General features: G+C 41.6%; 1 protein-coding gene across 2 annotated transcripts; it reads left to right on the top strand.

Moving 5' to 3' along the window:
- The first annotated feature begins 3,544 nt into the window (after positions 1-3,544).
- FHL5 (four and a half LIM domains 5) lies at positions 3,545-63,621 on the top strand. 2 transcript variants are annotated; one of them, XM_083177021.1, is made up of 6 exons: positions 3,545-3,672; positions 38,088-38,259; positions 40,284-40,458; positions 43,179-43,348; positions 53,549-53,735; positions 57,740-63,621. In XM_083177021.1, exons 2-6 carry the CDS (start codon positions 38,101-38,103, stop codon positions 57,889-57,891), a joined length of 843 nt encoding a protein of 280 aa, XP_083033147.1. In that variant the 5' UTR covers positions 3,545-3,672; positions 38,088-38,100; the 3' UTR covers positions 57,892-63,621. The 2 variants fall into 2 exon arrangements, with proteins under 2 accessions (XP_083033147.1, XP_083033146.1); XM_083177020.1 differs by lacking the exon at positions 3,545-3,672 and adding an exon at positions 4,410-4,596.
- Positions 63,622-64,215: the final 594 nt, after the last annotated feature.

Below are 64,215 nucleotides of genomic sequence, written 5' to 3'. Positions count from 1 at the left end.
TGGAAATTGCAGCCTTTTTGGCTTACACAAATGGGCGAGGGTGAGGAAGTGGAGCAGTTAATGGAAGAGTATTTTCAGCTGAATTTAGGTACGGCTTGTGGTTCCATTGTATGGGACTCCTTCAAAGCCTATGTGAGGGGGTGCTTATTAAGAAGATTGCCTATGCAAAAAAGAAATATCGGGGGGAGTCGGACAGATTGGAGGGCAGGGCAGGGGAACTTGAAAATAACTACGTGGCCAGTGGGTTGGAGGTGGATAGGACGGTATGGCAGGAGGCTCTTAATGATTGGCGTGATTACGTTCAAGACGCCGCATGTCGGAGAGTCAAAATCGGGGATCATAGGCGCTACGTAGAGTCGGATCGTGGTGGGAAATGGCTAGCGTTGATGGCCAAGAACGAACGTCCCTCCAATCTCATTTCTGAGATTAAGGAGGACAACGGTAATATTTTGACGGATACTCCCACCATTGTATCTAGCTTTGTGTCATATTATAAAAAACTGTATACGTCCCAGTCCGTGAACAGTAGTGAAACTGTGGCTGACTATCTGGGGTCATTGGAACTCCCGAAATTGGTCGGGGCCTCCAAGGAAATATTGGATTCTCCTATTACATTAGAGGAGGTAACATCGGTAATCCAGGCTCTCCCCCGTAACAAGGCCCCGGGATTAGACGGGTTACCAGGGGAATTTTACATAAAATACTCTAAGGTGCTAGCAACACCATTGTGGCATCTGCTGGGCGACGTTCAGGTTCAAGGTAGGCTTCCGCCCTCTATGGAAGAAGCGTACATAACTATGATTCCAAAGGCCGGGAAAGATCCCTCCCGGATTGAATCCTACCGACCGATATCTATCATGTCCACGGACGCAAACATTTTTGCAAAAATACTAGCCAATCGCCTGGGGAGGGTGTTGGATGAAATTGTACATCCAGATCAAACTGGGTTCCGACCCGGAAAATCGACCGCGATTAACCTCAGGAGGGTTCTATCATATATTCAAATTATTAAACTGGGTAATAAATCAGCGGCAGTGGCGTCATTTGATGCCAGTAGAGCGTTCGATGTAATTGAATGGGAGTACCTATGGCCGGTTTTAAGAGCTTATGGCATAGGGGAGGGGTTTATTGGTTGGATTAAATTGTTATACCGGCAGCCATTAGCCCGAATTTCGATCAATGGGTTTACCTCCCCCTCGTTTTCACTGGCTAGGGGCACTAGGCAGGGGTGTCCACTGTCCCCGCTGTTGTTTGCGGTAGCAGTGGAGCCCCTGGCTCACATACTCAGGAAAGAGCTGGGTTGCCATAATAAAGCTGGGAGCAAACTGGTTTCTCTGTACGCCGACGATCTCCTCATTGGTTCGGATGATCCGGATGTTGATCTACCAGTAATCATTGATCTCCTGGAGGAATTTGGGGGTATTTCAGGCATCAAAATGAACTGGGACAAGTCCCATGTAATGTACTTGGGCCCTGCGACTCCCGGCATCCAGCCTGCTTGTCCGATAAAGTCCTCCAATAGATTTAAATACCTGGGTGTTATGATTTCTGATAACCCGCGGGATTACATTGCGGATAATCTGAGGCCGGTAGTAAGGGAAATTAAAGCTAAGTGTCGAAGATGGGTGGGACTACCTCTGTCGCAACTCGGGAGGGTGAACCTGGTAAAAATGTGTATGCAACCGAAATTGCTGTACCTGCTTCTCCAATCCCCGTGCTATATAAGTATAAAATTCTTCCACGAGCTAAATAGTGTGCTCTCGTCGTTCATTTGGAAAAATAAAAGCCCAAGGATTAGGTTATCTACTTTAAGTCGTGATAGAAGTGAAGGCGGTCTCGCCCTCCCTGATTTTAGACTTTATTATTACTCGTCCCAGCTGTGTCACCTGTGCCCCTGGTTGCAGGGTGGGGAGGGTATAGAGGAATTTAAAATCTTGGCGGCGGGTGGGCAAGGTGGGTTGTCACCGCTGCAAATACTTCTGGCGGGGAAAATAAGGGGTAATCTATCCCCCTTGATGGACCAAGCCATACGTATATGGCGACAAGTACAGAGGTGGACTAATTTTGTTGATACAGACCCTCAAGCCTCGATACTTTCCCTGACAGAGATAAAAAAAATGAAAGATCAAATCGGGGGTGTGTGGGAGGATCGAGGCTTGTTGGCAGTAGGATCATGGGTGAAGGGGGGGAATATCCGATCTTTTGAGGATCTACAAAGGGGGCATGACCTCCACAGTAAATTCCGCTTTAACTACCTGCAGGTTAGGAGCGCTTTAGGATGCATGTTAAGGAATGGATCTTTGAATATAAGTGAAGCACCCTGCAAGGTATTTGTTAAAAAATTGGGTCCCAGGAAGCACCTCTCAAAACTTTACAAATATCTTCATTCCTTTAGACAGGAAAATGGATTGGACAAGCTGAGGACCCAGTGGGCCAGGGATATCCCCCAGATCTTGTTAATAGACTGGAGGGAGGTTATATCAGCTCCAAATAAATCTTCAATGGCCCTTTCGGTCCAGCAGGTCCAATTCAATGTTCTTCATCGAATTTATTTTACCCCAGAGCGCCTGAGGCATATGAGTAAATCCGCCAATGCCGGGTGCCCGAGATGTGGAGCTGAGCCTGGTACATACTGGCATTTAATGTGGGAATGTGCGGATGTCCAGGCGTTCTGGTTGGCCATTTGTGATGTTATGTTGGAGCTGGATGTCTCCAGTTCCCTTTTCAGTCCAATAGGTCTGGTAATGGGGGTGGTGGATACCCGACTAAGTGGGCAATGGACCCAATTGATTAGGATCTTAACATCGTGTGCAAAGGTAATTATAGCAAGGAAGTGGATGGCCAAGGAAGGGCCCTCGGCGGTGGAGTGGATTAACTTAGTTAATGCTACCTGCTCTCATGAAAAATACGTATACGCTACACGAGGGTGTTTTGCTAAATTCTATAGGATATGGGGTCGGTGGACGTCCTCTAAATTTTATATATCAGTATAAATACACTTTGTATCACTTGAGTTATTTACTTATTTTTTTTTGTTTTTATATTTTATTCTTATGTATGAGTGATGGCATGTGTAGCCCCTGATCACGTTTGCACTTTAGTCACGACAAGAATTGGGAAGCGGAGGTATCCGCAACAAGTTCAGGACACCGAAATGATAAGAATGATGAAATGATAAGAGTTAAATTACGAGGGTAGTTCACAAGAAATTATTCAATAGATATATTGAGCAATTGGTGGAGGGGTGGGATTAGGAATAATTATGAGTTATATTTTTTTATGCTTATGCGTACGATGATAATTAGGGAGCAGAGTAGAAAACATGATATGGTGTCATCCTTAGCCCTAGTTCCTTTTTTAGCATATAGGTGTAGATCTCTGATGTTTAGCTGGGGGCGTGACCGGCCACGGGGTTGTAGGTGTTTATTGTACTGTATGTAATGTATTGTATTTTAAATGTTGTCTTTGTGAATTTTTGCAAAAGTAAATAAAAACTAAATTAAAAAAAAAATAAAAAATTAGCTGAGCTCAGATCTCACAGCACAGTTCAGCTATACAGAGATTGTCAGCAGCAAGGACTCCTCCAGGTGCTGTAATTAGCAAAGCTCAGGCCACACAGAACTTCCTTGCAGCATGGAGCAGGCTGAACAGACAGGAGAAGCCACAAACCAGGTAAGAAACAATACAATAACTGAATGTTGTGACATACCAGCCAAAATCTTGCCTAGGGCATCATTTAGGCTAGGGCCGGCTCTGTTTACTAAGATAGGAGTTCTATTGAAGATGGGATGTTAGCCCGATGTTACCCAATGAGATTCTACTTATTTATTTAGCACCTTTTAGAAGATAATAGATAGAATCTGTTTGGTTGCTACGGGCAACATACAATCTTCAATAGAACTCCCATCTCTTCAGTGAGATTGCTACTCTTTCAGGGAATCTCCTGCAGAAGGAAGGAGGATAAGAAACTGTGCTATGGGGACTATGCAAAAAAATCATCTCTGCCAAGACCATACTACTATTTATACTTGTATGTGCAAGTTGAATATGTTTTAAGATGACTTGTTACTTTATTTATTGCGCCAACCTCATATATTTCTTCATTTTGGTTTGTTTTCCAGTAACACTTAAGAGCCAGACTAAGCTTCATACTTGGTATACAATGGTACCTGAGTTATACTAATGCAATAACCATTTAATCGAATAACTAATGCTGAATTATAATGTTTGCTTTGCCTTCTCCACAACTATGCAAATATGCATTCCAGTCATTGCTGTAGACCCTGAAATTCTATAAATTTAGTCCTTTAGGTCCTGGCCTTGGTTAAAAGGAAATCAGGCTGAACTACATTTTTTTTTATAAAAATATTTGCTGCTTTTTCTAATTTGCAAGTTTAGGACCCCAACATAAACATCCGTTATTGCTATGTGAGACAGAAACATTTGGATAGGTTTCAAGAATAACAAACCATCTCTGCGAAAGAGCCAAAATCTGGCAAGACTTAAATTACAGAAATGCTGCTCACTGACTTCAGTATGTGTCTGCAAACGTCCCTAGAAGTCATTAGTAGCTCAGCTGAGAGGAAATTATAACTTGTAAGTACCTACATTATGTTAAGTGTTACTTATTAACATGCATTTAATCATACAATTACTGTAATACGTTTTGTGTGTACTTTACATTTATTACTTTCCCCCGTATTCTCCTTAATAGCATAATAGTAAAGGTGGGAGAATTCATATTTTTTAATGCTTTTAATTTGATAAAAGTGTTTGAGATTTTGGCTATGTTTAGATTTGAAACTCTTTATAATGCATGTAGGTTATTTTTTATTGTAGGCCATGCTTGTAGGTTATTTTTTATATCAAAATTATTATTATTATTATTATTATTTTTTTCTTGAATGTCAGGTAAAATTCATAAATCTAGTTAATATTTTTCCCAGGACATTAATGAATAGTGAAACTAAGCTTATTTTAATTATTTTAGTAAAGCCACAGGAATAATGCATATTTTTAAATTAAAATGTTTTGCAACATGACTGCAGTGAGAATCAGAAATACATCTCTTAACTTGATTGATTTGTTATGTTTTATAGAACTTTTTATTGTAGAACAGGAATTTCTTGACCTATTTCAGTGTCTAGAGTAGCTGTGATTTACTCATGCTCAAAACAATACAAACTTATTGGACCTGAGTTTCCTGTGTCCATTCATTTTTCCCTTCTTATACACCTGATTGGACAGGTGAGATACATATTGAGGGGTAGAGTTATTGAGCTCAGTGAAGTGATAAAGTGTCTGGTTTTTATCACTGGCCAATCAGCTCCTACCTGTAATTTTTCAAACCAAGCCTGTAACTTCACAATTAGGAGCTGATTGGCCGGTGATAAAAACCAGACAATTTATCACTTCACTGAACTTAATAACTCTGCCCCTGAATTACATATCACTAATAGTAAAGCACACCTTCGGTTAAATTTACTAAAGATCAAATTTAATTGAATTGAAATCATTCAACCTCATTATTGTGTTTCAGGGGCTAAACCATACATTTATTAACACTCAAAAATTCAAATAAATAAAAAATGTTCTAATAAAGTGTTAGTAAATGTGTGATTTATTTTCTGACACACAAATTGATATTGAACAATTTAGATGATTATAATCTGACCTTTAGAAATTGTACCCCCTTATGTCTTTGAACTTTACTACCAATTGTTCAGTTTTTAAAGAATAAAATATGTTGCCTAAATGACTGTACATTTGCTAATAAATCTACTACACACAAAATACTAGTGAAGCTATAATTTGTCCATGTGTAATTGGCTGTTGAATGTTTTAACTGATCGTCCACAGGATGGACTCTACTTTCTTATGTGAACTTGTATTGTATACAGGTGCTCCTCAAGGATGTGTCTTGGGTCCCTTTTTATACTCATTATATACTTCGGATTGTATATCATGCTAGAAGGGTTGATTAAGTGGGGAGAGAATAACAATCTTGTTACGTGGGGAGAGAATAACAATCTATTTTTAATATTTTATTTTTAAGACTAAAGACATGGTAATAGATTTTAGAAGTTCTAGGAAAACCACCATTGGACCACTGTTTTTAAATGGCAAGCAGGTATTAGCAGTAGTATTACATTTTTAAAGATTTTTACTTAGGAACTGATATGGTTCTCTCACATTGCAGCTGAGGTTGGAAAGGCTCATAAGTACCTTTTCTTCTTACGGAGACTTTGAGTAGCAGGGTTACCAAAGCCCATGCTTGTGAATTTCTAGTTCTGTGTTACTGAGAGTCTTTTGACTTATGTCATTACAGTATGGTACGGGAATTCCAAGTTTTCAAATCGTGGCTCTTTAGATAGAGTAGTTAAGGCTGCGGAGTAAATTACGAGCCAATCTCCACGTAAAATGGAGGACATTTTCTCTAGGAGGCGTAAAGCAAAGGCACAATGATTTCTGACCCTAGTCATCCATGTTATTCCCACTTCTCCCTGTTGCCTTCTAGGAATTGTTACAGGTGCCTAGGATGCTGTACTAGCTGATTGCCGAACAGTATCTTTCCTTCTGTCATTTTTACATTAAATATTTAACATCTGTTGTGTGAGCTGTGAGTACATTGCATTGTAATTTCACTTATGCATTTTTTTTAATGTTGTGGTAACAATAAATTATTTGAAATTAATTTTAACTATTATCTGTTAGTTTGTAGTACTCAAATGTTGCCATAATAAGGATCATGGTGACCCACCCTAAGCTACTGTACATTCTAACCCACATACTGTATTTATGCACTTTATATACTGTGGTGGTGTGTGTGTATATATATATATATATATATATATTATTATTATTGATTTTTATTATTATTATTATTATTTTTTTACTTAATAAACTGATTACACCAGACGTCTGACTGACTTAACCAGTGTACTGTACTTTGACTTGTCATCTTTCACAGATAGAGCCAAATATCTTAACCAAGTTGAACTCATCATTTATCATTCATCATTCTAGACATACATATAGATTTGAATTTAATAACCTGTAAGAACAGTTTAGCTATTTGGAATTACTGCACATCTTGCTGATATCAAGTTCCAACATCTTATCATGACCTAATGTTTGACTGTGATGGCAGAGCGATGATCTGTGTCACTTTTATTTACTTCTGCTGTGTGACATTCTATATAATAACCAGGAATTATATTTCACACTGTATCTGCAATATATTACAGGCAGATGTATTAAGGCTTACATTTTGTGCTCTCTACCTATAACACATGGAATTAGTATGAATCTGGAAAATACTTCCAGTAGTTTATTAAGTTTTTTGATCATACTCCAAATGTTACCATCATACAGTATTAACTGTATTAACTGTATTTACTGTAAATTGTCTTGGTATTGATGGGAATCATACTGTTACGCAAGGATTTCAGTGGAATCCTGGCATGTGTATGAAAATAGCTGTACTTGGCGGCATTCTGCTATGCTGTTTATAATATGAAGCCCTTAGCGAATTTAGTTATATGTAATACATTACAATGTCCAGATGGTAGGAGTGAAATGATCCTGCAAGTTACTGTTGTTTTATTCCATTCCTGGTTATTTATCAATCACTAAATATTGAACCTGTGGTCTGGGCTGTTCAATGACATATACACATGGATGGGAGCATTTATTCATAAGATAAGCAAAATAGTGCCAACAGTTTTGCAGAGTTATAGTGATATAATTATCTACCTCTGGTTTTACCATTCCATGTTGTTTTTGTAAAATTGTATATATTTTTATATTATTAAAAGAACTCTTAGAATGTTGCAGTACAAATCTCATTGATGTATGCTATACTTCTACTGTCTGCCCACTCTGCAGCAGCAACCTATACAATGCACCCCTTATGCTTGCCTCAGATGATATCCCGTGGACGGGATGTGCTATACATGGATCTATTCACACAGGGTATAATACATATTTGCCAGTTCACCCATATGTGCCCTAGGTCCTACAGTGTAACCATTGCAGTACACTTAACATGATTGCCTTGCTTGTTGTGCTGGTGGATGAGATCAGTGGCGTAGCTACAGGGGTCGCAGCGGTCGCACCTGCGACCGGGCCCCTGAGCCAGGGGGGCCCAACCCCCGCCACTGTTGGAGAGGTGCCCAGAGCCGGCCCTAGGCATAGGCATACTAGGCAATTGCCTAGGGCAGCAGCCTATGCCTAGGGGCAGCACTTCGGCAGCTTTGTATTCACCGGGAACTTTCCCGGGAGGCCGACGTCAGAGTGAGGCCGAATGATGCGGTGCGCAAGTGGCGGAACTACAGTGCCCGGCATGACTTTTTTTTTTACATGTGCGGGGGAAGGGGTGTACGCGGGCGGCAGGTGATATGCGGTGAGTGTACGGCACCTGGCAGGAACAGTGAACTGATGGCAGGAGGAGCGTGTGTTAGACATATGATAGTTCCGGCCCGGGACTGGTCTGTGGCAGCCTAGCAACAGACAGCCAATCTCAAGGCTGCCTGTTGCTGCTGCTGCTCTGCGACAGGAAGTGATTCTGCTCCGTGCCTAGGCTGAGGCTGATCACACAGGAGAAGCAGAGGAGCAACTTACTCGAGCACCAGACTCGAGGTAAGTAAATTTAAGGATAGAGGGTCTGCTGAAAAACACCCTCAAATACAAGGGGGGAAGGGAGCCACACAACAGCAGAGTAATTTTTAAATAAAACAGGGGGGGGGGGGGGGGTCGTCCCTGCAGACCCAGCAAACACCCCCCTGCACCATGCAACTCATTGTTTTCACCTTTTCCTCATTTAAAATAAATTCTGCTAGCTTTGGAACAAGAAGGGGATGGGCCAGGGGTCAAGCAGCACAGCAGCATTATTTGCCCCCCTGCCACCAGCACCTGCGCCTATCCACCCCACTGCCAGCGGCTCCTTATGCAGGGAGACGGTGTCACCTCCAGCAGTGCTCCTCACTCCCCCGCCTAATCATCAGGAGCCCCATGGATCAGCAGCAGCGTAACCCCGGGCCAGCAGTAAGATACAGAATAATGGTCAGGGTTTTGGGTGTCCGTAGAAGTGGCTGTCTGGTATGTGCACTAGCGTGAGGGAGGGGTGGGATGAATGGGAACATATGCATGTATGTATGAGAGTGGCGGTGTTGTATGTAAGACAATGGTGTATGTATGTATGTATGTATGTATGTGAGTGGGGGTGTATGTATGCAGTGGCGTAGCTACAGGGGTCGCAGCGGTCGCACCTGCGACCGGGCCCCTGAGCCAGGGGGGCCCAACCCCCGCCACTGTTGGATAGGTGCCCAGAGCCGGCCCTAGGCATAGGCATACTAGGCAATTGCCTAGGGCAGCAGCCTATGCCTAGGGGCAGCACTTCGGCAGCTTTACCGGGTGTTCACTGTGGGCTAATGCGATGTTATGCGGCAGGGCGACGAGTGACGGTTCGGCACTTTGTTGTGTCCAATCCGCGGCACTGCTCCCGCCTGTGACAGGCAGCTCCCGGCGCAGGCTGCCCAATCACAGAGCTCAGAAGACAGCCGTCACTGAATCTCCAGCGCCAGCGGCTGGGACGGGCGGCTGACTTCTGAGCTCTGTGATTGGGCAGCCTGCGCCGGGTGGGCAGCCTGCGCCGGGAGTGCAGGAAGAAGCCCAGCCTGCGCCGCAGCGCCAGGAAAGTGACCCTTCGGGAAGGAGAGAGTGACAGCCAGTTAGCTAACAACATCCTGCCCGGGTCCCCCAGATGCACTGGTAAGTCATTGTCAGTGACTACCTTCAAGAAGGGGGACCATGCAGCTGCCGTGTGTGGTCCTGCATACAAGCATAAAAGAGGTCACCACCCAGGTGTGGGATGTGAGAGGGGGGGGGGGGTGTATTTGAAAAGAACAGGGGGGCTAGGGTGTATATGGGAGTAGTAAAGGATTGTAGGGTATATGAAGGTGGAATAGGGTATTTTTGGTGGGGATAAAGGGTTATGGGATGTATTTTGGGTAACAGGGACTGAAGTGCAGGATGTGTGGGGGGTAGCGGTATATGGGTTTTATGTTGGGTCAGTAGGTGGTGTGTAATGGAGGAGAGGAACATGGAGCATACTGTATGTGGGATGAAGAGGGGGAATAGGGTATATGGGAGAAAAGGATTTTAGGGTATGTGGGTGGAATAGGGTGCGTGGTGGGTATAGAGGGTTATGTATTAAAATATAAACATTAATTTTGTTGTATGTAGGGGGGCCCCAAGCTGACCTTTCGCACCAGGGCCCATGAACCCTTAGCTACGCCCCTGGATGAGATGTAAAGTACATGAACCCAACAGTTATGTTGGATCACTATCCCTAGCTTTATGATGCTTTAACCACTCATTTTCTGCTGTCTCAACTAGGCGTGACCTATTTCACCCAGGGTAATCCTATATAGTGCGCATATAACCTGCAGAGTCTGTTACCCAAAATGTCTGTACCAATGTGTGCTCTCTAGGTTCTGTTGTTTTTAAATATTTCTGGGTGAGTCCTTTAAATGCTATAATACAAAATACTTATACTCTGTACTATTTTTGATGCCTGTAAAACAAATGAGTCCTATTGGAGAAAAACGCTATACAGTAGAAATACAATTATTATACAGATGGTGCCGGGCTCATTCAGGCCGGGGCTGGCTAAATTATCGCCAGCCCCCGCTACCTGGCACATCCCGCCAGGGGGCGCGCACACGAGATGCTCGCGCTTCGTGGCAAAGGAGCTCCCCTCCAACGGCCACTGCCTTCCCCGCCGCTGACAACAGTCCCCCTCCCCACCCTGACGCCACCCCCTAACCCAGAGGGAAGGTTCTGGCGGGCTCCAAGCAAAGTTGACAGGGGCTCCATCTGTTGTATTTGTTCTTGAATGATATACAAATTGTTGTACTATATTCTTTATTAAATTATCAAGAATAATAATATCATTATTATGATTTTATAAAGGTGTGGAAATTGGGCTTTATTCCAAAAAATGTGACCGTAGTGTAAAGGCCCCCCATATGCTAGTGAGATTTGGCCTGATTTCACCTGTTATAAAAGGCACATCAAGTGCCAAATCCAATATGAGCCCTCCTACGAAACTGCCAGGGAGTGTAAGGGAAATCGGGTCCAAATTGCCCTTAAGACAAGTTGGACTGGTACATGGGGGCCTTAAGGGCTAGTGGGGGGGGGGGGTCGGGTTTATTGGTGTGTCATGTCATTGTGATGTCAGGGGCCCTTCATCTTGTAGAATTTAGACTTAACCTTATTCTTATACACTGGTGGTTATACAGTGTTTTTATAGACTAGATTTTTATTCCTTAAGTTAATTGAAGTAAGCTATCTTAGTTTCAAGGGTTAGACAAATAAGTGGTACATGCTGTAAGCCAGTTATATGGTTAAATCTAAAATGTTTAATCTTCTGAAAGATTTTCAATAATCTCATCTGCTTAATAACAGAAAAATCCATTCACAGATTTCAAGCTATATTTGGCAATAGAACAAAGTGAAAACATTAATATTCTATACAAATTTGGGATTACTACCTGATTTTTGTAATTTTAACATTCTTCCTAACACAGTGTACAGCCAAAATGAATTATTAATTGTCATTGTTCATTTAATAAAAAAAAGTCGTGCCATGTTTTATATGGGACTGATTCAGACCCAGTTGGAAATCTGACAACAATGCTATTTGGCGACAGGACAATGCTGCACAGCCAAGGAGCAGCCGGTAATGGTCAAGCACTTTGCTGTATAGAAAAGCACTCAATATTAAATGGTGTCCCCTTAAAAGTTTGCGGGGAGAGCTTGACCGAGCAATGGGCCTTGACCTGTTCTGGGCGGCCCTCCCACAGACTACCACCACCAGTTGTACTTTTGCAACATTTTGCACCAGTACAACTGACTCTGATCAAGAGCATAGGCCTTTACGGAGTGCTTCAAGAACTTTTTGCCTGAATCCTATTCATATGATGACTTGATCTGTTTTTTAATATAGTAAAAGTGCTAGTCATAAAAGTGGATGTAGTGGACATATTTTTGCAAATTACACATGCATAGTAAGCTTGCGAGCAGGGCCCTCCTACCTCTGTCAGTTTGTTTCTACCCAGTTTGTTTAATCACTGTTGTTTCCATTTGTAAAGCACAACGGAATATGCTGCGCTATATAAAAAACTATAAATAAATAAATAATATATTTTCATATTTACAGGCAAGTGGAGTGGATCTTGGGATGATCTCTCTGTACTTGAAATGGGAATTCATGGGTGGCAACATTAAGACAGCATGCAAGAGATCCGTCTTGTGGTAGTATTGTGAGTGTTGTGGGTATTTAGCTAGAGTTCCATTCTACTTCGAATCATGTACAATAAAGGAATACGTCTTTGAAAAATCGAATGCACAGAGCATGGGGCAGGTGTAATTGCCAATACTGTTGATGGTTGCAGGGCTGGCTCAACAAAAATGCAGCTTTAGGCAGCTGACTAGTGGCTTCAGAATCTGGGGGGAAAAGCTTAATGCAATTGGCAGCTGTTGAACTTCTAAGACGCCACCTCCACATGTTCACTTGAGGTTTTGGAAAATCGGTATTGGTGTGTGGGTGGGGATGGGAGCATTAAATTTATGTTTTGCAAGGTGAGTTTAACCCCTTCCCGACATTTGACGTACATTTACGTCATGGTCGGGATGTACTTCCCGACACATGGCATAAATGTACGTCATGACTTCAAAGTGTCACCGCGTCTAGAGACGCGGTGACAGAGGGACGATGTCTGCTGTCCCTGACAGCAGACATCTTCCCTCATTGCCCAGGGGGGGCAGCGATGCCCCCCGCCATGGGCGATCGCTGCGATTGGCTGTTCAAACGTGAACAGCCAAAAGCAGCGTTTACTGTGTGATGTGCATAATTTTGACTCTGCTGCCCCCTAGTGTCCAAAAAAATTAAAAGCAGGTTGAAATAATGATGTAATAATAAAGTATAGATATGGTCTTTGTTAGTTATTAACTATTTTGAGTGGTATGATTATTTGTCTCACAAGCAGAAAATGTAACATTTTGCAAATTGCAAAATGTTCAATTTTTTTACGACATTTTGGTATTTTTCACAAAAAAAAAAACTGTATCGACCAAAATTTATCACTAACTTAAAGTACAATGTGTCACGGGAAAACAATCTCAAAATCACTGGGATAAGTAAAAGCAAAAAAAAGTTATCCCCACTTGTGATACCTGTCAGATTTGAAAAAAAAGGCCTCTGTCAGGAAGGCAAAAACAAAAACCTTGTATCAGCTCTGGACGGTGGACAAAAAACAAGTGGTCATAAAATAAGCTTGCAGCTGAAACTCGCATTAGCAAGTAGTTGTAAATGTGGCTGCCATTTCCATTGGTGCTTGCAGTATGAGTCATTTCCTGTTATGTATTTAAAAGAAAGAAAAAAAGGAAAATTGACTTAGCAAAAAAGACAGCAAAACATTATGCATTAATAAAGACTGAAAAGAAAGTGCAAAAGACAAGTACCTGTAACATACGGTTAGATTTCATGAAATTATTCAGCTCACTGTAACTTTCAAATACTAAAAATTTTCATTTTTCATAGCAGGAAATCTGGATAAAAGTTTAGTATGTGCATTTTTTTGCTTTTCTAAAAATAGACTTTAGAAAACAGGACAAAATTGGAGGAGAGTGAGAAGGGAAGGGAGCTAAATTCCTTTGGGGTTTGTGGTTTGTTATTTTTGCCCATTCTATTCTTGTTTGTTTTTCAAAGATATTATAGAATTTAATGTTTTATGCATTATTCATAGTTACTCCACTTCAGTGTGTTAGAAATGTATCAAAAACACAGTTTTACAGATTTTCTATGGGATAATGTATGGTCTTATCATATCACAAACATTTCATAAACAAATCTTACTGGGCACATAATTTATTTGACCAATTGGAATACAATAAACAAATTAATTAATTTACCGTATATCACTTATTCTGGGCATACATGCTGCGATTATCTATCCAATCTTCCCGACATCATACAGATATTTGCAACATGAAGCCAGATTACCAATCTGAAAATACTGATCAGTCTGTCATGCTGGATCATGCAGCAGGTCTGTCCAATGCTAGTATCTATTTGGCCACATGGTGCAGTGTATGCTCTACCGTGCCAACTGATGGACATTTCCCCTCTTCTTTCAATTAGGAACAAATGAGGAAATAACTCCTCCCCAGGGGCGGAGCACCAATGTAATGTGACATACAGTACACTGTGAGAGATATCACGGTGTATGTCCCAGATATCTGCAGTCAGATGAAATGTCTGACAGGAATTTTTTATTTTTTTTATTTTACTGAATTAATGAGTGTTACAATAAAGAACAATCATGTCAACAGTTGGTTGCATTCTCAAATAAACAAAGCAATTTACTGACTTATTTAGTAGTATACATGACAATATATAATTACAAGAGCAGAAATCTTGTTAAATTGCCTAATTTCCCAACCCCACATCTCCGACACAAAACCAGGTACTGTAGGTCAGAGATCTATTGGGGGATCATTGTCTACCAAACGGGTCATATACAATGTTGTATTAGTGAGACTCGGAGATATGGATTTGGAATTTGATGGCAGTAGATAGTGTTGCTCTATAGCTCTCCCACATTTAAAAAAAATGACTGCACCTTCACCTCTCTTTGCAGCATTGTTCCCACCCACTCCTTTCTGAAAGGATAGAATAATTTGGCTTTATAAATGGATACTGAGGGGGGTTCAGGATGTATCAACCTCTGCAGATTGGCCTTGCCCGCTGCACTCACTGTCAGTAAAGCCTATTGCATCCCCCAGTTATTTGAAGGCCCTGTCGAAGAATTCCAAATGTGCACATTCAGGTGTTAAAGGTAAATAACTTACTAGGCGCTTTATAGAATAGTTATGTATTTGTACCCAAAAATTACAAACCCATAACATGAGTGCATAAGATCTGCCAGTTGTGCATCACACATAGGGTCAGATTTATCAAGCTTCAAATGTGATAAAATGGAGAGTGATAAACAGCCAGCCAATCAGCTCCTACCTGTCAAGTTACAGGCTGGGTTTGAAAAATATCAGGTACGAGCTGATTGGCTGGCTGTTTATCACTCTCCACTTTTTTCACTTTTTGAAGCTTGATACATCTGGCCCTTAGGGCCAGATGTACTAAGCTTGAAAAGTGATAAAATGGAGAGTGATAAACAACCAGCCAACAACAGCTCCTACCTGTCATGTCACAGGCTGGGGTTGAAAAATGACAGTTAGGAGCTGATTGGTTGGAGGTTTATCACTCCCCATTTTATCACTTTTCAAGGCTTAGTACATCTCGCCCTTAAAGCATAAGTGGGAAGTAGAAGTAACGGTACTTGTTTCCTAGCACGGCCACAACGATCATGATCGTGGGCATCGTGAGGAAAAATCGTGGGCATCGCGGCCATCGCATGCACTAAAAAATCGGGTGCGATGGTACCGACGCGATGCCCGCGATTTCCCCATAGGGAACAATGTTAAATGCCTCAATTTACCCGCGATGACCCCGATTTCCCATAGGAATCAATGTTAAATGGCTCAATTTACCCAAATCATCATAGGGAACAATGGTAAATGGGCCAGAAAACTCCCAAAACACCGCTGAACAGTGAAATGTCCCCCCAAAAGTAGTTTACGCCACCCCACGATCAACGCGAACCCGAAGCGTGGCGAGCGCAGCGGTACGCGTCCTCCAACCTTTTCATACCCCCACTATCCACGTCGGCGTGGAGTTGAGAATAGAATAGTGTGGCGAGCCCGAAGCGTGGCGAGGGGACGCGGATACCTGTGAAGCCCGCGAAGGGACGCGTTTACCTGTGAAGGTATCCGCGTCCCCTCGAGGGGCTCGCTGCGCTCGCCACGCTTCGGGCTCGGTGGCTCGCTGCGCTAGCCACACTATTCTATTCTCCACGCCGATGTGGATAGTGGGGGTATGAAAAGGTCGGAGGACGCGTACCGCCGCCTCTCGCGGGCTCGCTACGCTCGCCACGCTTCGGGTTCGTGTTGATCGTGGGGTGGCGTCAACTACTTTTGGGGGGACATTTCACGGTTCAGGGGTGTTTTTGGGGTTTTCTGGCCCATTTACCATTGTTCCCTATGATGATTTGGGTAAATTGAGCCATTTAACATTGATTCCTATGGGAAATCGGGGGCATCGCGGGTACATTGAGGCATTTAACATTGTTCCCTATGGGGAAATCGGGGGCATTGCGTCGGTCGCGTCACAGACCACTAAAAATGACACCCGATGCCCGCGATTGTGGCCGTGCTAGGAAACAAGTACCGAAGTAACAGTTAAAAACTGTATGCGCAGGGAGAGTGTTCAGAAATATTTCCATATAAATTGCAGAAGATCGTGATCTCACGTGGACTTTAAGCAAAGTCTTAACTTGTAATCCTGGGATCTGTGAGCACCATTTCACGAGGCCCTTTGGAATGGTCCAAATCAACACAGAGTCACCCATAAGTTAAGGCAGTTGCACCTTTGTTAAGTGGCTCCTGTTGTACCAGGGAGTCATGGTGGTTTTGCCATTCTGCATTCTGTCAGTACCGGGTACAGTATTTTGCAGTGGCCTCCAGGAATATGAAAGTCTTACAAAGCTTTGCATACACAAGGCACCTAATATTAATCACTCCATCCAGTCTCCCCATATAAAAAGGATACTGAGCTTGCTCTTCCTGGAAAGCAGGGTTTCAGATCATGGGGAGGTATAGGGATTTGTGCGCTTTAAGTTGTGGCTATTACGCAAGGTATGCCATAGTCTTCTTACGTACCACAGTAGTGGATTCGAGAGAGAAATATGAGATGGAATTTCCTGATCTTATAAGTGTTTGCATAATTCTACAGACAGCATTGGTGACTGCCATATGTTACAGGCAGCCTTATTGACCACCATATACTAGAGACATCAATAGGGACTGACATATAATAAAGAAAGCATATAGAGCCACAATATAATGTGGACAGCATACGTGACCCCACATCCCAAACACAGCATTAGTGACCCCCCTCCCCCAAATACTACAGCCAGCATTACATGCCACCATATATTAGAGACAGCATTAGTGATTACCATATGCTACAGACAGCATTACTCACTGGCCATCTGGAACTTCTGGTAAATACAAGAATGACAAAAGCTGGATGGGCCAGTCAGGCCCCTAAATCCTGGCCAAATAGCACTGTCTTTTGGCACACTGCTAGGCTGGCAGAAAGGCTGTGTCTAGAGTCCACAGCCCAGTGATTATGACATGCCTTGTGAGATGCGAACATCACACCTTTTCAAGTATGCACACAGAGGGATGAAAGGGAGACAACTGAGAGGACTCAATTAAGGGGAATTGGCTGGTTTTGTTGTTAATTTGGGGAAGAAGTTAATCTGTGGTAACATATGTAACAGTCAACAAGGAGCAGTAATGACAGTAATTGTTAGCAGGGTCACCCTCAGAGGGTACTGCAAGGACTTTTGTCCTGGGCCATGACAGACAGGGACCCAGGCCACCAATGCAATGTATAGAAAAGTACATTTCACGGAAACTATACGGCTCAACATTTAGCCACTGTGATATGTTTAGTTATGCTTGTTTGGATATATAGTATAGGTGGTGGGCATGATTTAGGTAATAAATGAGGAAATAGGAAAAAGGGAAATAATATGTATTGTACACCTAACTCCCAAAACTGTGGCCTTTGTGTAGAATACAAAGGAGGAAATTTACTAAAATGGGAGTTCAATTTCACATGGGATGTTGCTTTGCGCAACCAATTTGAATCTACTTCTTATTTATTTAGCACCTTATAAAAAATAATAGATAGTATCTGATTATTTGCCCATCGCTACATTCTATCAAAAATAGAACTTAGTAAATTACCTCCCAAATCTCTTATTTTGAAAATAAATTCCACCCTGCACTTAAATGATCAGAAAAGTGGCCAATGTAAGAGATGTGGGAAGAGACTGTTCTTACAGATAATGAATAACAACTGCAAAAAACATCGTTACTATTTATATGGTAAATACCAAAAAATTCTAAATCACATTTAAAAATGACAATTGTCTTCCAGGTATTGCTGTATGAGTGGCTTCAAAATTGTGTTCTATCTAATAATGAATAAGCATTTTGCATTATGCATCACGATATACTTATGTATCATAATACATTGAAACAATTATGTTGGTTTGTTTAAGGTTTTAAAGGGCATCAATTTGTTTGCTACATTTAGAGGCAAAATTGCTAGGGTATTTCTAGTTTTTCTCTTTAGTTCATAAATATAGTAAATACAGATGAAGTGTGTAATTGACCTTAATCATTCAGTGGGATGCTGGAAGCAAAAAAATAAATGACTAAGCTTATAAAAAATATATATATTTTAGAAATGAAAACACAGCCTTTACTTGTGTGAAAAAGTACTGTCTAGGGGACAGCCATACAGGTAGCTGTCAATAACATCTCAAGAATGCTTTGCCTTAGCTAAAGCTGTGCACACTATACAATTACCAGGCTGATCATATAATAATTGGCTTATCAGCCTGGTAATTGGATAGTATACATGCTGAAAGCTTCAAACACCCCTGCAATGGTCAGATCAGGAGATCGAGCTGTGGTGTGCTGCACATGCTACTGTATCTCATTTCCGATTTCCCAACACTGAGCACAAACTGTATATACCGTAGGTGCAAAACCAACCCTGTAATGGCTCCGTCGGATTTGAACATTTATAGGATCATCACCAGGACCAGTTTAACAACGGGGCGAATGGAGCTTCAGCTCCAAGCCTCCACATAAAAATAGGCCTATCACCATGGCCTATGACAACAGGATATTGACCAGTCACCAGTTGGCTACACCCAATGATGACATTTTTGTACTTGTACATATTTATGGAGGCATATGAATAGTGTGGGGACGGACACTCCCACATGGTACTGGTCACACCCACAAAGCTCTAGTCACACCAGCACCTTATGAATGCCCTATAAAGATTGTTGCATTACATTTACTGGATTTTGAATACTACCAACTTAAATACTCTCATTACCGATGAAAATGATGCAAGACAGCATTTGTAAATTCGTATCTCAAGTCAAAAACCTAGAATACAAGCCTCAATCATATAGGGTGTGGATCAATGAAAATACAGTCAGAAGGTTGACAGTCAATAGGTTGGCATGTCAAAAGGTCGACAGGGTTAAAAGGTCAACATGTGAAAGGTGAACAGTACGAAAGTTTGAAAGGTCATTGTGGAAATGGTCTACACAAAAAAGGTCTATTTATTTGTGTGTGATATTTTGCATATTTATATGACCCAAATGAGGAAAAACACACCCCATTAGTGTCTCTATTATCTCTCCACAACTTACCATTCTAAATAGTTTTATACTTGGATAGTAAAATAAGCAAAATATCAAAATACTTGTTGACCTTTTGAACCTTTGCATCTATTTACCTGTCACCTTTTGCACTGTTGACCATTTCAATTTCAACCTTTTGAACCAATCTCAGATTGAATACCACCTATAACCTTTAAAGTTAAGAACTTTATATTTCTTTAGATAGCTGCCATAACTTCATAAATTGTGCCATTCTGTAATAAAGGTGTAGGAGTAATTAGCCGGCAGGCATAGGAGAGTTCCCAACAAGTATTCTCTGTATTTGCAAGGGTCAATCATATAAAAAGCAACCTGTTTTTGCCTTTTAATAGATTGCCTTTTTAAAACATCAGGCAGATTTGCAAGGGACTCACCTATGCCTTCAATTTGCAAGCTATTACTTTCAACCCATGATGTGGTCATACCCAGATACATGGGAAATAGCGCCTGGCGAACCTATTAGCAGCAGTGGGATATCATATTATCCCTGATGCCAACCTTCTTTTCCCCACGATATTGACACTTATTGGGTATACTTCCACCAGAGCTGTGATATACAACATGGGACTTATCTATTATCCAATGTATTTTCGTGTGATGGCTGGTCCATTTTCATCCTCTAAAAAGGCCCCTAATTGGATACTGTAATAATGACCATCGTAATAATGATCATCGCTCATTAATCGTGATATCAGGCCATTTTTATTGTCTGAAAATGCATCATGGCTTATGAATACCCTCCAAGGTGTATTCAAATCAGGGAAATACTGTAACAAATTGTTGATTCATTGCGTAAAAACTTAAAGTGGCCTGGTAACGCTGACATCCCCACAAGGTCAAACTTCATGGCAACCATCCACACATGGGTTAACACTTTGATCATCTCCGTAGAGACAGGAAATGAAACCCTGGAATCCATGTAGCAAGTGACCTCATTCACTTGGGTCCCTGTGTCTCAGCTGAGTGAGGCAAGAGTTCACATTCAGTTTTTATGTTTAGTCTGAAGAGATGTTGCTGTTTCCATCATGTTGAGGTGATCCCTGTGCTGTGTTGCCAGGTCCTTTAGGTGTTAGTGACTTTTGCATTTCTTATTAGACTTGATTTATCATCAAGTTGTGAGCCAAGAGAAATTGTGAATTGGGGAAGAACCAATTTCATTTAATCCTGTATGCTACCTACATATCCGGGCAGTACGGATGGTGAAATGGTTAGCATTACTGCCTCACAGCGCTGAGGTCATGGGTTCAGTTCCCACCATGGCTCTAACTGTGTGGAGTTTGTATATTCTCCCTGTGCTTGCGTGTGTTTACTCCGGGTACTCCAGTTTCCTCCCACAATCCAAAAATCCAAAATTGGCTCCCAACAAAATTAACCCTAAAATGTCTGTGTGTCCGTGTACACGTGGTTGGGAATATAGATTGTAAGCTCCGCTGGGGCAAGGACTGATGGGAATGTTCAAATATTCTCTGTAAAGCGCTGCGGAATATGTGTGCGCTATATAAGAAACTGTTAATAAATAAAGATAAAATATAAGACTTGATTTGATCACAAAACCAAAATCTTTCTGAAATGGGAAAAAACATGTACACTGCAGCTGATTGCTGCATTTAATGTCACTGTGCAGCCTCAGGCTCCTGTCACTAAGGAGAAGCCTTCATTTTGGTGTCACTTTATGGAGGGGGACACCTGGGAGCTTTCATCATTTTAAATGTCAACATGGTCACTGTAGCCTTTATTTATAGTACAGCTTGAATAATAATTTTTTAGAAAGTGAAAAATGTATTAATTAGTGCTGCACATTGATGTGTTACTAATGCAAATAATTAACATATTCCCTTCCCTTTAGAATGTCAGCTCTCACGAGCAGGGTCCTCTCTCCTCATGTGCTTTTCTTAGAATATATCTCTATTACCCTAATAATTGCATCAATGTCCTGTCCCCTGCCGCAACTGTCTCTATTTACCATGTACTTGTCCTAAATCTCTTGTACTGTAATGTGTTATTTTTTTCTTTTTCGCTCATCTATGTATTGTTAGGCGCTGTGGAACCCTTGTTTTACTCTTGTGTAAAATAATAATAATAACATATTATCGATGAAATAGAAGGTAACATTTGTTAGTCCTATTAATGTTTCCCAGTTCATATTTTAGGGTTTAATTGCTGCAATTAAGCTATAACAAGTTTGGACATTTTAATTATGGTTGTCATTTAACAGTCATCATTTTGAACATACTGTTTCACTGTTTCATAGCAGGCAGAGTGGTAAAGGATATTATTTATTTATTAACAGTTTCTTATATAGCGCAGCATATTCCGTTGCGCTTTACAAAGGGGACAGTGATACAACAAAACAGGGTATTTACAGACCGTCAAAATGTAGGAGGGCCCTGCTCGCAAGCTTACAATCTATAGGGAAATAGGCATTAATACATAAGGATAGATACTGTATTCTTTATTGCATCGATTCCACCAGAATGCAAGGTTCTATGACTGGTTCTGGAATTTGATAAACTTGCCTGAAGAGATGAGTTTTTAGGGTTTGGAGACTGGAGGAGAGTCTTATTGTGCTCGGGAGGGCATTCCACAGAGTGGGTGCAGCCCGTAGAAAGTCCTGCAGTCGGGAATGGGAGCGAGTAATTTGTGTGGCTGAGAGACGCAGATCTTGGGAGGAGCGTAGAGGTCGTGTTGGATGATATTTTGAGATAAGAGAAGATATGTATGTTGGTGTAGTTTGGTTTATGGCTTTGTGTGTAAGTAAAAGAATTTTGTATTGAATACGGTAGAATACAGGTAACCAATGAAGTGACTGACAGAGTAGCTTTGCAGACGATGAACATCTGGCTAGGAAGATTATCCCCGCAGCTGCATTCATAATGGAGTGTAGTGGTGATAGTCTGTATTGGGGAAGGCCAATAAGGAGACTATTGCAATAATCAATGCGTGAGATGATGAGAGCATGGATTAGAGTTTTTGCAGTGTCTTGTGTAAGGTAAGGGCGAATTTTGGCATGATTTTGAGACAGATTGAATGTGGGGTACAAAGGAAAGTTCTGAGTCAAGGATAACACCTAGGCAGCGAGCTTGAGAGGTAGGAGTGATTGTCATCAACAGCGATAGAGATATCAGGTTGGTAACTACTATTTATTGGCGGAAATATAATGAATTCTGTTTTTGAGATATTAAGTTTGAGGTGGCGAGATGACACCCAGGATAAAACAGTAGAAAGGCATTCAGAGAAACGGCTCAATGCAGATGGGGACAGGTCCGGGGAGGATAGGTAGAGCTGAGTATCATCCGCATACAGATGATACTGAAATCCAAAGGAGCTGATTAGTTTGCCAAGAGATGAGGTATAGATTGTGAAAAGCAGGGGACCTAAAACTGAACCCTGAGGTACTCCAACTGAAAGAGGTAGCGAAGAGGAGGTAGAATCAGAGAAACGAACACTATTGGAGCGGTTAGATAGGTAGGATTATATGTACCGTTAATAGCAACAGCAGACCTTGGAGCTAGGAAAACATCCAGAAAAGTAACACATATGTGATATATTGAAAGTCTGTATTTCACAATGCTATTATTATTGAATATATTTGGGATATAGCAGTAAAGCTTCAGGTGGGTATATTGTGCCCTCAGCTCAAAGTGAAAGTATAATTTTATAACAGGGTTGATCAAACTGGTCCTCGAGATCTACCAACAGTTGCCAGACCACCTGTGGATCTGTAGACTGTCTGTTATGAATGAATGCAGCATATGACTGTTAGCATATGACTGTTATGAATGAATGCAGCATATGACTGTTAGTAATGACTGCACTTGTGCACCAGCTAGGTGGTCTGGAAAATGAGAGCTGTTGGTAGATTGCGAGGACCGGTTTGGCCGCCCCTGATTTATAAGCTCAATAGAAGCAAATTAAAAATAGTGGAAACACAGAACAGAACATTTTTTATTTTGTTAGGATAACAACATGTACTGTACAACTACAATATTTAAACTCTTAATTTTGCAAATTGTATGGGAAACCAGCCAATGCAAATGGTTGGGATTCAGTCACTAAGTCTACATGCATTAGGTCGACACCACTAGGTCGACATGCATGAAGGTTGACATGACTGAAGGTCAACATGCAGGAAGGTCGACATGGGTTGGCAGGGTAATTAGGTAGACACAAGCATTTGGTCGACATAGGGAAGGTCAACAGTCAAAAGGACGATAAGGGGTTTTTCACTTTTTTTTGAGCCGACATGTACCGAAAGGCGGTTTTTCATGTCCTACCATCCACTAGGGCATGGTGGGAGAATAAAATAGTGTGCCGAGCATAGCAAGCCATGCGAGGGGACGCGGTGCTACGTTTTGGTGTCCATATCGACTGTGTCGACATTTGGGGAAAATCATTAAATACCCCATGTTGACCTTTTGACTGTCGACCTTCCCCATGTTGACCTAATGCTTGTGTCTACATAATGACCCTGTAGACCTAACCCATGTCTACCTTCCTTCATGCTGACCTTCATGCATGTCGACCTAGTGGTGTTGACCTAGTTCATGTCTATCCTATGATCCATACCCAATTGGTTGAAGAAGCATTGTTTTAAAGCAGGCATGTCCAAACTATGGCCCTCCAGCTGTTGTGAAACTACAAGTCCCATCATCCCTTGCCACATTTTTGCTATTAGCTAAAACTATGGGAATGCATGCTGGGATGTGTAGTTTCACAACAGCTGGAGCGCCATAGTTTGGACATACCTGTTTTTAAGGATCAGTTGATATAAATAGCAATACAGGAAATACAGATATCCTCCTAATGCTGCTTTCAGACCACAAAACTGGCTTTGACCCTGTATTTGAAAACGTTTCCAAAAACGGGTCTGCCAGGTAAAACCCCTTTCACACCGCATCTCTTAAATGGTATATTACCGTTTAAGTGCCGCAGGTTAACACAGGGTTAAGAAATGCCGCCCCCCTCCCCCTGCGGGTTAACACAGGGTTAAGACCCCCCCCCGCGGGTTAACACAGGCTTAAGAAACACCCCCCCCCATGTGTTTAAGAACCCCCCCTCCCCCCTGTGCAGCCGGTACCTCCTTGAGTGAGGATCCCAGCAGTATGGACGGCTGCGCTTATGGAAAAAAAAGGGACTTTCGGAAAATGGCTGCCCCATAGGAAAACCTGTTTAAAAAAACTGTCTTTCGTACGGGGGCAGCCATTTTCCGAAAGTCACTTTTCTTATAAGAAAAGTGACTTTCGGAAAATGGCTGCCCCCATACGAAAGACAGTTTTTTTAAACAGGTTTTCCTATGGGGTAGCCATTTTCCAAAAGTCCATTTTCTTTTCATAAGCGCAGCCGTCCATACTGCCGGGATCCTCACTCAAGGAGGTACCGGCTGCACGAGGGGGGGGGGGGGGAGGAGGCGTTTCTTAAACACATTGGGGGGGAGTTTTCTTAACCCTGTGTTAACCCGCGGGGGGAGGGGGGTCGTGGGATGTTAACCTGCGGGGGACGGGGCGGCGGGGGCGGCTTCAGCGCTATGAATATTTAATGAGCACTCATTAAATATTCACTGTGCTGAATTTAGGACCCGGCTCATTGGCTGGGTCCTAAATACCGTTTCAGACCCAATTTTTATGCCAAAATACCGGGTCTGAAACGGGTAGGACCCTCCATTTTAACCGTATTACAAAAACGGCTTTTGTAAAATGGTTAAGTAGTCCTGCACCTTTCAGACCGCACAGATTACCGTTTTAAAACGGTAAAAAATCTGCAAAATACCGGTTTTATAGTGCGGTCTGAAAGGGGCATAAGTAACAAGGATAAACAATAATATTGAAATGAAAGCTTGTATAATTTGTGCTAGCATTTGGCAGTGCTCAGATACTGGTTCTATATGTGGCTCTGTAGAATTGTTTGTACTAATCATCAATCACTACAAACCGAGCTTTCCAAATGCAGCACAGACTTTATATAGAAACACTGCTGTCTTTTACATATTAATATCGCATGCCAAATATGTTTTATCTCTGAACAGCAACAAGTTGTTCTTTTCTGCAGGAGAACAGAATGTATGATGATACAAAATTAAGGCTCATTAAATTTCCTAGGGCACCTATGCCATTGAAACTTTTTTGTTAAATTAACATGAGCAACAAAAGACTTAAGAGAATCAAACTAAACATTTAGCATTTTATAGGTTAACCTTTTAATGTTCAGAACATTTTTCTATCAAATATAAAATAAAAGGAGAAAAACACAAATGCTTACATGCACTCTTTCTTTTGATTAGTCAGCTTTGTTGCTGCATAAACAATCCCACAGTAGGTCTGCCATAGGCAACCTGCCAGTTGGTTCTTTATAAGGTATTACCTTTACCAAATACGGCTTACAGGCATTTTACAAATATATGAAAAAAGGCTACATAGCCACAACTAAAATGCCAAACCACCATTAACACCCATGTGGAGGCAACAGTCAATCTATTGTAAGCACAGTAAATTAACAACACTGAATTGCTTTGTCAGTTTTAGCTTAATCATAAACCTTACAGTATGTTAGAACCTCTCTCACCATAGTAGTCAATCTAATATATATATATATATATACAGTGGTCGAAGTGGAAATTTTGAAGTGGGGGTATGGAAATTTTGAAGTGGGGGTATGGAAAAGTAAAGAGTGAATATAGTGCGCACCTTCGGACACCCCCCTGTCCATCAACGTCCCCTGCCAGACTGCCCCGTTGTACGTTGTGCAGTCTATTACAAAAGCACAATATGTGCTGCTGAGTGATCAGAGAGCATCCTGAGGGGGAAAAAAAACTTTTTTTTTTTATCTTCAGATTAAAATGGGAGTATGCCATACCCCCGTATACCGCCCCACTTCGACCACTGTATATATATATATATATATATATATATATATATATATACAATATTCTGTGGGAAACGCACACTTTCCAACTAAACAGCTGTAATTCCATGCTTTCCTGCATGAAAAACCATTTTAGCATGTGGTGAACTGAAGATCTTTTGCATATCATATGTTATATATATATATATATATATATATATATATATATATATATATATATATATATATATATATATACAGTGGTCGAAGTGGAAATTTTGAAGTGGGGGTATGGAAATTTTGAAGTGGGGGTATGGAAAAGTAAAGAGTGAATATAGTGCGCACCTTCGGACACCCCCCTGTCCATCAACGTCCCCTGCCAGACTGCCCCGTTGTACAGGGGTATTACAAAAGCACAATATGTGCTGCTGAGTGATCAGAGAGCATCCTGAGGGGGAAAAAAAACTTTTTTTTTTATCTTCAGATTAAAGTGGGGGTATGCCAAACCCCCGTATACCGCCCCACTTCGACCACTGTATATATATATATATATATATATATATATAAATCTTGTAGATTATGCACTCACGGCCAACTGTAAACAATGAGGGGGTGCTCCTTTATAGTAACACAGTGTGTCCCACTAATATGTAGAATGGGACGAATCCCAATAAGGGCACTCACCAGGATTTCACGTATTTGACAGCTTCTTTATTGGTTATCCAACCAGAATTACTTATCTGTAGGTCTACGTTTCGGCCACTAGAGGGCCTTTCTCAAGACACTGCAACAATGACATCCACACAGCACAGAGGTCAGAAGCTGTCAAATACGTGAAATCCTGGTGAGTGCCCTTATTGGGATTCGTCCCATTCTACATATATATATATATATATATATACAGGTATTTGATAGAAGAAACAAACGCGGCACTCTGGGGATTTTAAAACGTGTATTACAGCATAGAAAAAGCTTCCAACGTTTCGGGGTATAGTCCACCCCTTTGTCAAGGATATTTGTGCATTATATATATGTGGCTAAGAGCCGGCACTCAAACCAATCAAGGGAGTAGTAATGTGCCTTTGGGTGCCTTCCGCGAAATTAAGGTAGTAGGCGAAAAGCCCTTTGGAGTGAAGCTGCTTTTTCGCTACTATATATATATATATATATATATATATATATATATATATATATATATATATATATATCTGGGACAACAAGGAAGAAAAGGAGCGCTTGATAGTGCATTAAACGATTTAATAGTAGAGATATAAAACATCAATTCCAGGTACAAACAGAATGAACCCGTACCAAGGTGAGAAACACTGTGGGCTGGTTACCACACGGCATAAATAACAATACCACGGCAATGCAGCTGGGCACCCGGGGATTCCAATCTCTCTCACAGACTCGGTTGTTCCCACACGCTGGCTTGCGATGCGGTAGAAGTGAAGGTGTTTGAGGAGCGAGGAAGTCTCCGGCATCAGCAGGTGAACGAGGTGAGCGTCAGCAGGCCACGCCCTCATATATATATATATGGCTAACTATTCCACCTCTGTGAGGTGAAGTACTGCCGCTGACCACTAGAGGCCACTCAATGGACCAAATTACTCCTTTGTGTTCTAACAAAAAATTAAAGCAATTTTTGCAGGGACACTGATCTGTTTCAAACTTGCTGGATATGGAGAGAGGGAGCTGTGAAGACAGAGATTGAAGGTAGGAGCAGATAGGGATTGGGGGTGGGGTGAAGAGTCACAGCTCAAAATTAACATAAAAAAACAGTAACAGCTGCTAAGTGAGAGTAAATTGCAGAAGCCGTCGTTTTGAAGGGCTTTTAACTAGTAAAGTAAATAAAGTACAGAAATTCCCTGGTGGGATGGGTTTAAATAATGGTCTCATAAAGTAACCCCAAGAAAAGGTGTTTGTGTACTAATGTTACATGTGAGACCTCTACAGTATGCATGTTATCTATGAAATTTATGATATCCATTTGGTAAAATCTGTGGCATCATGTATATAATATATGCTGCACAACCAACCAGTTGTAAGATGAAATCCAAAAACTGTACAAAAAGAAGAGATTATGGATCTGCCATAGTGATTGATTAATCACTGTATTTTGGGAACATGTTTTTGATATTAAACCTTGGAAATTCCTTGCTAAGGAGTTGAACTCATTCCAGGGTGGGCACCCAGGGTTTCATGGGTGTGCCCACAAAAATAGTGGGCGCGCCCATAGAAACGTTGGGTCGGGCCCATCAGAACACAAGCATGCCCCAGCCTGCTCGGCAGGTGATTGATGTCACATGGGTCAGAGCCCGCCTTCAAATCACCCATCAGTACTTTTTAGAGTGTACAGAGGAAAAATCAATCGATGTTGAGTAACCATCAAATGATGTTTCCTCTGTGCGGGCATATGCATGCGGATGTGTAAGCATACACACCACCAGTCCATCTAGAAAAAAAAAAACAGGGCATCACAGATTCTGCAGAGTGCTATAGGTAGCCTACTTCCTCTTTTCTTCACAGGAAACATAACTTATATGGCCACACATTGCTGCTTTTGTCCAGTGATATACCAAAAAAGTAATGTCATGAAAGTTTGCTAAATAGTGGGTAAAGCTTTAGAATGATGGAGAAGAGTGTGTTCCAGAGTGAGAGAAAGCAGGACATACTGTAGTCTGATATCATCAGGGGTTAAAGTGAGGGGGAACAAGGTGGAACTGACCATTAGAGACCACCTCTAATGGTCAGGTGGAACTAGTATAACCTCTACCTTGTCCCTGAACAGTAATTCTAACAAAAAAGCATTATAGTTTGTAGGGGGTGCCAAAAACCCTACCACTGGCCTTTGCCACCCCCCTACAAACTATAATTGGGGGATAATTAGGTGGCAGATAGAAATGAGTTCCCACACCTCTGCATGGCCACTTTACACCCTGGATATCATAATGTTATCATTATCTACTGTGTATAGGTTAGTCACCAACTCATATGAGACCAGCACCTATTGGCCATAGAATAGAAACAGGCAGGCAGTTCAGGCAATAGAGAAGAAACAGGCAGTGTTCATAAGCGAGAGCAATATCAGGGCATTGTTGCAGTCAATGCAGTTCACAGGAGCCCCCAGCATCAGAGTTCCTCAGTACAGCAAACTGCAACAAGGACCAGCTGCTCTTCCAATTGGCAATTTGGGAAGGCCACATGAGAGCACACAAAAGATTGGGGACAAAGATGGAACAGGCACCAGGAGGAGAGTGGGGAAATCAGGGATCAAGAATCAGTTTTCTGATGCAGGGTTTCACAGGTAACAAGAAAAGTTGTTCAACAACTAGGTACAGGCTATTATTTTGGGTAGGTATAAGTCAGCTAGCTGGCAGCCTTGAAGAATCAGAAGGCAATGTTTACCCAAGCATGCAGTAACTAATATCTTCCCCAAATGTACAGTACAGTCTGACTTCCGAATAGAGTTTGCACAAAGAGCAAGTTAGCAGTCATATAAATGCTGATGGCCAGACTCAGTATTCTGAGGTAATAAGTGGGACCGCACATTCCTAAGGAGTAGGCAAGCTCAGATATACAGAAATTACCCTGCAAAGTGGGGAAAAATCTATCTATCCAAACTCTGTTTCACCCATATATATCTTTTGTATATTTGGGAATTGGGTGAAACTCTAAATATACAATAAGCGATGTTGTGTTATTGAAAATATTTACTGATGTTATTTGAATTCAATGGGCGGTATTCAATGAGGCTGATTCGCCATGTTTTTATGGCGATTTTGTGCTGTAAGGCGAATTTTTGACTAAAACGGTGAATCACCCTATTCAATGACCAGATGGCGAATGCATTTCAAGGTTTTTTTCACCATGATTCACCGAGTAGCAATCGCTATCTTTTTATGGTGAAGTGGAATGTGAACTTTTAAAATAAAGTGTTTTGTTTTTTACGTTTGGTGTCAAAAAATCTGGAATTTTATTCTGAGGAGGGGCATGCTATTTTTATTCATGTGCTGTAAGCACATGAATATATATTTAATTTAAAATATATATATATATTTTTTTACACAGACCAGCCAGCAGGGGGCCGGAGCCGAGCTGCTCATTAGATATTCATATATTCACTGCACCCGATCATTACATATGCATGATCGGGTGTAGTGAATATACCCGGTCCCCTGCTCGCACCCCCGGGGGGCAGCCTGTGCTGCCTGGCAACCGGGGAGCCCACCTCCCCCCCACAAACGTTCTGGGGCAGGCAATGAGACTTCCATCTCCCTGCCTGCCGCCGTCCTCGGGCTCCCTGCGGCATCGCCGCATGAGTTAAAATTCGCCAGTCAGGGGCAGCGAGCCCCTGACTCGTTGAATACTGGAGCCGGCGAGGCTCTGGAACGCAGCGAGCTGTGGCGAATGTGCAGCGAATCCTAAACAGGATTCGCTGCACATCGCCAAAATGCTCATTGAATACTGCCCAATGTGTTCTATAAATAACTAGAAAGTATTATGTATGTACCGTATATGTATCTGCTTTATATAAAAACTTCACAGACGGCTTTGTTTCTTGGGAACGTTGTAACTTGACCTTTTGAAGAGGAACATCTAGCACATTGTAAAACTAATGAGAATGTCCAGAGTGTAATGCAAGGGATGATTTAGTGAGGGACACCAGAACATGATCCACTTAAAAAGATCTATAGTGCACAATGTTCTTTTAATATATTTTTATAACAAAATAGAAAAAAAAACATACCCTAAAAAGTGTTGACACAATCTTTCTTCTTTCAATAAATAATAACTTAAAGAATACAATAAAACCTTATTCCAGTTAATACGTACTGTTTACTATTGTCAAAATAGCTTAAACACATAAATGAGACTTGGCTAAGAAAAACAAAAGCAAAACCATGTTTAGTAAAATACAATGAAAATTACCGGTATGCAAAATGTGGTACTTGTGTAGTTTCACGGCGCCAGCATGGCGCCATGCTACTTCCGGGTGTACGCTCGCCAGGAAATATGTCCAAAAAAGTAACTTAACTCCATGCCAACAGGGATAGTTCATACCTCCACTATCCATGTTGGCATGGAGTTGATTTTAAATAGCGTGGCGAGCGTAGCGAGCCACCGAGCCCGCAGCGTGGGCGAGCGAAGCGCCCTGAAACTACACAAGTACCCAAAATGTTCCTTTGTTAATTAAAAGTGACATATTACTGTTCATTTTCTATATAAAGAGGAAAGCAGTTGATTTTTATTTATGTCAACATTTTTTCTAATACATTCTCTTTGCTAAAGCATCATTAGCCAATTACAACACCAACTGTCCTGTATCATAATTTTCTTCCATTCTACTTCATCGCAGAGGGCAATTATTCATATTCGATATGATCTCTAAGGGGAGCTGGGAATGTGCCCACAAAATGCTAAAGCTTCTCAAGTCCAGCATACGGCTGTATATTAAGACTCAGCAGTGGTTGGGCTTATTGGCTAGCCAAATCGATGGGGAAAAGTGTTAGCAGTCTCTGGTTTCAAAATGGTCCTTTGAAAATTAATTTCGGTTCAGCCAAGTATATCTGGGGGACGGAGAAACATTTTTATATATAGATGTAAAGTAATTTGGATAAACATGCTCCTATTTACACAATAGTAGTCGTGAAAAGCTCTACAGCAGAAAACCAGTTAAAATATATTAATTTCAAAGTGATTTTTCTGCCGGCAGGAAAATGCTGCTTATTTCTACAGTACATACCAGTCTAGCAATATGTATTACAATTGCTGTTTAACAGCTTGTGCAATGGGTGTAGGAGAAATACCAAGGATTTCTATGAAGCTCTTTCTTGCCAGAGACGTTGTCAGGATCATACTAATGATGCTTGCAGCTTCTGAACAGCTGTTACAACAGAATTAGCTCTTTGTACAACCCTCTATGTAAAACTCAGTCATTTTAATAGGACAGCACTATTATGAAAAATCACTTGGCTTAAAACTACAAGAGAAAGAGTCCATGTGATACCATCCTGGGAATGGATTACTGCTGTAGCTGGCTGAAACATCAAGAGCATGATGATCAGTTCTTAGGAAACCACTGACCAGATTAATTTCTGAGATCAGTTTATACAAATGGTACTGTCCACTGAATTAGCTGTTATCTGTTTCTTCTGAAGATCACAACACACAGCATGAACATACATGCATGTGCAGTCAGAGGCACAACTATAGAGGGTGCAGAGATGCAACTGCTATGGGGCCCGGAGCTTGGGGGGCCCCAAAGCCCATCAGACAAAACCCTTGCACCCTCATGGAGTTTTTTTTAAGCTATGCCCCCTTCCCAGTGCTGCTGGTGGTGGTACAAAGAGCTGGAGTTCTCTCCCCTGGCACTGCTGGTGGTGGTAAGTTGGAGAACCCCCCACCCACTGCTGGTGGCGGTAAGCTGAACTGGTGATGCCTGCATCCCGCCCCTGAATTCCAACCACTCTGAGCAGACTCTGGGACTGGCATAGCCACAATTAGTCTCTTCTCCCTCCGAGCTGCACCACACCACCACAGAAGGCAGGAAGGTCAGCAGTGACTGTGGACAAACCAGTCTCCATGCAGCAGCAGCCGAAGCTGTAATGTGCGTGGGCCAGACAAGCAATCCCCAGGTCAGTGCTGCTATATCCCATCCCCCAACCCAGGGTCCTCTAACATTACCACTTTTCCACAGTGGCAACCACCATCCCAGTGTCTGTCATCCTGCCATCTTGCCTCCCTTTCCCTTCCCAATCAGCCAAGTGCCACAATCCCAATGTCCCCACCTAACCCCCAGCCAGTACAATTACAGTGCCCTTCATGCAGTGTCCCCCCTTTTCCAGACTAGTGATTGCCCCTCCCACCCCCATTTCACTGCCTCTCTTCCCATTCAGCCCAGTGTCCTCCAAATCAATGGCGTAACTATGGTGTGGCAGCCCCAGCTATGGCTTGGAGGAGCCAGCAGTCTTGGCGTGCACTGAAAAATACCTACTATCCTGTACGAATACACATTTACTGTCACTCAGTAGTAGTAGGCGATGGTGGCTGTGTACTGTAGCTGTGTACCATAGGTGACAGCCCACCTCCCCTCCTCAGTCTCCTTGCCTCCTCTGCACCTGGGGGTGGGTGGTGTCATTACCCGCTCACACTTCCGCTAGTTTCCCTTGGTGACGGAAGGCTTCAGCGCTGCAGACAGCATCTCTTCCCTGTTATAATGCATAGGCGCACGTCACTCCTGTGGTGCTGCAGTACTATATATGGCGGTGCACAGTGGCCCAGGTAACCAGTCTGCAACATTGACATGTTTTACTGATGAAGGAGGGGGGGGGGAGGTACAGGGGGTGGGCGCCACAATTTTTTTTGCAGGGAGAGCTAAATTTATAGTTACGCCACTGCTCCAAATATATAATCTCCTCCCCCCCATCCAGTACAGTGGCCCGACCTGCTCAAAGGCCCTTATCTGACTCACACTCTGTCACCCAGTGTTTTCTCTTTTCCCTTTCCAACCAACCCACTGCCCCCCATACGTATGTAACCCCCTGCCCCCTCATATATCTAACCCCCACACAAACACATACACACACACCACTTTAACACTTGCCATCTCTCTATCTGTCTCCAGCCTGTCTGTCCCGCCTTCTATTCTGTCATCCCACTCCTCATCTTCTGTTCCAACCCCAATCCCCCCCCCCCCCCCCCTTCATTCTGGCAGAGTGCTGGGTGGACATTTCAAAATGTTGCTATTGGGCCCACAAAAGTCTAGTTATGCCCCTGTATGCAGTTGACATAGCATGGGCAGGGATTGATTAAGGGCAACATGGGCCTCAAGCTCATAATGTTCAAGGGCCTACTGTGAGAAGTGGTGGAGCTGTAACTAGTGCTATGTGGCTGTGTTCAGTTATGTGGGTGTGTATAGCATTATTGTCTGAGAAAAAGTATTTAATTCTTATGATCTATGACTGACTGAGAGGTCAGCTGAGTGGATGATCATCATTTTGCTGCTATTATGATGGACCTATTTTAAATATATGTGGAAGCCTAGAGCTGTAGCTCTATCTGCCCCATTGTTAATCCGGACCTGACTATGGGTAATTGTTATTTCATTTTCTAGACTACATTTTTCATATAATAAATAACTGGTTAATAACTGACATACATTATGGGGTGCATTCAATGACTTTTGCAAGCTGTGGCAGCGAGCAGTGCTGACTGCTCACTGTCACAGCTCGCAGGATCAGTATTCATCTGACCCCCTTCACGTTTTGCAGCGACGGGGAAACAGTGTGTGAAGCCTCTAAAACAGCGAGGCTCGCGGCTAAATGCAGCGGGCTCCCTGCATAAGCCACAACCCTCGCTGTCTGGGGGAATCCTCTCTGTCCTCTGACAGTGAGGGTTCCCCCAGAGCATTAACTAAGGTGAGTGGCTGGCTCGAGGGTTAAACGGCGAGGGTGGCTTGTGCATAGGGTCATGGTTTGCATCTGCCTAGTTGTACAGATTCTATGATCATGTAGTAATACAGAATAGTGATTTAGCAGTTGGGCAGTATTGACCAAGGAGAGTAAATGTTCCTCTGGCACAAGAAACATAAGCATTTCTTCAAGTGATGAATTTTCTTTTTATGCAAATGCTTGATGGCTGCCCATACCAGCTGGTTATACAGTTGTGCTCATACGTTTACACACCTTAGCAGAATTTATAATTTTCTGGCCATTTGTCAGAGAATATGAATGATAACTCACAAACTTTTCTTTCACTCATGGTCAATGGGTGACAATTGAGTTTACTCTTTTTAAATCATAATGGCAACAGAAGCTACCCAAATGACCCTGATCAAAAGTTTACATACCCTGGCGATTTTGGCCTGACAACATGCACACAAGTTGACACAAACAGATTTGAATGGTTTCTAAAGGTAACCATCCTCACCTGGGATCTGTTTGCTTGTAATCAGTGTGTGTATATTAAAGGTCAGTGAGTTTCTGGTCTCCTGAAAGACCCTTGCATCTTTCATCCAGTTCTGCACTGGCTTGTCTGGATTCTGAGTCATGGGGAAAGCAAAAGAATTGTCAAAGGATCTGCGGGAAAAGGTAATTGAACTGTATAAAACAGGAAAGGGATATAAAAAGCAATTGAGAATGCCAATCAGCAGTGTTCAAACTTTAATTAAGAAGTGGAAAATTAGGGATTCTGTGGAAACCAAATCACGTTCAGGTAGAACAACAACAATTTCAGCCACAACTGCCAGGAAAATTGTTCGGGATGCAAAGAAAAATCCACAAATAACTTAAACTGAAATACAGCACTCTCTGAAAAAAAATGGTGTGGTTGTTTCAAGATGCACAATAGGCATGTATGGTCGAGTCGCCAGAAGAAAGCCATTACTACGCAAATGCCACAAAGCCTCCTGCTTACAATACTCCAAACAGCACAAAGACAAGCCTCAAAGCTTACTGGCCAAAACCACGTTACAGAGGAGTCAACAAGGCCTATGATGAAAGGTACATCATTCCTACTGTGAAACATGGAGGTGGATCACTGATGTTTTGGGGATGTGTGAACTACAAAGTTACTGTAAACTTGATGAATGCAGCATGTTATCAGAAAATACTGGAGGAATATTTGCACTCATCAGCCCGGAAGCTGCACATGGGACGTCCTTGGATGTTCCAATATAACAAAGTTCCAAAGCACAAGGCCAAGTCGACCTGTCATTGGCTACAGCAGAATAAAGTGAAGGTTCTGGAATGGCCATCTCAGTCTCCTGACCTCAATAGCATTGAGCCATTCTGGGGAGATCTCAAACGTGCAGTTCATGCAAGACAGATCAAGAATTTACAGGAACTAGAGGCTTTTTGCCAAGAAGAATAGGCAGCTTTACCATCTCAGAAAATAAAGAGCCTCATCCACAACTACCACAAAAGACTTCAAGCTGTCATTGATGTTAAAGGGGGCAATACACTGTATTAAGAACTGGGGTATGTAAACTTTTGATCAGGGTCATTTGGGTAGTTTCTGTTGCCATTATGATTTAAAAGAGGAAACACAGTTGTTTGACAATAAATGTCTTCCCCCAACCACTAACCATGAGTGAAATAAAAGTTTGTGAGTTATCATTCATATTTTCTGACAAATGGCCAGAAAATCACAAATTCTGCTAGGGTATGTAAACGTATGAGCACAACTGTACATCTAGTCATTTAGAACATTATTAGCATGGTGGCAGAACATGAATGGAGATTCTTGGGCAGTGACTGGAAGGTGGCCTAACAAGAACGTGAAACAAAGTCTGTCTAATGTTCGTGTGAAAGGGAGTATCATGGGTATGTCTCTTAAAGGTGGCTACATTCTAAGATGCACACTGGCTGAGTGGGGGAGCACTACTGGCTATGGGTATAAGATACGGTGGGGGAAAGGGGGATTCTATCTGCTGAGTAAGCTCTGGTGGGAGGAGTACTATTTGCTGAGGGAGTTAGCTGAGGGGGGAAGTGTGTAGCTCTATTGGTCATAGGCCCTTACAATTATGGGCCCTGTGCAACTGCCTATTACGCACATAAGTAGAGATAGCCCTGGTTACAGAATGCAGAAACAGAGAAAGTGGGATTCTCAGTGCTTGCACTTACATGTGCACACTGGTACACAAGGGGGAAGCTTAGGGTTACCACTTTTGTGTTGAGAGAATCCTGGACAGTGGCCCACTTCATGACCCACCCACAGCCCACCCATTTACCCACCCCCAGTATTGCCCCTTGTTCCACCTATACTGTTTTTTTAAACCTTTGCTTTAATTCCATTGTTGATTTTGCACACCGTAATGCCACTTACATATTATGTCACACACTATAATGCCCATTACACATTATGCCACACACCATGATGTCCATTACACATTATGTCAGACTCCACGATGCCCATTACGCATTATGATCCACACTGTTATGCCTATTAGACATGATGCCACACATCATAATGCCCTTTACACATTATACCACACACCATAATGCCAATTACATATTATACCAAATGCTGAATGGCTATTACATATTTTGCCACATTAGTGCTGCTTACCCACATGCTCATTGCTAGGGGTTTCTTGCTCAATACTAAGGGTTGAATGCTCCAAAGGTAGAGTACCATACTCACACTTCTGACAGTCATTGTAGATAACATTTGTACATTAAACATTTGTACATAAAAAAAAAAACTTTTTTCACAAAGGGTCAAAATTGCTGCCATGTAAACAGGTCTGTAAGCGCCCCCTGCCCCGCAAAGTCCTGCCTTGCAAATAGGTTTGCAAGGCTTGTGAATGGATGTGAACGGGTACATCTTGCGCACTTCCAACTGTTTTTGCAGACATACCCACTCCCTGTCAATCGCGCTGCGATTGGCTTGCAAATTAAAATTTTTGCCAAAGCCAATGGCAGCCAGGCCTTGAGCATGCACAATGCGGCCGAATTTGGACCTGGCCGAATAGGTATGAATCGAGTCCTTAGTCAACAATATGAAAAGGTGACAAGAACTTAAAAACATACCATTTAAATAGTTTGGAAAGATAAAACATTTCCATTTAACAAAAAACAAAAGTAATAATTTCATGTATACAATCAAATAAATTATTTGTCATTTTCCTGTAAAAGATATTTTAAAATTGTCATAAAGTCAGGTTATAGTACAGTATTATTCAGATATATCATTAATAGAGATTATTTTAAGTGTCTTAACATTTTCTATGTATAATTTTATATTATTATATTTCTTAAATGTACTTTTTCAAAAATGTTCTTTTACTGAAATGACGTTGTTATTTTTCAGCTACATTGCAGCTATGGATAACACAGCATTTGTCTGCCAGTACTGTAAGGAATCTCTACATGGTAAAAAATACACAGTTAAAGATGACAATCCATACTGCGTCAAATGCTTTGAAAGTCTTTTTGCAAATATGTGTGAAGAATGTAAGAAGCCAATTGAATGTGATTCTAAGGTAAACACTGAAAATGTCTAAATATATCAGAGTTACATGTGGCTCCTCTTAAGAGCAATTTTTTTCTTAAGAATATTTCCAAGCCTCTGTAGTATTTGCTGCCCTTTCCCATGTTTGTTTTATTTTTTTATATCCTTAGTGATGATGTTACTACTGTTTACAGTGTCAGTGTATAGCTGTTTAAGGTTCACTTGAAGATTTTCTCCAGCAAACATCTGTACTTTATCTAATAATGGGGCAGATGTATTAAGCCTTAACAAGAGAGATAAACGTCCAGCCAATCAGCTCCTTACTGACTTTTTTCAAACACAGCCTGTAACATGGCAGTTGGCAGGTGATTGGCTGGACGTTTATCTCTCCTTATCACCCTTGGATTTATCTCTTGTAAAAGCTTAATACATCTGCCCCAATTGTCTTTTTGAGTATGTTTTATTACACTGCTGGCAATTTGAATGCAATTTGACTACTCCAAAGTAGTAAATTATAATTTGCATGCAGAACAATGTATAACAATCAAAAATAAAGTATCATTAAATTGTGATAAATAAATAAAAATGTATACATAGTCTTTATTTCAGTAAGGTTTACTTGGGTGGTACCTCCTGTACTTCTTTTTAAATCATGTAAAACACAGGTTCTCAAACTCGGTCCCCGGGACCCCACACAGAGCATGTTTTGCAGGTCTCCTCACAGAAACACAAGTGAAATAATTAGCTCCACCTGTGGATCTTTTAAAATGTGTCAATGAGTAATTAATGCACCTGATTGGTGACCTGGAAAATGTGAACTGTGTGGGGTCTGACTCCTGAAGACCGAGTTTGAGAACCCCTAATGTAGAGTACACACACATATATATGTATATATATGTATATATATAGATATATTTATCTATATATATATATAGATATATATATATACATGCAGGGATGAGAGCGGCACTCGCAGCAAAATAACTTCAAAAGTACACAAGGTTAGATGAGCATAACCTTGTGTACTTTTGAAGTTATTTTGCTGCGAGTGCCGCTCTCATCCCTGCATGTGTCTATCCCTTGGTGCAGGCACCCAGCCACATTATCCAGCATCGAGCCGTGGATTGTGCCGGTCTATTGGACAGATATATATATATCTATGTTGTGCAAAGTCCGACACTCCCCTCCTCCAACCTTAAGGTGATATGCGCCCGGGTACCCCTCCCGAGGGAACTCAGTCCCACCACATAGACTCCTCCAATAACAGATGTCACTCCGGGTCTTTATAGGTGTAAAACAGATTTTTACTGTGCCTACGGCGTTTCGGGATCAACCCGTCTTCAGGACATACATAGTAAAAATGTACAAAAGGTGACATATGTATACGTTATTATTCAGGTGCTGCCCGCTCAGTCATCCACCCGCCAGTGTGCTCCTCCGTCCACTTCCGGGTTCGTCTGCATAATAATGTGACATTATGTTTTTAACATTAATTTGAAGACATGTATTTATATAATACAAAAAATTCAAATATGTTGTTTTGTTAATTATATGTCTCACCAAAAGTCAGTTGTAGAGGAAGTACAGTTCCAGCAAGACACACATTTCTATTTGTTCACATTAATGGAGTATGGGTAAAAGCCGGACCAGGACAAGACCCCCAGACCGCCGGACCAGACATCGAACTCTGCATTTTGGAGCTTGTAGCGTCCAGTCCGGGGGGTGTCCTGTCTGGGGGGCCTGCCTGTGACAGCTGTCACCAGGGATAGGAGGAGGAGAATAAAGCCTCCCTGTATGGTCCGGGCATGTAGCAAAAAAGGACGGTCGGGACCACATGGGGAGGCTGTAATCTCCCCTTCCCTATGTCCCTGGTGAAAGCTATCACAGGGACCCCCCCCGGACAAGACACCCCCCACCCCAGACGGGACACACCCCGGACCGGACACTACAAGCTCCGGACTGTAGATTTTGATGTCCGGTCCGGGGTTTGGTCCGGGTCCGTTTTTTACATAGTCCCACATTAATGTTTTTTGGTTTTGTTTTTTTATCTTCAAGGACTTTGCCTACAAAGAAAGCCACTGGCATGAAGCTTGTTTCAAGTGTGTTAAATGCACGTGTTCCTTGGTAGAGAAGCCTTTTGCTGCCAAGGATGACCTCCTGCTGTGTATTGAGTGCTACTCTAATGAGTATTCCTCAAAGTGTTTCAACTGCAAGGCCACCATAATGCCTGGTAAGTTTTTTTGCAACAATGTTTAATTCACCGAGTCATGATGATGTGCATTTGCAATAATAAATCAGTCTGGCAAATATATTTCTAATTTATATAAAATGATCATTTTAATGGGCAACACTGTAACTTAGTATGTTTCAACCTCAGACTTGGCACATATTTAAAATATGCTTCAATAAGTTCTATTACCTTTTATCCTACTGGTATCTTCTTGTTGTCATCAACTGTACCTATAGCACTTTGCAGGCACTTGATAGAATATATCATGCATTAAATGTACATACAGTAGCAAGTATCTTGACCACAATACGTAAAATATTTCTAACACTAGATCAGAAGAAAAAGTGGTCCACTCATACAGTATGCTTTCTCTAACAATACCATAGAAACTTTGGATTGTAACACATACAGTAGTAATAGGAATATTACAGCATGTAGCCATAAAAAGTCTAGAACAGTGGTTCCCAAACTGTGTACCTTGGCACCCTGAGATGCCATGGGGCCATTGGTGTTTCTATAATGGGTGCAAGATGTGGTGATCTTGGGAACCTGAGTCCAGGGAGCCCCTCACAGCACCCATGTTTTATTACTTACTTTTCCTAAATCCCGTGCCTGAGTTGCATTAAAAAAAAATGTTGAAATGATTGTTTGGGTTATGACACACTAAGGACCTTGAAGGTTCATACACATGGGGCAATTTTAACCCATTTCTAATCAATTTGTCTAGATTGCTTAGAAATTAAACATGGATCACTCTGTGTGTATGCCCCAAGCGATGGTGATGCGAGCTCCTGTGAGTCGCCATCACCTGACTAGGTGCAAGATGTACTAAGCCAGTGGTAGCCAACCCTAGCCCTCGAGAGCTACCAACAGTTCACATTTTACAGACAACCTAGCTGCTGCACAGCTGCACTCATTAATCACTGACACATTTTAAAAGATAGACAGATGGAGCTAATGCTCACTTGTGATTCTGTGAGGAGACCTGCAAAACATGCACTGTTGGTAGCTCTCGAGGACTAGGGTTGGCTACCCCAGTACTAAGCCTTGAAAAGTGATCAAATGTAGAGTGATAAACCACCAACCAATTACCTCTTACCTGTCATTTTTCAAACAGAGCCTGTAACATGGCAGTTTTTATCACTTTTCAAGCTTATTACACCTGGCCCTATATATTGACTGGTATCCGGACTGATCATAGAATGACTCTAGGTCGGCAGTCATAAGGTTGACCACTATTGGTCGACAGTCAAAAGGTCGACAGGGTCTAAAGGTCAACAATGAAAAGGATCGACAGGGTCCAATGGTTGACAATCAAAGGTCGACAGGGTTTAAAGGTCGACAAACAATAGGTCGACAGGGTCAATAAGTTGACAGCCCAAAGGTCGATATGGTCAAAATGTCGACATGGTCAAAAGGTCAACATGGAAAAAGATTGACATGAAAAAGAATATAACCGTGCCTGAAGCATGGCGAGCACAGTGAGCCATGCGTGGGGACGTGGTACATTTAGAAAGTGTCCATGCTGACCTATGTCAACATAGACATAAAAACTATGAAAAACTCATGTCAACCTTTTTTATGTCGATCTTTTGGCAGTCAACCTATTGACCCTGTCGACAGTGGCGGAACTACAATGGGTGCAGGGGATGCAGCTGCTATGGGGCCTGGCGGCTTGGGGGGGCCCCAAGGGACAGCAAGTCTAGTTACGCCACTGCCTGTCGACCTATTGTCTGTCGACCTTTAAACCCTGTCAACCTATTGTCTGTCGACCTTTAGACCCTGTCAACCTTTAGACCCTGTCATCCTTTTAACCATTAGTGGTCGACCATATAACTTTAGACCTAGACATTGTAGATCTAATATACCATAACCCAGTAATGAACTTTCAATCTGTTGTCAGCCAGTAGAAGAAATGATAGATAGTACAGCTGTTTTCACTGCTATGGTACAATAAGACTGTAACATTTGTAATACTTCTTTCTTTTGTATCATACTGTACTTTAAAACATAGTTGCCTACCCTCCTGCATTCTGCAGGAAACGCCCTGAAATAGCAGCAATCTCCCTCTCTCCCTCATTAGTCTAGCAATCTCCCTCATTTCACCTAGCCCACATTACACTGTTACATTTTTTGGGGGAAAAATGAAATGAGAGACAAATACATTTACATTGAATCATCAGCACCATTTCCCAGCACTTTACCAAGTATAGTAGCTCTTTCTAACTGCTTTGGGGCTCATCTACATTTGTATATAAGTCATTTTAAAACATTCCTCTCAGATGTAGCAGTACACACCCACGTTTCTAGGTGCCACTTTCACAATCCCGTTTCACAATCTCTCCATATTGTATATGGAACTAGACAATGGTGCTGTGCAAAATTCTGCTACCAACTATAATCTCCCTGAAACTAGTCTTCAAAAGTAGGCAAGTATGCCTCAAAATCACCTTAAAATACTAAATACTGAAGGAACAATTTCCAGCAGTTATGGCAAGTATAAGAAACTTGCTTATCAATCACTCATGCAAATAAGTCAAATTCTATTTGTAAATAATATGAAAATAAAAATCATTGCCCTTGGCATATGCACACTTTCCTTTCTTGAAAATATCGACCTGTATACAAAGAAGACTTTGCATTGTAAATTGTTGAAAGAGTATGAAATAGAAGTAATTGTATATATCAAACAAGCAAAATATGTTTTATTCATACTGCAGGTTCTCGAAAAATGGAGTACAAGGGGTGTAACTGGCACGAAACATGTTTTGTCTGCGAAAGCTGTCAGCAGCCTTTAGGAACAAAGTCATTTATTCCCAAGCTCTCCAGTCTTTATTGTGTACCCTGCTTTGAGAACCAATTTGCCAATCAATGCAAATCCTGCAAAAAGGTAAATCGTTTATGTTATAAGTCTAAATAAAGTTGGCCATACACTTGTGCGACTTTCTTCAGAGAGGTCACATTCAACCCCCCCGAGCTGCCTGGGACTGGATACAACAGATTGCTTCTGTAGTCCGTGGCTTCGGTGCAATGCACACGGGACGCACATTGCACACAGGACGCACATTGCACACAGAACGCACATTGTATCACAGCTCATGTCAATTTGAAACCCTTTATTTACCAGCGCAATCACATAAAAAGTTACCAATATGCATCCAAATCACCTTAGTGTATGGCCAGCTTTATTTCTCCCGATGAATGAAACATCTGCATATATACAGTAACCATCTGCACGCTTCCTTGTTTATCTGGAACCGACAATTAAAGGCTGTGAGACAATTATATAAGGTTACTTTTAATGGCACATTTATCAAATTGATCTGAAAAGACAGATTTTCCCAAGTCTTTGAAAATATATATATTTTTAAAGGATTTTATAAAAAAAAGTCACAGAGACAGCTGGGTAATGTGCAGCTAACTGGTAACACTGGTCAGGAGATGTAAGATTACTTTTAATGTGTGTCAGGCCAGTTAGATGTCAAAGCGTTTCTGCTTATTTGCTCCTACATGTACACTGGTACTAGAAGCTTGGACTCAAGATCAATAGACAGAAAGTAGGCATCTGGGGGTGGTGACCAGCCGTTTAATTGGAGTGTTAAAAAAAACACAGGTGTGCTTGAAAAAGGTGGGAGTGTTGGGGTTAACGAAGGAGTGGAAAGGCGCCGCGTAAGTTTCTGGCTACACAACGCCTGTGATGACTTGTGTACTATGAAAACAATAATATAATTGTGTGTGGCTTGCGATGGAATCTGGGCTCCATCGCACGGGTGCAAAGCCATACACATCTATTTGCACACATGCACACCAATTCGCATGACTTACATATTAATTCGTAAGATGGAATTTCAGTGTAGCGGGATGGTGTCTACCAGAACACTGGCAGCTGAACATTCGCATCCATTTGATCGGGTCTGAATCTGGCCATAAGTCAATCATGATCAATTACAACATGACATTGTAAACTACTGTTATTAGTTAACACATGGAGATATATATATATATATATATATATATATATATATGTAACCCACTCTATATTACTTTGGAAATGTGGGTTGCTAGATTGCAATACATGCCTCCACCCAAACTATTTTAGTTGTATAAAGCTTTAACCTAGGTTGGTTTGGGACAGCCTTCCTCTAATATTAAAGGGTTGCATTGATCTCACCTAAGACATGTATCTGTATACAATTTACACCTGTTAACCTTCTCCTGTTTCTGGCCTTCAAAATAACAACAATATTACACCAGGCAAATCTCTATTATTATTATTATTATACACTCTTTAACATTTGTATCACAACTGCTCAACTATAAATCACAATAAACGGCCTATACTGTTCTATTACAAGTGAAAACAAAACACACAAACCACAATGTAAATACCCAGGTATTATAGGTCCTGAAGTAGGATGGTGCACGTACTGTAGACTTGGGGCCCTTTCATTAGGATTCCAACTTATATGTATGTATGTGTGTATATATATATATATATATATATATATATATATATCTTCCTTCCTTTAAAAAAAAATAATAATAATTCCACAATGGTAAATGAGTCTCCTGTATGTGGTTAAACTTATCTCATTTTCTTTTAAATAAGTGTGGATAGGTTCGTTTTGAAACCCGATCTATTAGCTTAAAGACTCAGGGGGAGATTCTCTAAGCTAAAAATGCGGTAAAAACCCCGTTATCTGGGTTTTTACCGCATTTTGGGATGCTGTAAGCATCCCCCGCCGGGTTAACGCGGCGGGGAGCATCGCCAGAAAAATCTGGCGATGCCCCATAGAAGCCAATGGGCTTCTACCGCAACCCTCCGCCACCCCGCAACGACCCCCCGCCGCCCCGCACGGACCCCCGCCGCCCCGCATCGCCCCCTCACCTATGTCCGGGCAGCACAGAGCTGTGACCTCCTCCCTGCACTGATCCTCTTCCGGGAGCAGGGAGGAGAGCCCGGCGCAGCAGCAGCAGCGCCGGGTGTGGGAGGGAGGGGGGAGCTGCCGGAACCTGCTGGGACCCGGCGACTCTCACCGGAAAGGACAGCTCTTAACGCAAGAGCTGTCCTTTGCTATAATTATCGCATATGTTAGAACATATGCGATAATTGTAAATGTGATGGGCGGCGAAGGGGGGGCGGAGATTCTTAGAGAATCTCCCCCTCAATGAACTAACTTTACAATGCTTCTGTTAACAGTTCAGTCCTTTCATATTTGATTCCATATTAAGGGTAATTCACTTGTAACATCAGAAACTTGTTTCCAGTCCAGGAGATAGGATGTTTCGGTCAGTCAGTAGTTACTTTAGTTTCAAATTCATTTGGATAAGGTTAGTCTATATTCCTCTATTCTCTGCAATTATAACAGTTAAAATATTGTTGTACCTACAAAGTCCCTTGGAGGATATCTCTTCTACTATAGGTAATAATACTTCACCATCATATTATAGTCCTTTTACTGTTTCTAATTTTCACTGTTGAAAAGTTGTTGTTTTTGAAGCTGCACTTCACTCTGCAAACCATTACATTATAATAATATATGGCAATGTCAATACAAGTGCATCTTGCTGTGTGAGATGAGTTCAATTACTTATACTGTCCTAGGCTTGCATATGGCTGTTTGCAGGACAGAAGGCTGCAACTTTGTGCTGACTGTTTCTAACAGGCTGCTGTACAGCTGTGTTACCAACCAGTGCGCTTATACCTCCTACAGGATTTTTAGTCTCTGCCTTCTTCTGCCACTTTCTTCACCTCACTCACATACTGTGTAGGCTGTCTCTGTAAACAGTTGCTGCAACATATGTAAAACCTCAAATGATGCCAGATTTATCCGTGACTCTGATATGTTTGGTAACATGCGCATGGCATTTTCTATCTCACCACTCAGCAACCATATGCTGTCCATGGAGATTGTAGCTCCTCCCCCAACTCCTGCATTAGGCTTACAGACACACAAAATGGAGGCTCTGCTGCTGCTGACCTCGGTATTGTAGCTGTCAGTGCACTTGCGATCCTCATCCTCAGATGCAGCAACTCCCCCCCCCCCCTCCCAAGTCCGCTCCTTTAGCAGACTGATGAAATTGCCTATTTTCACTAAAACTACATGGAGCTCCTCTCTGCTCTGGAACTCCTGTACCTCAGCGCCGGCTAGACCTTAGCTGCCTTCTGCGCTGACAGGTCATCAGGCGGTCATTGCTGGTCATCCTGCACATTATCCTCATTGCCCTTTACTGGCATAACTTCTCAGGCTCTTGGCTGTCACTACATTTACAGCATAGCTCTCCTGCCAGTCTCACTCAGGCAGCCATCAGGTCTGCTCCCTCAGAGGAACTGCCACCAGGCTCAAGCCCCGCCCACTGGCAATCACACCACCTGCCAGGCAGACGCAGTGTCACGGGGCGGTGTAGGAGTGATGCAGGAGAAAGGGGCGGCCATTATAGGCGGGGCCCAAGGCAGCAACTGACCTCAGCGCAGAGCTCCCCGGTGTGGTAACACCCTGTACTAGCAGGGAGCAGCAGTGTACTGGTAACAAGGCAGGCACCCCTGTGTTGGATATTGCAGCAGGAACGGCAAAGTGATCAAGGTGTGTTGCTGTGTGGAGCAGTGTTAAAGGGCCATAGTTAGTCCACGGGGGAGTAAAACTACAGCAGTTACTTTTGTTAAGAGGAGCATCAGGCAGCAGGGAAAGCATACCTGAATATATTCCGGAGAAAGGCTTGTTATCAATCCATAGATATCCAGGACAGTTCAGTCAGGCCTCTGTGGAACAAAATACATTTATTAACATCCCACCCTGCCTTGGGTTGAGACACAGCAGTTAACTATACTGTTATTCCAAAGTCAAGAACGGAGTGGCAAAGTGTAAAACTATATTTCATATACTGTCCCAGTAAGGGCAACATTGTAATTGTAAGCCCATAAAAGTGTTACATTGTCAAGGTCAGATGCATGTTGTATCGAGATACTAACAGTGTTATTGTACAGACTATATAAATTGTTAATGCTTGTTTAGAGGTGATATTACATTGTCTAGGTCAGATGCATGATGTATTGAAATGCTAACAGTGCTACTGCCAGACCACATAAAGTGTTAATTCTTGCTTAGAGTAACTATTGCCTACATAGATTTGCCTAGAGCATTATATCCGGATAAGTATTGTTAAACAAATTGTTATAGTATCAAATACGAAGGTTATTCAGAGCATACCAATATGTTGTTCGGTTGTTGGTGAAACAGTGAATAAATTACCAATCATTATTATCATCCACCGGGAGTCCGTGTGTACTAAGAAGTTATGCATCACTTGCCTTGAAAAAGCTTGTGTGAAACGATCGTAGGCTGTAGACTGAGAAAATACAATGTGTGTGTAGATAGCCCGTTATATACTATTTGTGAAATGTCTGGAAGTTCACCTTATATCAGTTAACCACAGTAGCTACAATTGATACAAAAGCTCTGGTGTGTTTGTTACTTATTTGACCCCATACAGGGGAAGGGAGTAAGAACGCTGCGCTAGCCGGGGGAACACTGACTGTGTAACCCAGCTGTCATTTGACAGCAGGAACAGCGTGTGTCTCAGACCAAGCGGGTTATCCCGAGAGACACAGCTATATCGCAGGGACAGGGGAAAGGTGTAAGATAATACACAACCCCTTATCTGCTATAGTACTAATAAAATACTGTACAAATATTTACTGCCGAAACCTTTTACTCACGCCGGACGGGCTGAACGAGCAGCCAATATTAAGCGGCACTCGTTCTTATAGCTGATATCGCCCGCATATATATGCATGAAATATGCGTGACAAATGATAAATGAAAGCCCTGACACTCTTATAATAAATATATAAACCCCGGAGACTACATAAACACTGGGTGGGGTGTATAAAACTGGGAAAGTGTGACTGCATAGAGGCACGGCAGCAGTGTAAACTCCGATAGACGGAGCCGATTACACTCTAACATCACAGTCCTGCGTATGATAAAAGATAAAGTGTGTCACAAAACACACATTTTCTAAATACCTGCGGACACCCTCCTGTTGTTAACACTGCGAGCACAGTAACATAGCAAGTTGCTAACAGGAGGATTATCTATTATAAAAATTGGACTGAGTCAGTATTGTTGTGTACGATAGACAGGTTTAATTAATAGCCTGTTCCCCGCTATAATACATGTACTGTTATATGAAATGTGCCCTCTTACTAATGAGGAAACCTGAGGCATACATGCTTAATAAAAACACACGAACAGCTCTGACAACATAGTCAGCGCTAGCGCACTGACATCCAGATCTGGGGATTGCACTAACAGCCTGCATAGTGTGTTCCTCACACCACGGAGGATCAGAGATTTGACAACGTGGAAGTGAGGGAGATAACTAAATTAAGATATCCCTCTATAGTAGCAGGTCTATTATAGGATACGAATGTGACAAGATAACTGTCAGACGGCAGTAGAGAGACATTAAAAAGAACTTATATAATATCCAGTATTGCTGTGGATAGCTCCTTACAATACAAGCTACTTTTGGGACCCGGCGGTAAAACTGCTTTAATTACGGGTAGAAATTAGGGGTACTGTCATTAAAAGACAGATCATATTAGATCATTTGAATCAGTGTGTGAGGCGCGTTTCAACATATGCACATACAAACCTAACCCAGCGGTGACCCGCTTATTACATGGGTAACAAATTCTTTTTGGGTATGCTAAAGAAATAATACCAGACCCGCAAATACCACTGAATACCCCTACCCCAACACAGGAAGATCCGGCGGATAAACCGCTCAAACACGGATGCTATATATCTAGCACCAGAATTTCACAACTGGTGAGACATAAAACCCTATGTAAGGACACAAGCACACAGCAATATTACTGAACAGTATGACTTGTCATTCGTACCCATAACGTGGCACTGCATAGCGGTGCTTTCAGATAGAACATATCTTGATATATGAATGAATAGTACTAACCCCATGAAGTACTACACCAGCCTATATACTAAGGTAAACTAGTAGGGTTATTTTTTCCCTGGATCCTGAGGAACCATAATTATCCTCTCTTATCAAAAAAAGCCATATCCAGTGAACCCGAATTTTCAGTCCAGACATATATCGCATGAGAAAAAGAAAGCGATTCATTATTACAAGAAACAGGGCAACATATCGAGGTCTATGATAAAAACACTATAAAGTCATATATTTAAACCATAGACTCGTATACACACACATGTGTATTTTTCTCTCTCTTCTTTTTTAATTTATTCACGTAGATTTTCATCTCTTTACTCACTATCTATCTTTTAATATTTCACCACAACAAGGATATCAGGTCTCTCTCTGAATAGAGACTTTTTTAGAATATAAACATTAAAGGTTAATTTTTATGAGAAATTATTTGGTCCTTAGTGCATCCACAGAAATACTTCCTTTTTTTCTTGTGGGTGTTTATGTCTGTATCTAAGTAGTGGGTAGCACCCCTCAGACCTAGTGTGGGCAAAGACATTGGTTCCCCCACATTTAGGAAATTTTCTGAGGGCAGAGGACTGTCGACTTGAATACTGGTGCGGGAATATTTCTTTTTGTGTGTTTCCGTTCTAAGAAATACTTACCTGGGACATTACATATACACACTATTTTTGACCTATACCTCAGTACATAAATACTGTTTTGTTTTTACACATCTATATGCATACATAAGTACAATTACCTCATAAACACTACACTAATTACAGTGTTACATATATATATATACATATGCAGTGGTCGAAGTGGGGCGGTATACAACGGTATACCATACCGCCACTTCTCCACTGTCAGTCATTTTTTTTTTTTTTTAAGTAATAGGAGTGTGCAGACTAGCGTCTGCACACTCCTATTACTATATGCATAGCACAGCAGGCCCAGCCCTGACCGGGTTAATGGGGCCGGAGGCAGGGGCGAGCATTAATTGACAGCCCAGAGCTGCCAACGATTGGGGGAGGCAAAAGAAGGAGGAAGCTTAGGACTCACGTGAGGGGAAGAGGGCAGCGTGCGGCAGGAAGGTGAGGAGGAGAAGCATGGGTCCAGCCACCTTGATTGGAACCCCGCAGCCAGCCGGAGAAGAGAGAGCGGTGAGTGACGGCACGGGAGCGAAGAGGAAGAAGGCCGCGCGTCACCGTGACCCCCGCCGACCTCCAGCCGGGTGAGTCAGACGGGAGGCGCAGTGCAGCATCGCCCGACCTGCCGTGTGCACAGGAGGCTGTGACCCCCGCTGACCTCTACACACAGCGGGCGTCGGGAGCGGGGAGGCGCAGTGCAGCAGCGCCTGTCAAGCAGAGAGAGAGAGAGAGCGCCTGCACACATGGCTGGCTCTCTCTGTAGTGCTGGACTCGGCAGTGCTGGGCTCTGTAGTGCTCCACTCTGTAGCGCTGGATTCTGTAGGGCTGGGCTCTGTAGTGCCCCACTCTGTAACACTGGGCTCTGTGAGGGGCTGTAGGACTCTGTAGGGCTGGGCTCTGTAGTGCCCCACTCTGTAACACTGGGCTCTGTGAGGGGCTGTAGGACTCTGTAGGGCTGGGCTCTGTAGTGCCCCACTCTGGAACACTTGGCTTTGTGAGGGGCTGTAGGACTCTGTAGGGCTGGGCTCTGTAGTGCCCCACTCTGTAACACTGGGCTCTGTGAGGGGCTGTAAGTACAGCCCCTCACAGAGCCCAGTGTTACAGAGTGGGGCACTACAGAGTCCAGCGCTACAGAGTGGAGCACTGCCGAGTCCAGCACTACAGAGCCCAGCAGCCGTGGGACCCAGTACTTGCCGGCCATCCTGTGTAGCTGGGTCCCACACTAGCGTTCCCTGGAGGGTACACAGCACCGGCGTAGATCTGTGAACCCCAGCCAACCCCTGTCTCCCTATCCCTGCAGCAAAGAGACAACCATTTATTTATTTATTAAATATACTTATTTATATGCCAGCAGCCCACCAAGCCACCATGTGAGATGAGCTGCATCGGGTGCTGGGCCGGGGTCAGGGTGCCTGGGGACATGACCACGCCCACTTTACACATGACCACGCCCCTTTTAAAAGTAGCCACGCCCCCTTGCCCCGAGCGCACAAGCCTTTGGCGCGCAAATAATTACATCCTTATTTTTTGCATACCCCTACTTCTAAATTTCCACTTCGAGCACTGTACATATGTATATATATATATATATAGATATATAGATATATCTATATATATATATATATATATATAGATAGATAGATAGATAGATATATATATCTATATATATCTATCTATCTATCTATCTATATATATATATATATATATATATATATATATATATATATATATACAAAGCGGTGGGGACCGGCACTTGGACACAAAGGTAGATGGAGGAGGTGCCTTCCACAATGTAGATATATATACGAATTTCTCAATAAATTGAAAAAGAAGAGGCGGCACTCTCAGATCAAAGTGGAAAAGAGTGTATTCAAATCATATTAAATCTTGCAAAAAAACGCAGCCTGTGTGTCAACAGTTTCGGAGCAAACCGCTCCTTCCTCAGGACAATTATATATAATTGATATCACTTTCACAAATAACTGAGGAGTAAGAAAAAATAAAACACCAAAAAGGGCATATTATTATTGATTTATCAGATAAGTACTCATATACCATAAAGAAAGAAGGTGAAATGTGCATATGGGAAATATGTACACTGCTCAGTGCCGCAGCTCTCAGTGCCCACTGAACAAGGACATTCAGTAAAGTATTTTAGGGATGAAAGTGGGAATACACTGAGCATGTGCCTATGATACTGTAAGGAATATATTTACTATAGTGTGAGTTTTCTGAAGTGAGCTGTTGCCCATAGCAACCAGTCAGATTCTACTTATTTATCTAGCACCTTCTCATACCTCCCAACATGACCCTCTCTAGGAAGGACACAAGCCTTGAAACGGGAACTGACTCCATTGCCTCCCCATGTTGTATGCTTTACCGGTGGCAGATGACCCGCTCATTCAATATGCACTGCGCCGGGTCCCCACCCCTTGCATATCTAATGAGCGGGGACCCACGCAGCTCATACAATATGTCCTGTGACATCAGCCGCCTGCCCGCCAGCCCATCCATGCACCCATGGGAACGCCCAGCGTTTTCATGGGGACGCCTCTAAAAATGCTGGGCATTCCCATGGTCAAGCCCCATGCCTGCTGCTGTCCGCCACTGGCCCTCCCCGATGTTTGCAAACAGCTTGGAGACTATGAAAGACTCCAAAGCCATTTGCAAAGGGGGGACTGCACATTCGCATAATGACCACAGTCCCCCAAACATCGGGGAGGGGGCCAAACCTGCATTATTGTGAGGGAACTAGAATCACCCGCTTCATTTTCACACAATCTTACCAGTGTAATTTTAATCAGTGGTGCCACAAGAGGGGTGTCCCGATTTTGCGGGATCGTACCATTTTTTGGGGACGGTCCCACATCCCGGCAAGGGCCGGCAGTGACCGCAGTGGGGGGGAAGTAGTCCCTCCTGCTTCCCATTGTTCTGCTGAGGAGCACTGGTGAGTAGATGCTGTACGCATTTGCACAGCATCTATTCACAGGAAGCAAAGGAACAGGGTGCATGGCCAGCAACTCACACAGAGCTGGCCATGCCCCCACAGTGTAAAAATGCGAGCATGGCTTTGCAACCTTGGACATCCTGTGGAGCTATTCCTCCTTTTGTCCGAAGCCACACTCATGCGGCGGGCCACACCAGGGACCGACTGCGGACCCCTCAAAGTAGGGAGGTATGATAGTGTAGGAGCTGATACTGTGCACAGCTTGCTGCATCTCCAGGAACCTCTGGAGTGACTATTACAGGGGTCTGGAACACAAGGCCACGTCCCCTATCTGCAAAGCCAAGTTCCTTTATGCCGGCGTACAAAGAGCATGTCCGTCCGCACTAGGTGTCACTTAGGTAGAGACGCCACAACCTTGAATGTAGATTTCTTCTAATCACTTGTATTTTCCATTAATTGTCTGTTTACATTTTTGGGTGATGTGTACAGTACATATACAAACCAAAGTTTACCAAACATGCATTTTTGGTTTGATTAGGCTATCACCACAGCAGGAATTACTTTCCATGATCAGCCATGGCACAGTGAATGCTTCGTATGTACTAGCTGTAAGAGGAAGCTGGCTGGAGAGAAATTTACATCCAAAGATGAGGAGCCTTATTGCTTGGATTGCTTTAGTAACCTTTATGGAAAAAGATGTTCTGGTTGTCCTAAACCTATTTCTGGTAAGTGTAATATAACCATAGCCATATGCTTGCCTGGAGTATAACTCATCCACTATATGTAATTTTGCTGTAGTAACAGTGTTTTAGTATTTATTATATTCCCTCATTATGATATGCCAGCATATCAGAATTTCTTCATAACAGTTTCAAAGTAATAGTTAACTTTGTGCTCCTACAAACATAGACTATGATGTAGATGAAATTGGCATCACAGTTATTCAGCCTACAACGTGTTAGGTGAATTCTGACAAACTAAGTTGTATATAGTATATACTGTGTGTGTGTGTGTGTGTGTGTGTGTGTGTGTGTGTGTGTGTGTGTGTGTGTGTATATATATATATATATATATATATATATATATACATATATATGGAAAAGATGGGGGGAGAGAAAAGAATGCAATATATCAAGGGGAAGGGAGAAACAATCAAGGGGCACAGTATGTTAAAATATGGTCTAGCCCAGTAAGAGTATTTTTCTGTGATAAAATTGCTTGAAAGTGTACTTAGCTTTCTTAGCAGTATAGGTTCTAGCCCAATTGGAGTGCCTTGGAAAGAAGTATGGGGGAACGAAGTTTAAGTCCAGCGGCTCAATAGCCCAATAGCCCAGGAATTTTTATATATATATATATATATATATATATATATATATATATATATATATATATAGTGTAGGGAAAACAGCTGGCACTCACTCGGTCTTTGTAAAATAAATCAGCCTCACACAGGTTGTGGTCCTGACGTTTCGGGATTTGACTCCCTTTATCAAAGTGACAAAAAGCAATGTGCTTTTTGTCACTTTGATAAAGGGAGTCAAATCCCGAAACGTCAGGACCACAACCTGTGTGAGGCTGATTTATTTTACAAAGACCGAGTGAGTGCCAGCTGTTTTCCCTACACTGCATATCTCCCCGAGTGGGCACCCCGGCAGATGACATCGGCTACTTGAGTGCCGGTCCTTCCAAGCGCTATATATATATATATATATATATATATATATATATATATATATATATATATATATATATATATATATATATATATATATATATATATATATATATTCAAATCCAATGTAATTAGAGAAGTTTGAATAATTACACTTCCCTGCTTGGACCGGTAAAACCTTCAATTGGTCAGATTCCACAGAATGCAAACTGCTCATCTTAATTTGACAAAATATATTGTACTTCTTTGAACTACAGGATGTATTATTACTCTTTGGTGTAGATTTATTGTCAGACATATTGCACATTTTTCTGTCCATTGTGGTCGCAGATTCTGCTCTCACCTCGTGCAAGCAGATTGCCTTCTGGAGATAAAACAGTGGTGTAACTCCCCACACATTGGAAACACTGTCCAGCTGTCAGAGGAATACCATGTCTACCATGGGAAGACAGATCTCTCTCCCTTAATTTCATAGAGATTTGCTACAGTCACTCCTGACTCAAGCAGCACCCTAGACAGGGGCGAATTGGTAATTAAATCCAGCCTGGGAGAAATCCCAGAGCAGCCCGGGGAGGGGGAGATGGGGTGGTGTGCGGTGCTAACAGGTTGCTGCGAGGGTTTTGACAGAATGTGCTAATGGTTTGCTTTGGGGGTGCTGCTAATGGGTTGCCGTTGACTTACCAGGGCAGGGGGAACAGGCTGCTTCTGTCTAGTGGCAGCAGGGAGGTCAGTCTTGCTCCGGCGGTGGCAGGGATCCAGGGAGGATAGGAGGAAAGCATTACTCCGGCAGGGTAGGACAGCATGCATAGCCGCCATCTTTATCACTGGCTGCCAGTCCCAGTCGCCCTCCTGTGGTTAGCTCCCACGGCTCCGGCAAAAGAATTTGTGTATAATATGATTATATTTCCTATATAAGGTAAACATTACAGGTCATTATGATGAATACCAGTGTTTGCTTGGCAATTTTCACACCTTTTTTAACAAATTCACTTGGCACGCAAAATATTATCAAATTTATATTGATGCTTTTATGAAATTCACTTTGACAGTAAAGAAGATGATATTTAACTATTCCAATCTGAGTGTTGATTCAGATTTACCAACCGTTTATGTTTTAACTATCATTATACCTATTGTCTTGAATTAATTATCTTCTCTCTGAGAGAGTCATATACTTTATGTATTGATGCTGAGAAAAATACAGTCATCTTTTTTGTATAAAGTACTGTAAGACAGAGGCTGCTAGTGTCAGAATGAAACATGAAGAGCCCACTGGGGGGAAAGCAGTGGTATGGGCCCTTGCTTAAGGGTGTGGTCTGTCTTCAAAGGAGGTGTGGCCAGACCATTACAGAGCGGCTGGTTTGGGCCCCTTGATAAATATATATCTATTAGGATTTTTCCCCTTTCTCTCTGCGTATTGCTGCTATCTATCACCCACCTGGACTTCCCAAAACCTAAATTTCTGGAAGAATTCTCTGCCTGGCTCCCCCACTTATCCTCTGACATCTCCACCATCATCCTGGGTGACTTCAATATCGCTATCGACAGTCCACATCCTTTGCATGCTTCCAAAGTCCTCTCTCTAACCTCTTCTCTCGGCCTCTCCCAGTGGTCTGACTCCTCTATTCATGAGAAAGGCCACTGCCTTGACCTTGTTTTTACCAGGCTGTGCTCAGTCTCTGATTTTATTAACACTCCCTTACCTCTCTCTGATCACAATCTCATTACCCTCTCGCTCTCTCCTCCATTGCCCCAAGCTCACTGACACTGAAATCATGCAAGCCTACTCTAACCCACAGAAATACTAATGCTATTAATTTTCCACCTCTCTGCAACAACAGCTTTCACCAATTTCTACATTTATCTCTCCAGACTCTGCTGTCTCCCACCTGTACAAGACTCTTCAAACAGCCCTTTTTGAAGTGGCTCCAGCTTCCAATTACACCCCTTGCAGGCTTAGATGCCAGCTGTGGCATTCCAAAATAACAAGACAACTACAAAAGCAGTCACATAAAGTAGAACGCCAATGTAGTAAATCTAGTAATATGAGTGATTTCCGCACATATAAGACTATCTACCACTCCTACTGCAATGCTTTGGACACTGCCTAACAAACATACTTCCAATCTCTCATCTCTTCTTATGCCACCAACCCTAAGTGACTTTTTAAAACTCTTCTCTACCCTCCCCCTCCTCCCCCACTGGCTACCAAGATTGATAACATACAAGATGAAATTGTATGCTCTTCTGCAGCATTTAACCTACTTACTTCCCCACCTGAACCCTCTGGCACTTTCTCTTCATTTGAGCCCACAACTGAAAAATAAGTATACACACTCTTATCCTCCTACTCCACTACCTCTCCTCTTGATCCTATACCTGCTCAAGTCATTAAAACTCTATCTCCTGTGCTTATCCCAACCTTAACTAGTATCTGCAATCTCTCTCTTGTTACTGGTACTTTTCCTTCTCTCTTCAAACATGCAGTGATTACTCCCATTCTGAAAATCACAATTCTGACCCTAACTCTCTCGCTCTAACTACTGTCCTATCTCTCAGCTCCCATGACTCTCCAAGCTACTCGAGTGACTCGTTGACTCTCACCTCACACACTTTCTTAACTCTCACACCCTATTAGACCCACTTCAGTCAGACCCTTCCTGGTTCTCATCTTACCTATCTAATTGCTCTTTCAGTGTTCGCTTTTCTGACTCTACCTCCTCTTCACTGCCTCTGTCAGTCGGAGTTCCGCAAGGTTCAGTTTTAGGTCCCCTGCTTTTCTCAATCTATACCTCATCTCTTGGCAATCTATTCAGCTCTTTCAGATTTCAGTATCAAGTGTATGCAGACGATACTCAAATCTATCTACAGTATCAACCCCAGAGTTGTCACCAGAGGTTTTGGGCCGAGTCTCTGAATGCCTTTCTGTCATCTCATCTTGGATGTCTTTCCCCTGTATTCCTGTTAGCCAGTCTGACCATAATGCCTGTATTATTTTTAAAAACATCATAATTATTTATTATTACCAATATAATTAACTACTTGTTTTCTGAACAGGTCAAGAAGGTGGCAAATACATCTCATTTGAGGATCGTCACTGGCACAGCAACTGTTTCATCTGTGCAAAATGTGCAATATCACTTGTTGGCCAAAAATTCCTTACACAGCATAATGAAATATACTGTCCTAAGTGCGGTCATGACATATAGATTTGTAACTGTATATGACATGTATGTGTTCAGCATGCAACATATTAATATGCTTGTGCATGCTGCCTGTAAAACATTTCAATTGTAACAAACACCTACTCACTGTTGTGGCAGCCATTTTGTTGACTAATATCATTCATTAATCCCACAAACGGATGCCTCTACAGTCTGTAGGCAACTGATTATGTGCAGAATTTGTATGTACCTGCATAAGCAAGTCAGTGCATAGTTGTTTGAATTACAGGCAGTAAAGGTTTTAATAATTATAATTGTTTTCACTTGTTTTTATTAATAGTTTAGTCTTTATTTTGGCGAATTCCTGAACTATAGATGTGAATTGCAATTAATAATGTTTCCTGTCATGTAATCTACCAGTATGCTTTTTAATCTGCTGTATGTATCATTAAAACAATAATGATATTGTAGACTGTTGTACTAATATTAGCTTGACTTCATTAATTGCTGCTAAACTGTTACAATTTTTTTTAATTGAACCAATTAACAAAAGCATATTTCAAGCACTTCCAGTGGGCGGAGCATCATGATGGGCGCTCTTAATTCTCTCTCTGTCTCCCTTACAGTACCTCCTCCATCCTCATTTTTCCCCTTCTACAGGAGATAACATTACATAGACTGGATGGAGATTGTTTTTTGCTTCATGACTAGACAAATACTGAGGAGATTGTGATTTATATAAACTGAGTCATGTCTACCATTTAACACTATGCAATGTAATCTCCTTACTTCATAAATGGGTCCCTGCCTACCTCACATTAACCACATATCTATCATAATGTAATATTGTCTACACTTTGACTCAACGTAAAGTGAATATTTCAAAGGTCCCTACATACTTACTTACGTGGTATTTTGTTATATTTCCTTCCATACCTCATCTGTGGTATGGAATAATTTTTTTAAATAAACCACAACATCAAATCATTGTAAAACAAAACAAAAGTGGCCACAAACCACAACAATACAAAAACCCACTTGCTCACACTATGTCTTCACAAGAGGACTCACAACAAAATGCTGGTCCCTCCTCTCCAGCTTCTGACATTTCTTAAGATGAACCCCTCTTTATATGCCAGTTGGACAGAAAAATAGATGACATTCAATCGTCCATAAGGGTACAATTAAATTCAATACAATCATCCATTGACACTATCTTGTCTAAGGTAATCATATCAATGATAACTCTGTCCTTACATTACAAAACAAATTAGATCCCACATCTAAAAGAAATAGGGTCCAAATTGGATGATCTAGAAAATCACAGCATTAGATGTAAACCTTGGTTCGTAGGAATCCCCAAATCGATCAAGGGTCAGATCTAGCAGATCCCCTGAGCGTAGCCCTCCATAAATGCACTACAGGTCCCCACCACAAATGTCACTGTTCACATTTGATGTCACCGTATTGGTCCTGAGCATGGCTCAAACTCATCCTCCCCCAGGCAGGATATTGCGAAGCTCAAAGCTTACTGAGTCAATTAGAAGCAGGCCCTTAGTAAGGGTTCTTTAGTGAATGGTGTATAACAAATTAGTGGCATTCTGTTTTTAATTTTATTTTTGTATCTTCATCAGTCATTCGGAGGTGTTGTTGGTGTGTATGACCCCTAGCTGAAGAGACAGGTAAATTAAAATGTTTTATAGCTTCCACAGGAGTTTTGAAAAAGACTGGTTTCCCATTTATGATGAGTCTTAGCCTAGCTGGGAATTTTAGAGGAAATCTGTATTGATTATCATAGAGAAATTTGCAAATGGGAGTGAATTCTTTCCTTTTAGAGATTCAGCTGCTAAGAAGTCTTGAAAAATTAACACATTAAAGTCTCGTAGATTAAGAGTATTTATTTTGCAGTATGCCCTCAATATATTCTGTGGAGACTGACTTGTACTTGAGTGCTTCTGGACAAAAAAAAGACGACTAGCATCATGTGACGTCAGCTGCCTGCCCCGCCCACATTTGTATGGGAACACCAAGCATTTTCATGGGGATGCCCATAAAGAATTGGGTGTTTCCATGCCCCATCACTGCCACCACCCCTGTCTGGCCCCATCCCACCCAGTTTTGCCCCCGTCCGTCCCCCACCTTTGCGAGCGCTATGCTGACTATGCAGGTCGGCGAAGGTGCCCGCACAGTAGCCCTACACATGCACATATAAGAATATGCGCATGCGCAGAGGCGTACCATCGCCCCCCACCGTGCAAACACATGGGGGACCGATGGAACCAGAATCAGACCCTAAGTCTTTCAGTCACAGGTTTTTGTATTTCTTTATGTTTCATAGTTCTGTTTATGTTGTGATGTTTGGGAACCATTAATGTTATAATATATGTAAAATTATTCACATTCACATTTTCTTTATACTGGACCCCCTTCCCTTTTCCCAGGTTTTTTTATCCTCTTCTTTTCTTTCAAATGCTTGGTTGTGAGCAAGAGAGCAGGGAATTTGCTATACATAGAGTTACATCTTCCAGCTTATTGGGACAGGAAGATGACGCCTTCTTACAAGAACGCATCTGCATATTATCTGACTACAGTACAACTGGGATTGGATCAGACTTGTCCGACAACAGACTATACAGTAGGTGTCCCGGGAGCCACTCCAACAAGAGCGGCTCCATCTTTATTAAAAGAAAAAAGATAATCACCCATCTTAAATCTTTAAACCCCGATATTGTCTTACTACAAGAGACAGACTGGGTAGAAGACCCATATTCTAATTTATATGGTTCTTGGATAGGAGACTCATCCTCTTATACCAGTAAAACAATAGAAAGTTGATTATACAAGACAAAACTATTTCAAATGGGAGGCAAATCATGTAAGTTACTGGATTACATTATATGCCAACAAAACAAGAAAAACTCATACAAAGACTAAAATGCACAATTGGCTTCTTAACCTCACATTCAGATATAGCTACACAATTCCATACATTTTTTTCAAATCTTTACTCAGCTACGCTGGAACATCCTCAACTTTCTTCATCCTTATTCTAAGAAATTAAATTACCTAAATTATCCCAATCACAGCAATCATTATTGGAGGCAAGGATAACTGATGATGCCATCGGCACTCTTAAACTTAATAAATCCCCTGGGCATGGTGGTTTAAGTGGTGAATATTATAAAATGTACGTCATACATACGTAAAGTATTATCACCTATTCTGTCCACTAACATCTTATAGAGCAAAATGTCCCTTTTTCAGGCTTTAATGAAGCCTATACTATCGTACTTCCAAAACCAAATAGAGATACTGAAATGGTTGAATCCGACAGACCGATTATGTTGCTAAATAAGGTTTTCAAACTGCTTGCGAAAATAATGGCAGCAAGACTTCAGAAACTTATGTCTTCCCTTCTAACCCACCTCCAACTTGGTTTCACTAAAACTGGACATTCTGTATTGGATGCGAGATCTGCTCTTGTGGCCATTGCTTCAGCTAGAAATTCATAAAACCCTCACAATATTTTATTAAGCCTTGAAACAGAAAAGGCATTTTACAAAATATCATGGGCTTACTTATATAAAATTTTGGAAGGCTTTCGGACCACGCGTTATTAAACTTGTCCATTTTTTCTACAATAACCCAACTATGAAACTAATAATTAATAATAACTTGGGTACCCCCGTTAACCTATTCCGGGGTACATGCCAAAGATGCCCTTTATCACCCCTATAATTCAATTTTTTTATTAGATCCTTTATTTCGCATACTTGACTCCTTCAACAACATTCATGGTATTTCAATAGGTAATAAAAATGCTAGCATTTGCTGATGATCTGTTACTTTTTTTTTCACAACCCTCCAAGACAGCCTTCAAATTGTAATGTCCAAAATATCACAATTTGGCTTGATTTCTGGTTTTACGATCAATTTTCTACTGCATCATCTTTGTCTACCTACACATGGAACCTAAAACTTTACGTGAACCCCGTTACTATTCCTTATCTTGGAATTTAATTACCCCAAAAATCTCTCCTTACTATATAATAACACCAAAACAATTACCAAAGTGACCTCTGAACTTAAAAATTCTCTTTCTTAGGAAGGGCACACCTCATAAAGATGGTTTTCTTCCCTAAAATCTTATATCCACTACAAATTCTGCCTCTTTTGTTATCAACCAAAGACGGGCAAAAGCTTATCTCCACTTTCATAAAATTCATTTGGTCAGGCACAAAAACAAAAATTAGCCTTAAGATACTTAAAAGAAGTAAAAAAAAAAGAAGGTATCATTTTTCCACATGTTCCCTTATATAATATTCCACATATTCCCTTATATAGTAATGCAGCTATATGTCACTATATTAAAGACTGGCTTTTATCATCTCTAATGTTTATGCTGAACTAGAACAGCTACTCACACCTAACATTCAATCTTTTAAGATTGGTCCAACCCTTTAGATATATCCCTACTTCTTCCTAATCATCCTTCCAATCTTTTTTCTACTCTTTAGTGAGAGACTCCCTTTTTTCCATTAAATTCCGTTCTGGTATTACAACACGGAAAAACAGTTTTCACATCTCCAAACGCAAGAAATCCTTTCAGCACTTTCTTACACTCTAAATGTAATGCCTGCCAATGCATACAGGGAAATGACTTATAAATTATTTTATAGAGGATATGTGTCCCCCTCGTGGGCTAATATTGTGGGAATATCTGATTTGAATACCTGTCCTAAATGTTCTCTTTCACAGCAACATTATACAACTGTTTATGGGATTGTGGGGCAATTAAAATGTTTGGGGCCTACTAAAACTGTGTGGCCAAAACCAATGATCTTTCACTCACAATAACTCCTGAATGGACAATTCTGGGTGTTATGTCCTCACTCTCCCACTTAACTCCAAACAACAAATGACTTTTGTACATTTTTGCAAGGGTAGCTCATTAATGCAGTTTGCAACATTGGATCTCCCCAATTCCTCCTTCCATAAAGTTTTTTTAAAGAAAAACTTTTCTTCATATTTAGAATGTCCTGAATTAAGGCAGCCCTACACAAAGAAATACATACCCTATGTTTATTTCAGATTTGGGGGAAATACATCCAATCACAATCTCCTGACATCATCAGACAAATAAATACATGTTTCTCAGTGACTTAGGATGAGTATGAATAATATCTAATACATCCCCAATCCGTCCCCCTGTGAAACACATCTTCACCAAATGCTGACCTCTCCTTTCTCACCAGCATGGTGCTCACTTCTCACTGCTCACTGCTTTATATGGTGCTTATCATTCTCTATCTTCTTTTCTATTACCCCCTTTTTTCTATTTCTTTCTTCGTTTCATTCTATCTTTTCAATATTATGCCATACTTTAATAATTCATACAAATGAAGCTATATATATGTATACATATGTTTATTTAGTAGATCCATTTTATCTGTTAACTTGATTTTTATTCATATATGCATAAAAAATATGAAATGTGGATATTAAACAAATGTCCAGAAATATTGTAATGCTGTATAAAATCTTCCATCTCCTCGCCACACACTCTTCTATTGGTAAGCCGGAACATCATAGAGACATCATAGAGACTTAATAATCATCCTCTGGACTTCACCAGACATAAGGCAATTAACTAGTACATTTTGTTACTATTGCTTGTGACAATATAGTGTTTTCATTATTGTTCCATTATATTTGTCTGTAATGCCTATATTCGATATTCAATAAAAATTTTGTTAACAAAAAACAATAGCATCTTTCAAATTGTTTGAGGCCTTCAGTCTTCATTATGATTTTAATCTACCAAAAAAAGGAGCTGTACATTTTTTTATTTTTTCTTTAAAAACCATTTGCATACAGGAACAATTATTGTAACAAAAACGTAATAAATACTAATGATGGGAACTTTTTTTATAATGTAGTTGTGAGTAACTTCTCTGGTATCGTCTCTACACCATTTTTTAAAGGGAATGCTTGCTTGCTACCCTGATTCAAATAGTACAAAGGATTATGCTAATTAAAGGGGTCCATACACCTGCGGTATTTGGCCAATCCCCTGGTGGTCGCAACGGTGAATTGGGGAAATAAAGTCAGATCACAGTATCAGGACCTTTTTTTATGCTGTATTTCCCCGATCGCCGATTGGAGGATCCTCCCGCTGGTGTATGGGTGTTTTTCCAGACCTACTTTAATAGTTGTATTTGGCTATTTTCACAGATAATGTCCTAGCCTAACATTTTGTAACATTTTGAAAATGTATTTGTTTAAATCATTACTGTACTGCAATACTATGTTTTTATTAATATTTTCATCTTTATTTGGGTAAATTCCACAACAATAGATGTGAATTAT

Source organism: Crinia signifera, chromosome 3 (genome assembly GCF_055691185.1).
Source record: "Crinia signifera chromosome 3, ASM5569118v1, whole genome shotgun sequence".
Classification (NCBI taxonomy): domain Eukaryota; kingdom Metazoa; phylum Chordata; class Amphibia; order Anura; family Myobatrachidae; genus Crinia; species Crinia signifera.
The sequence above is the reverse complement of the archived record's forward strand: the minus strand, read 5'-3'. Positions and strand labels throughout refer to the sequence as shown.

Excerpts from the sequence above, each read along its gene's own strand:
- FHL5 (XM_083177021.1), top strand. The coding sequence starts at position 38,101 with ATGGATAACACAGCATTTGTCTGCCAGTACTGTAAGGAATCTCTACAT. Across the intron at positions 43,349-53,548 it reads AATGCAAATCCTGCAAAAAG|GCTATCACCACAGCAGGAAT; the intron begins GTAAATCGTTTA and ends TGGTTTGATTAG. Across the intron at positions 53,736-57,739 it reads TTGTCCTAAACCTATTTCTG|GTCAAGAAGGTGGCAAATAC; the intron begins GTAAGTGTAATA and ends TTTTCTGAACAG.